A 72,089-nucleotide genomic window follows, 5' to 3' on the forward strand; every position below is an offset into this window, starting at 1 on the left:
GATTACTTTTGTTTGCAAATAGTGTGTTGGAATAAACAGAGTAGCGACCAGAACTCCTAGAAAGTATGTAATTTAATCTGAGTAGGCAAGTGTGGGAGGCATTACAACAGCTGTCACTTTTAACAGAAATAGTGATTAAGCCTTCTGACAAAAGAGGCAAATCTCATTTTTTTGGCTAGGGAGTTTTATGAAATAAGTTTTACTTGATATTAAAGGATACATGGAAAATGATAGATTAGACTAGATCCCTATTAAGGAGAACTAGAATAGTTTTCTGAGTCTTTTAATGAGAGAAGTGCATATGAGTTGTATTACCGTTTCTGACATGCAAAGTCTTTATAATTAAAATTCAGAAATATTTGCTCAGTACTCCAAATCCAAAAAATGCAGCATTTATCCCCTCACTTTGTTCATAGATTAGTAATAGGCTATCTGCCTTTGTGGGCTATTTAAGCCTAGCCAGTTAGTGCATGTGAGAATCAAACCCCAAACACTGTGTTTGTAAGGTAAACACCTTAACCATTATGCCATCCTCTTCACAAAAGCTACCTGTTCCCCATCAGGGATTGAACCCTGGTCTCCCATGTGATAGGTGGGGATACTCAACACTATTCCAATGAGGCAGATAGCCTTATGGTTCTACAGTTGTCTAGTAATTGCAAATGCAAATTACTTGTTCCATTACATGAGTATGTCTGTTATGACAAACAAAAGTTTAAAAAAATGCTGCATACAGTAAGTATAGAGGTCACCTATTACACTCTGCAATAATGGGTCCTTCTTTGTCTTAACTGACATGAATGACCTGTACGTTTCTACTCAGCAAGAGAGTAAAATACAATAATTTTTTGTTGGAATCATAAAAGAGATTTTAGCAAAGTACTACACTGATTATTGAGTACATACATACCTGTACAATGGTATGATGTTCAGATATACATCATAGGTGTTAAGAAGTCTAGCAGCATAACTGAATGCATTACGATCCATGATCAAGAAGTATCCAGCTACATACCCTAGGGGTGAATTTACAGTTGCCATCTAGCTGTCCAGAGTAGTTTTCAAAGCAACTAATGAGCTGCATTGCTTGACATATTGAGGAAAATGACTGCATAAATAGGGGCTTTATTGGGTAATAATTTATTGCACCAGCACGTGCTGTTTATGTGTCAGTGAAGGTTAGGGTCTTTGGGGTAGGCGGTACTGATGCTCTTTGTTTTGTATGGGTTCAGAAGAGCAAGCAGGGTGAGGTATTTCATTGTCCAGAGGGCCAGCTGTAGATCACTGTAATGGAGTGTGTATTAGAGAGAACAAATTGAGAAGGACTGTAATCTATCAGTGTAGCTTACTGAGTTAAAGACAATCATTTTCTTGGCCAGAAATCTATGAGGCCTTTCAAGTTGGATAAGATGTTTAAAGAGGTATGTCCTGAAGGAGCATTCTAGTCTGTTATGTGTTGGATGGAGGAGGTATAGATAGGGATTATGACTTCATCCTTCCTGGAAGGTATGCCTTTGTATGTTAAATGCTGTCTGTAGATGGATTTTTCTGGGTGTGATTGACTCATGATGGTCAAAAGGTAGTCCATTGTCAATGAAAGTGCCCATATCCTTTATAACTTGAGTCCATTCTAAGGGAAGGGTGTCTTTGATATGGTATGATGAGGGGAATTCTTGCTTACTGAATACAACCTTGAAACAATTATTTTTTTTTTCACAAATTTTTTTTTTATTTTTCAAATACACTTGAATGAATTCCATAGTATACATAACATCTTAAATAACTATGTACACTGTTTACATTAGCCTGACACTATAACAGATCTTAATTTATACAGTTACTTTGCTTGTCCATTCCATTATCAGAGTGTCTGATCAATGATTGTATAGCGTCAATCAACTATAAGACTTTAACCCAAGGGATGTTGATAAATGGCTTTGGATAAATTCTTAGTTCTTTAATTTTAATTTCCACTAATGCTGTGGTCTTCAGTAGGCTGTAGAAGTCTTCCAAAGTTGGTATTCTATTTGTATTCCATCTTCTTGTTATACACGTCCTTGAAATTGCAAGTATAGTCCATACTAGATACATGTTTGACCTATTCAAATGAGGACCTTCGTTCACATTTAATAATACAAGAGCTTTAGTTAAATAAAATGATTAATTAAATAAAGCTTGAAGAAAGTTATTAATACCATTCCAAAATGGCTTAATTTAATGCAATCAAAGAAAATGTGGTTCCAATCTGCATTGTCTACTTGCTCACATCTCCAATATATTCCTTTTATGGAAGAACTAATTTTACTGATTCTGCCTGAGGTAAAGAATGTTCTGTGCAGGCATTTCCAATTAAAACCTTTCCAGTACTGTGTAAAGGATGTATATTTTATCTGGTCTATATTATGAAAGCGAAAAACCCTATGCGCGAATACCAAAACATCGACCCCTATACCGCGAACTGTGAAACTCCTGAACGCACTAAACAGCGAAAAAAAAATCGAACTGTCATAGTCGGCTAACCCCACCATTAGCTATATACTACCTACCCAAGTAAAATAAATAAACCACATACATACACTAACCAAACCCTACTTCTAACCTAAAGTAAAGTACAAATCCCTACTTCTAACCTTACACTAAACCCCACATACACAACTAAATATGCACTATCCTTAACCCCTCCCTAACCCTAATGTCCATAACTACCATACACGTCCCCTACAGACATATACCCAAACAAAACAAATAATCCACATACATACATTTAACAAAGCCCTACCTCCAACACTACTAAACCCCACATACAAAACTATCTATGCACTATCCTTAACCCCTCCCTAACCCTAAGGTCCGTAACTACTGCACACTTCCCCTACAAAAATATACACAAAATAAATAACCTACATACAAACATTTAACAAAACCCTACCTCTAACCCTACACTACAAGCATAAAAACATATACACAGGACGAGTTCATTGAGTTAACAGAATTTAAAAGTATAGTATATGAAATACATTATATTTTATTATAGTTGAGGATATATTGAAACAGATTTTATATATATGTTACATCTATTTTCATGTTAGTAAATAGTAAATTTATATTATTACATATTTATATATTTTTAATGTTAGTATATAGTAAATTTATATTATATGTGTACATTTATATATTTTTTAAGAAGGAGATTTTTTAAAGAAATTGCATTCAGTCAATTAGTTGTGGCTAATTAATTAATTCAATGGAGAATGGCGCCAAAATGGGTATATAAACTGTGATGTTTCATTTGTTAAGGGTTGATGATGAATCTGACAGTATCAGATGAAAGCACTTAACTTACTTAGCACCTCCTGAATTAACCAACAGCAATTTATGAAATTCCTAATGGACAGGCTTTGTTTCAGCCTCTTTCCCACCATAATGAACATGCAAGAAAGAACATTGTAAGTTGATAATGAAGATATTAAAAGAGATTTATTTATTCTCTGAAAAAGTTAACTTAATTTGAGTGGGTGTAAAGTTGATAATGCTTATTTAGAAAAATGTTTATTTTTAAAATAACTTGAAAACTAGAACAACTGTTTAACAAAATGTTTTTGATTTATGTATATTAAACTAACTAATTAAGTGTAATGAGGGAAAATGAATGAATGTTCTACAAGACAAAGAAAGAGAAGTAATGAAAAATATAATACAGATGAAAAAATTCTCAGTATGTATGATTTATATTCTAATCAGTTCAATATAGCTTACTAGATGAAATTATATTAGTAAAAAAGAGCTTACCCATCTAATAAGATATATCACTACCCCCAACAGTTATTAACTATATGCACTTCTTCCAACAGCATTACAAGTAAGAAATTGTTGTTGTTGCACTTGCAAGAAAAGGAAGGAATTGTTGAAACCCTACCCTATGGTTCATTTGAAGTTTAATGAGTATAGTATATGACTATGCTGAAACCAGAGACAAGAGGAAACAACACTAATTGAGTAAAGGAATGAAATACATACCACCTGGAATCAAATTCAATCTATTTGATGTTTAAAAGAAAAAAAAAAAACTTTAAAGAAGACTAAATTTTAATTCAATTTTCACGATGACAATAATAAGTCAAAATAAAAAGTTGCCAAATAAGTAGTTATATAAGATAATACTATATATACAGTTCTGAATCCACAGGTAGCCTTTGCCTAAATGTAGTGACATGACATATAGACACACACTATATAATAATAATACTAATGATAATTTATTGATTGATAATTTAGATTTAGAAAGGAAGGATATGGAGAGACTTTAATTAATGAAAGAGATAAGAAAAATGAAGAGAGATAAAAATGGAGGGAGTGTTGTATATGTGATAAAAAAAAATGTACCTTACCGACACACAATATATACTATAATAAAACAGGCACTATGAAGAAGTGTCCTTATAAAAAATTAAATTAATAAAGGAAGGCCATTATTGACTATTTGAAGAATACTGACACGACAACAACAGACAACCAGGCCATATGTGAACTATATGAATATTTGACTATTTTGGCACACATTATAGGAATACCTAAAATTCAAAAAAATCTAGTAAAGCCCCCTTTCCCTTTCATAATATCAGGCTCTAAATCCAAAATCCAAACTTTTTAAAGGGTGGGTAACTATTGACAAATGAATAAACCTGTTTATTCTAAAGAGTGAGTCATATTGTAAAGATTCTTTAGGATTTCTTGAAAACCTACTAATATGAAGTATGGGATGAGAATCTCACATTCATTACTATTGATGTACAAACTTTATTTCTATGAATACCAGCAAACATTGGTTTATTTTTTCAACAACAGCCTCGTCAAATAATCTGGGCTACTGGGGATAGAATAATTTAACTATGGATATGATGGGACTGGTTCTTGATCATAATTATATATTTCATGCTGGAGAATACTTGCTAATGGGAGAAATGCTTGAATGGGAGAACAACAGTATATTCCCAGATATATTATATGTATATAAAAGTTTATCTGAATATTTTCATTACGATATGTTCATTATTTGGACAGGACCCCTATTAATGAAATACCACCCTTTATTGATTACCTTTACCATACTACTGATTTCTGAGGAGTTCGACAACAGTAATAGATTGAATGAATTGATGATTACAAATACCTGTTAGAAGATTAAGAGTGGTTTACAGTCTCTTTTCTTCTCTTTATTATTTTTTTATTATTTACATATTTACATATTTTATTAGTACCATGTTAGAAAAATTTAAAAATGTAGATAGGGGAATTCATTCATATAGCTAGGTGGATGTAGTCTACTGATGGAAACACTGTATAACTTATTTTGGAATGAGGATATCCTAAAAGATAGAACAACAATGTAAAAGATGACAAACAAGTCAATGATTATAGTCAATGGGAAACAAACTTGACCCCTTGTTGGGAAGGAACCAGTGATCAGGAAAGAAATATTGATAATGAAATGAATGTATGTGTGTTAAGGTTCAATCCTTACAATAATATAATAATTGAATTTTGAAAGAAATATTGGAGTTCTTCTTCTTCATCTTCACATGACACAGTTGGAAATAAAGTATGAACAATTTTACAGAATTTAATTTAAAGATTTAAAGAGAAAGAGAGAGCAAAATAAAAAAAAAAGAAAAGAAAAACAAAGAAAGGTACATCCAGATGTGGTTCGTGTAACCAATGTAAAATAAAATATCAATACTAAGGGTTAATGGGGGATTAAAATCACACTAGATCATTGGTTACATGGTGTAAAGGAATTGTGTAATCAGGTATACATAGCTATACATAGCTTACTAGTAAAAAGCCTACTATAGGAAGACAGAGAGGAAATTTAAGACCAGGATTCCCACCTAAGCCTATATATAAAGAGAGAGAGAGACCTAAGAATCGTTGAGCAAACACAGTATTGAAAAAGGTCAAGATCATACATTTCTATTTGCAATTATTGATCAGGTTGAATTGGGTGACAGTCTGCGATTACTTTTTACGTATTCATGTAAACGTCTTTTCGCTTTCCTAATATAGACCCTATTTTATCAATAATAAAATATCTTCAGTTCACTGTATTGAGTGTCCTTTTGTTGTATATTTTGTTGTTTTATAGTTTATCAATATTTTGTAAAATTTTGAAATACTGTTTCACAAGTCAAAGTCATTATATATGATTTCATATATGTATTTCGTAAATTTAGGTATTTATTTAAATTAAGAATTGTTAATTATTCTACTTAAATCTTGCGAATATGACAGAATGCTGTATAAAGTTAGCCAGTACTGTTGTGGAATTTTGTATGTTGTTTTTATTACTTGCATATCTAAAACTTTTAGTTCTTTGATACATTGGAGCCAACAAACAAATCCATTCTGTTACCATGAATTAATAATTTCTCTATATATTTAATGTGGAAAGTTCTTTGTGACTATAAATGGTATTAAAAGATCAAACCAGATTTTTAAATCTATATTTGCATTAATAATTTTCCTAAATAAGTCAATGTAATAATTAAGCATAGAAGTTTTAGTGGGTTTAGTTATGTTATATTGCATACTAATACATAGTATCTGCCATGGCAAATTGTTTTTATCTGTTATTTGAAATTGTTTTTGTAAATAAAATTCATTTATTGATATTACAGTTAGTAATTCTTTCTAATTTGCAGAGTAATTTGGGTTTATCCAATCTGAGATTGTTTTAGATATTGATGCTTTTATATAAGTTTCTATATCAGGAAAGTTTAATCCTCCCTATTTCCATAGTCTGATATGATGCATTAAAGCTATTCTGTTTCTTTTGGGAAACCAAAAAAAAATGTATTAGGCATGAACAGTTGTATTGCCAAGGCTATATATAGGATCTTGGGCAGTAAAACCATTTTATTAACTGTAGTCTATCTTCAAATATTAATATTATGTTGTTTTGTTCCATTTTTCCACAGAGATTTTAATTGTATTGATGATATTATTGTAGTCTTTTGAGACTAATTCATTATTATCCTTGCATAACTCAATTCCTAGATATTTTAAGGTAGAGTCTTGTTTCCCCTATGATGTGATCCCTCTTAGTCTGCAGTTCTTTTTTTTATTTAAAAATAAAAATTTAGATTTTGATTTATTGAAATGGAGTCCTGAAGTCATGTGAAATTTGTCAATTACCTGCTACAATTCTTGATGTTAACCTTCAACCCATTGTCACTGCAACATTTATTTGTTTGATTGACTGTTTGCTGGAGAATGTGTGTGTTCTCAGCGAAGAGCATGATGACACCCAGTTTGCAATCAGTGGGAAACTAAGTGGGTTAGTGTCAATCAGCATCTGCCTTAGCATTAGAAAAGTCAATGACAAAGAGTATGGGGCCCAGGATAGAGCCTTGGCTAATCCCACTGGTGACGTCAAAACACAGCAACAGTACAAGGGAAAGCCGAAGTAGGATCAGTTTAATAAATTTCTCTTTGTGTTTTGTTTGAAACACTGGTGACATGCTTTTCTATGGAAGAGGTACCCCCAACCCTTACTGTGTGAGTCCTGTCAATGAGCCAGTGGAAAATCCAGCACAGGATGTACAGATTAATGCTATGTTGTGTAAGCTTGTTGATAACACCTGCAGAGGGAGCTATATCGAAGAATTTAGCTAGGTCAAGATAAGAAGTGTGTACAACGTGACCATGCTTTTCTTACCCTATCAAAAAAATCAATTACATTAAAGAGACAGGATCTCCCCTTAAGGACAACATACTGGTTTAGATTAAGGGCTGAAAGTTCTGTATATCATCATTTATGAGACCAGAGGTGGGGCCACCCTTGCATAGTGGAATCACTACAGCAGGTCACCAAACATCAGATACATGACAACTGGAGAGACTCCAGATTAAACAGGCCATGGAGGGTGGAGCAAAGTTGTATTTTGATCCTTTAGAATGCAGCCAGATTCATTGTCTGGACCCACTAAACTGGGGGTTTGAACGCTGGATCTGTGGGTGAGACTGGAGCTGAATCTGTCCTCAAGAATGCTAGTATTGGTGTCTGGATAAGAGTATGTCATACCACTGGAAATTCACTCAGCAAAGAACTATTACTTTTGAGACTCACAATATAGTTAAGGAAATCTTTGTGTGTTGCATTAGCAGAAGTGGCAACTTTAATTCATAGGTAGCTTTGCATTTTTAATAGAGCACTTGAGATTTTTGATGGCAAGTTTTAAAACATTTTTATAATGAGGGGAGGACGATATCTTAAATAAAAATAGCTGTTTTCGACCTTAGTTGTACAATTTATTTATGTGGCAATTTCACCATAAGGATTTATTTCTGAATTTTCCATTGTATTTGTGGTGTAAGGAAACAGAAGACTCAGTGCATCTGTGTAGCTGGGACTATACTTTGAAAATGAAAGCAGCATCTTAGTGAAGAGACTCAGAGGGAGAAGATGTGTCAAATTGTAATTGATCAACATTATCTGAGAAAATTAAGATCTGGCTTTGGAGTAGTCACTAAATGTAGTAAGTTTCGAAAAGTGGGGCTGTGGTGTTAATTCTGAAAGAGAAAATAACAGTTTGGTAGTCTTACATAGTTAGAGAAGGTGTGACACATGGTAGGATGCATGCACAATATTGGTGAGGACATGATCTAGAAGGGTCTCATGCCTAGTGGGCAGATGTATGATTTGGTCCATGAATCTGGCATTTACAAACACTACGTAACACTAGGCATACATATTAATGGATGTATAGATGTTTCAGTTGAGGGAAGGGTAGGTGAAATCACTTAGAAGCAACATATTGAGTTTGATTTGCAGTTTTTCCAAGTAATTCAAATAGAAATCAAGATCATGAGAAGATACTGAAGGGAATATATAATTTACAATGATATGGAAGTTGATTTTGTTATGAGTAACCATGATCATTGGCTGAAGGAGAAGAGGAGGGGGAAAGCATGCCTGGAGGCAGGAGGAGAGGAGGAAAGTTAGGAGTGTGGAAGTGAGGGTAGGAACTTTGAATGTTGGCACTATGACTGGTAAAGGGAGAGAGCTAACTGATATGATGAAGAGAAGGAAGGTTGACATATTGTGAGTGAAAGAGACCAGATAAAAGAGGAGTAAGGCCAGGTGTATCAGAGGTGGGTTCAAATTGTTCTACCATGGTGTGGATGGGAGGAGAAATGGGGTAGGAGTTATCCTGAAGGAACAGTATGTCGAATGTTTTGGAGGCGAAAAGAGTGTTGGATAGAGTGATGTTTATAAAGCTGGAAATTGATGGCATGATGATTAATGTTGTTAGTGTATATGCTCCACAAGCTGGGTGTGTGATGGATGAGAAAGAAAAATTTTGGAGTGAGTTGGATGAAGTGGTGGAGAGTGTACCCAAGGAAGAGATTGGTGATTGGAGTGGATTTCAATGATCATGTTGGTGAAGGGAACAGAGGGGATGAGGAGGTGATGGATAGGTATGGTGTTAAGGAGAGGAATGCAGAAGGTCAGATGGTAGTGGATTTTGTGAAAAGGTTGGACATGGCTGTGTTGAATACATATTTTAAGAAGCGGGAGTAGCATAGGGTGATGTACAAGAATGGAGGAAGATGCACACAAGTGGATTATATCATATTCAGGAGGGCCAGTCTGAAGGAGATTGGAGACTGCAAAGTGGTGACAGGGGAAATTGTAATTAGGCAGCATAGGATGGTATTCCGTAAGATGATGTTGGTGATCAAGAAGAAGAGGAGGAGTGTGAGGGCACTGCCAAGGATCAAATGGTGGAAGTTGAAAATGGATAGCTGTAAGGTGGACTTCAGGGAAGAGTTACAACAGGAACTGGGTGGCAGAGAGGATGCCTAAGGAGGAGAGAAGAAGTCTGTTGGTACTGATTTTTAAGAATAAAAGTGATGTGCAGAGCTATAGTAACTACAGAGGGATAAAACTGATCAGCCACAGAATGAAGTTATGGGAAAGAGTAGCGGTAGCTAGGTTAAGAAGGGAGGTAATGACTAATGATCAGCAGTATGGTTTCATGCCAGGAAAGAGCCCTACAGATGCAATGTCTGCTCTGAGGGTGTTGAATGATAAGTACAGACAAGGTCAGAAGGAGTTGCATTGTGTCTTTGTAGAATTAGAGAAAGCATATGACAGGGGTGCCTAGAGAGGAGTTGTGGTATTGTATGAGGACATTGGGAGTGGCAGAGAAGTATGTAAGAGTGGTACAGGATATGTATGAAGGCAGTGTGACAGTGGTGAGGTCTGCAGTAGGAGTGATGGATGCATTCAAGGTGGAGGTTGGATTACATCAAGGATCAGCTCTGAGCCCTTTCTTATTTGCAATGGTGATGGACAGGTTGGCAGACAAGATCAGATAGGAGTCCCTGTGGACTATGATGTTTGTGGATGACATTGTGATTTGTAGTGAGAGTAGGGAACAGGTAGAAGAGACACTGGAGAGGTGTAGATATGATTTATCTTTGATATGTTGAAATGCAACTTGTCAAAAGACAGTTGCACGAAAGGACATTTTCAAGATCACAGTTAGTGGAATACAAATGCATCGAATGTGCAATGAGTGAATGCACACTGACATTCACTCATTGCAGATTCGGCATTGTGGGTGTGAAGTGCACTATAGTGGGGATCTGTAGTGTGTCCTCAGAGTTAAAATATTAAAGTAGGGTGGGTGTGGAGGGTGCAGGGGGGCTTGCCCCCCTGCATTACAGTGTGTGTGTTCGATATCTGAGTTCGAAACTCAGCGAATCTGCATTTCGATTTGCTGAGTTTCGAACTTCAATGCCATTCTGAATGATGGTTTTCATCATTCCGGGTCACACAAAGAGCTTTTCGGCAGGTTGATTTTCAACCTTTCAAAGGTAAACCATAGATATTCTCTAGAGAGGAGAGGAATGAAAGTTAGCAGGACTAAGACAGAATACATGTGTGTGAATGATACAGAGGACAGAGGAATGGTGAGGATGCAGGGAGTAGAACTGGCGAAGGTGGATGAGTTTAAATAGTTGGGATCAAAAGTTCAGAGTAATGGTATGAAAGAGAGGTAAAGAAGAGAGTACAGGCAAGGTGGAGTGGGTGGAGAAGAGTGTCAGACAGGTACCAGTAAGAGTGAAAGGGAGGGTCTACAAGACGGTAGTGAGACCAGCTATGTTATATGGGCTGGAGATGGTGGCATTGATGAAAAGACAGGAGTCAGAGCTGGAGGTGGCAAAGTTAAAGATGTTAAGATTTGCACTTTTGCACTGGGTGTGCAAGGATGGACAAGATTAGAAATGAGTATATTATAGGGGCAGCTCAGGTTGGACAGCTTGGAAACAAAGCCAGAGAGGCAAGATTGTGTTGGTTTGGACATGTGCTGAGGAAGGATGCTGGGTATATTGGGAGAAGGATGCTAAGGATGGAGCTGCCAGGTAACAGGAAAAGGGGAAGGCCTGAGATAAGGTTTATGGATTTGGTGAGAGAGGACATGCAGGTGGTTGGTGTGACAAAGCAAGATGCAGAGGACAGGAAGAAATGGAAACAGATGATCCACTTTGGCAACCAGTAACTGGAACAGCCAGAAGAAAAATAAGAACCATGATCACAAAAATCTTGAGGTCATGTCATGTGGAATACAATATGAAATGAGGGTGTCATAGAGAAATGCAATGATGCCTCTGCAGTTCCTATTGTCTCCGAATGAATGATAAGCACTGAACCCAGCTGGAGTGGAAGTGTTATCAGTACACACTGAAAGTAACTCTACAGATATAAATGAGCATGAGGGTCAGAAAGGCCCCAGATTCAGGTAAGCAAAGCCATGTTGATGTAAATTGAATTGTTATGCATAGGAGATAGACTTAAAATATGGCGCTATGACATTTGCAAATGTTTTAGTCTATTTGCTGAAGTGTTGGGGACAGGGAGATGTAGTCCATTTGTAGCAAAGCATGTTGTTCTGTCAGACATCTCCTCCTACAATGACACAACCTGGATCCCTCTAGAATAAAGCTACTTACACAGCCAATCATTTAAAAAGAATTATCTGTCGTATTCTGGCATCATTCTTGCCATTGGCCAAATACTGCTTAGGACTAGATTCTTTCCTAAAAGAAAGTTGCAGCTCCACCAAGTCCAATAAACTTCCAAAGGATAAGCAAAATTCACCCACAAAGTAAAATTTAATAAGAACAGACTGACAATTACAGACTAAGCACACAAATGCTTTCGCCAACAATCCGGCTTCATCAGAGTCATTAAATAAAACAAACAAAAACTTTTTAAACAGTAACATCATCCACCATTGGTTGAACATCATACCACCCCCTATCAGAATCATACAATACTATTTTAAAAAAATATAATAATATATTTACAATTTATACATTAAATATAAAACATTCCTAAATACACACCTAAACACTTATATTAATATTAAAAACCCTTCATAATAATTAAAAATCTTACAAAACATATGTCAAATCCATATATATATGTGCATAAAATATTATATTTAAAAATATACAAAATCATATGTGACAATCGAGCACATATAAAATACACATATATAAATAAACATATTAAACTTGTTGAGATCTGAGTTTCAACAAAGGTTTCAAAGAGACGTAATCATTTAAGCCTGGAGGCCTACAGGCATCTAGTCTAATTTGCCATTCTGCCTCTAATGCCCCCACCTTGTTGACTACATCTCCACCTTCCCTACATAACCACCAACAAAAGAAAACAAAAAGAATACATTAATGCAATCTCAGTATCTTGCAAATAAAAAATAAATGTATGCATATCTTTATTTTTGATAGACCTCATGTGCTCAGCTACCCTGTCACGTAACCTCCTTATGGTCTTGCCTACATAATAAGCATCACAGGAGGTACAGGTAGCTAGGTAAACTAAATTCTTTGTGCAACAATTGCATTGTCCAGGACATGGAATAGTATATTTGTAGCCCCTAACACATACATATGAACTCTCATTTACAAATCTACACCACCTACAAAATCCACATTTCTTCATAATAGACTTATAGTTTTTCTTACTTTTCTTTTCCAAAATTCCTTTCAAATTTTCTCCCCTACTATATACAACATCTGGCCTCACCCACATAATTTTTCTAATCTCTTCACTAAGAGAAAAATTCCACGCTTCCTTCACAATTTCAATAATCTCAGGCGTCCTATGGTTGTACTTCAACACCAATCGTACTTCCCCTCTTGTTTCTGTTGTATCAGTATGCTGATCATTCACTAGTGTTGTTCCTGCAAGTAAAATCGGGGCATATTTACCACACCTTTCTTTAAGCACATCTCTTTTCACACTAAGCAACAACTTGAAAGGGTATCCACGATCCAGAAACATACCAATAAGTTTAAATAATTCTTCTTTAAACACTACCTCATCACTAACCAACCTAGAGGTTCTTACCATTTGTCCTTTGATCAATCCCTTTCGCTGATGGAAAGGGTGACAACTAGTAAAATGCAAAAGAGAATTGGAGTAGTTCTCCTTTCTATAAATATTACTTGCAAAACCCCCCTCACACTTACAGATGGTCAAATCCAAGTAGTTAATAACATCCTTATGCCAATGAAAGGTAAATTTTAAAAAACTTGTTGTTTTTCCCAAAAATTCAATAAACTCATTGACAGATTCTTCGTCCCCTTTCCATAAGATCAATATATCATCTAAAAATCTGTTATACATAAGTATGTGCTCTGAGTAACTATTAGATGCAAAAATGTGCTCTCTCTCCCACATCAACAAAACAGCATTTGCAAAAACCGGAGCACATTTAGCTCCCATGGCCACCCCTAAAACTTGTTGAAAAAGTTCGCCTTCAAAAGAAACAAAATTGTTCTTCAGAACAACTTCCATTAACTCTAACAAAAAATTGGCCTTATGTCCCTCAATTAAACCACTATTAACCATCGCTTCGTAAAACATATCCAATCCTTCCTGTTGTGGAATAACTGAGAAAAGGTTCACAACATCAATTGTGAGAAAGCCAAAATCCCCGTCAACGTTCCTTACGTTCTTGAACCTTTCTAGACAATGCCATGAATCCCTTATAATGTGCTCAACAGCATTAATCATTGGTTTAACTGAAATGTCAATATATGCTGCTAAGGTTTCTGTCTTAGACCCCTTAGCTGACACTATGGGTCTAAATTGTAACCTATTTGCACCTTTGTGCACTTTTGGAATTCCAAACAAAGTCGGGATTTTAGGAAACTTAACTGTTAAAAAATCATACTCAACTTCATTTATATTACCCTGAAAAAGTGCATCATAAAGAAACACATCAATTTTAGAATAAGCCCTGTTAACTTCATTCCTTGAAACAGTCGTGTATGTATCATCCCTGTTAAGAAGTGCAGATATCTCAGAAATATAATCAATTTTTGACATAATTACCATCCCTCCACCTTTGTCGGGTTTCATAAACCTGTACTGGCCCGACTTTTTGAGGGAATCTAGCAATTCTCTCTCCTGTACTGAAAGGTTGTCTTCATACACATACACATTATTTAACTTTTCCCTAATCTGTGTTTCCACTACTCTTTCAAACCCTAAAACTTCTGGGTGAAAGGGAGGAATAAAAGTACTTTTCCTTTTTAAAATATTTAAGTCGTGACAATTGTTCACAATAACATGCTCTACATCCCTTCCCTCAGTGGCAAAAAACATTTGTAAGTGCATTTGTCTAGTAAACATTTTCAATTCCAACAAAGTCTTTGCTATGTCCAGTTTGAACATTGGTACGAACTTGACCCCTTTTGAAAAAAATATCAAAATGTCCATCACTAATGGTTAAGTCAGTGTAGTTATAAATACAATAACCTTTTTTCTTTAACAACTTATAATTAGCACCTTCCATAACTACTATACCGCTGTTCTCATTGTTACATTGCACATGACAAAATTCGTCTGACACTTCTTCACAAATCTCATCTTCCGTCCCCGTGGGATGTGAATAAAAACCATTCATATCAATAGTACTTACACATACATCCCCGGTATTGACAAAACTTGCATTAACCTCAACCAAACCATTGTTACTCAGATCAAAAACAGGTTCATTAAAAACATTTTCATAAAATTTCGTTGTTCCATCACCAAACCTTCCCTCATAAATCAATACCTCCCCCTTCTGTTGACTCTTCCACCTGCATTTCCCACACTCATGTCCCCTGTTCTGTTAGCCTCTCTCGACCCTCCGAGGCACATTCTCCGCATCTAAAAAAACATTTGAATTGTCAGCATGTTCATGCATAAAATTTTCATCAACAAAATTCTCATCAACAAAATTAACCCCTTCATTATACACCTCATTAAAAACATTTTCATTCTCAACCCCATAAATCCGTTGCTTAAACCCAGGTGGGTAAGCACATTTGTTTTTATAGTCTGCAATGTCCCTTTCCAGCTTTTTCTCCTTTGTTAATGAGTTTTTCATAACAAAGGATTCAATGTTCCTCATAGCCTTCTCAAAATTAGTTTTGTACTGTTCGAATAACAAGTCAGTTGTAATACTCACATACAAATGCCTGATTTCCTCCTTCATTTTACTTAGTTTGATATCATTATTACGAATAATGATATCTAACATGTCCATTCCAGTCTTATTGAACAACTCCACCAACTCAGAAAACACCGACGACCCTTCCTCTATTCCCATGGGCCTTTTCCATAAACGGAGACCCTTAGGAACCTGGTTCAGCTCCTTAGATTTAACTAAAAACTTAGTGTCCAACTGTATCGCCCGAAATTTAGTGCAAAGTTTCTCATATACCAAAATCTGTTCCCTTACACATTGCCTCACCACCGACCTGTTGTTTCTACCGTCCGTCTCGCCATGCAATGGTGCATCAAACCAGGAAGTGAGATCAAACTGACCTTCCTGTTCTCTCCCATTCGGGACCTCGTTGAAACCTTGACCAGCTCCATTTCACTGCTGAGAACCAGCAGCCAGCAGCTAAAGGAATAGATTCCACAGGGGAGTGTAAGGTAAATAAACGAACCTGCGATTCAGTTGGACTAACGAGTCCATTTTCTGCATTATCTCCATTGACTGTGTACGCTTTCAATAATTTGTCAACAACAGCAGCCAGTTCCTTCAATATAGACTCCATAGTGAATTGGCTCACCCCGTGGAATATAAATTGTTCCAGTGGTATCACAAAAATAATACAGAGATCCACACCCACCAGGGCAGAAACCAAAAAGAAAGTTGCAGCTCCACCAAGTCCAATAAACTTCCAAAGGATAAGCAAAATTCACCCACGAAGTAAAATTTAATAAGATCAGACTGACAATTACAGACTAAGCACACAAATGCTTTTGCCAACAATCCGGCTTCATCAGAGTCATTAAATAAAACAAACAAAAACTTTTTAAACAGTAACATCATCCACCATTGGTTGAACATCATACCACCCCCCTATCAGAATCATACAATACTATTTTAAAAAAATATAATAATATATTTACAATTTATACATTAAATATATTCCAAAATAATACAATACACAACACTTATTATATTAATATTAAAAAACTTCATAATAATTAAAAATCTTACAAAACATATGTCAAATCCATATATATATGTGCATAAAATATTATATTTAAAAATATACAAAATCATATGTGACAGTGACAATCATATAAATATAAATATATATATAAACAATAAATTAAACTTGTTGAGATCTGAGTTTCAACAAAGGTTTCAAAGAGACGTAATCATTTAAGCCTGGAGGCCTACAGGCATCTAGTCTAATTTGCCATTCTGCCTCTAATGCCCCCACCTTGTTGACTACATCTCCACCTTCCCCACAGTCCAATTAAATTTTACTTTATGGGTGAATTTTGCTTATCCTTTGGAAGTTTATTGGACTTGGTGGAGCTGCAACTTTCTTTTTGGTTTCTGCCCTGGTGGGTGTGGATCTCTGTACTAGATTCTTTCCTCCCTCAGGCACATGCATAGAGAGATCCCTCATGTCTCTCTGCATCTCAGACAAGGAAACCGCTTAAGATTATTCAACCCCACATGGGTAACTAGAAGTTCATATTCAGCTTAGGTTGGAGGGATGTAGGGGCACTGGTTTAATTGTGAATTCTGGCACCTGAGAAGCAGCTTATTGTCACCTGCACCTTGTAAGGTTAGTGAGGGTAAAACACGTCACAGATGACTATGTTTCCCTTGAGACACAGCAGGTTTTGTGGACCATATGGATTTAAGTCTGCAGCATTGATCATCCTTTATAGAGATGGGCAAGAATGTAGAGGAGGACAGAGTAGAGCATTTACATGACTGAAGTTTATTTGTGATGTGTCTAGGAGACTTAGGTAAACAGTTCTTTACAACCTTTCTATTATGAGGGTTTATTGTGGTGCATGTCAGATGCTAACAAATACTGGAAGAAGGTGAGAGGTTAGCCGCCAATTTGAATAAATATTTATACCTTTCATTGATGGCATCACTGCTGGGAGTAAAGAGTTATTTGTAAACATGGCACCTTTGCTGCACTACTTCAGCGTGCCGAGTGCAAGCAAGTTGTTCACAGAAAGGGCAAGAACCCACTGAGAACCCACGTTGGAGAGACCGGTGATCACAGAAAGGGCAAGAACCCACTGAGAACCCACGTTGGAGAGACCGGTGATCACAGAAAGGGAAAGAACCCACTGAGAACCCAGAGACCGGTGATCACTGAAAGGGCAAGAACCCACTGAGAACCCACGTTGGAGAGACCGGTGATCACAGAAAGGGCAAGAACCCACTGAGAACCCACGTTGGAGAGACCGGTGATCACAGAAAGGGCAAGAACCCACTGAGAACCCACATTGGAGAGACAGGTGATCACAGAAAGGGCAAGAACCCACTGAGAACCCACGTTGGAGTGACCGGTGATCACAGAAAGGGCAAGAACCCACTGAGAACCCACGTTGGAGAGACCGGTGATCACAGAAAGGGCAAGAACCCACTGAGAACCCACGTTGGAGAGACCGGTGAAATATTCAGTAAAATGATTTTAGTAGGTTCAGTTCTTACAATGTCTTAGAGGTCAACCAATAAACTAGTAATGGCAAGAAAAGTGAAATGACACTTGGCTAAATACTCAGAATACACCAGGTAAAATTAAAAATGACAAAAAAAAAATCAGCTAGCAATAATAGCACAAAAAGTATAGGAACTTGATACAGATCAACTGAGAATGTAGCTTGTTAAATAATCAATAAGTCAGCTACCAATGACAGAACAAAAAAATGCATGTAACTCACAAGGAATGATAGCACAAAAACTGCAAGAATTTCAAGTAGACAGTCAAATAGGTCATCAGTGAGCCAGCTGGCAAGATTGTTAAAGAAACACAGCACAGGAATACAGGCAATAACAATAATTTCAAGCACAGTGAAACTTCTATGGTGAGAAAATTAAAGTGGGTAACAGCAGCAATCAACAAATTTAGTAACAGTAACAACAACTCTCAATAACAATAAGAATAAGAGATTTATTGTTGACTGTTTTTTTCTATGACACTGTGTGTAGTGAAACACAGGTCCCAAATTAAAAAAAAAGACTGCATGTAGTTCTTTCTCTTCTCCTTTCATCATGCAGCATTGTGCTATATAGCCCAGTGTCCAGCATCCCTGGAGAATGCAGCATCAAGCTGCACTACAGGTCTATCTTTTTAGCATGGGGGTTCCTGCTAAGGCATGAATTAGCAATCCAATGAATTCACTCAGGAATGTCCTATAGAAGAAATGACCAAGACAAGATGAGTGGTGTTCCCTCTCTCACCAGGAGCAACTGCACCACAGTCCCAACTCAGATACAAGTAATCATGACCTGATGGCCACTTCTGTCCTCTCTCAGGTCCCAGATGTGAAAAGGGTGATAATAATAATAATAATAATAATAATAATAATAATAATAATTGTGACAAGTGATGCCCCCACCACTGATAACCAATAAGTGATGATTCCACCACTGCCAACCAATATGCGATGTCCCACGCTGGGCCAGTAATCAAGGAGCATGAATCCTCACCAATGACATTGGAGGGGACGTGCACTTTGAATGCAAATGGCTACACTGAGTATTTCCAGATGCAGACCTCTCTACATGAAGCACAATTTCTCTTAAGAGCACACAGGGAACACATTCAGTCAGGGGTCTGGATTCCTCTATAGCTGCCTCCCTTCAGGTCCTCATTAAGACTCCCCACTGTAACAGCTGTAGGGTTAGGCCCTCAGCCAAGTGTCCAAGCTAAGACCTCCAGCACCCTCTCTGTAAGCCCATTGCTTGGTGTCCCTACTCCAAGTAGCTGACCAACACACACTGAGATTTGATTTTTCATATAAACACACACACACACACACACACACACACACACACACACACACACACACACACACACACACACACACACACACACACACACACACCTGGGAAAGGCTGGCACAGATTTATTTGTTGTACCCTACTCTGCCCAGAGTACAAGGTAGTTATCACTGCCACCAGCCACTCCAGAATCAGCTACTTTAAGAATCTTAACAAAGGGTGTCCAATTATGCTGTGTAATATTAATACTAATAGAAATGGTAGTAGTTGACCAAGATAGGTAGGCCTTTTGGTGTGGCCCACACAGTGTCACTGAATAAATATAAGCAGTCTCAAATGTTAAGTACTTTCTACAAGGACCAGCTACAATACAAGTTTTAAATATATTTAATAGTAAATAATAAAAGAACAATAAAATGTTGAATATATAGTTACAGTAAACCACAGAATTCAAATCACAGGGAATATTGAAAATAACATTGATGGACAGACTCATACAAATAAAGAAAAACAATCACTAAACTAGGCTTCACTATATTCCTGACTGAATCAAGGAGAATTACTATTCCCTAATAACTTACTTGACAGAGTAAGGCACAATGAAATATGTGAGCAGTTTTTCTAGTCAGGTTCCCCAAAAACAGAATACTCCCTGCTCAGAGATTACTCTTTGTAAAATATAATATCCAAGATGGCTTGCAGAATGACCTCATCTGGTCACCTGACTCTAGGTTCTCACAGTAACTCCCTCTGAAGCTGAGATATGTATTTAGCATAGACACCTACAATACACATCTTAAATGTCAGTCCTATTCAGCACTGTGGTGTGCCGTTTTAATAGTTTAACAGCTAATTTACATTTCCCTTATTTTACTTAAAGTAAGCTAGCTGGTTAACCTTTGCTGTCCCAGTCTTCTCTATTAAAACATATTCATTTAATTCAGTTACAATTTACATGTACATTTCTTTTCATTCCAGTAGGGTGCACTGTTGATACATTTTAATACAACCAAACCTTACAAATACATTTTCAGCACAAGCATCTGTACAAATCAGTTTGCTATACAAATGACATTTAATTATTTCCAAAATTCCAGCTAGCTATGTTGGCACAAGTCATACATCCACTGCCCTACTTATCCCTGTATGGCTGGCAGTACCGCCTATTGTCACAATAATAATAATATTATCCATTTATTAGCCAAGTAGGCTTACTGGACACAGAGTCTTTTTTTAAAGGCAACCTGGGAACAATGTCTAGTTACGTGACTTGCTCAAGGTTACACAGTAAGCAAATGAGGGCTGAGAATATCAAACCCTGTACTGTAGGAGCTACAATTCACAGCCTTAACTTTCTGTACCAAACGCCAGACTAATTCTGTGAATATTCAGCATGCACCTGGTGGGTGGGAAGTTATAAAAAGGAGGATAATAAGAGAAGGTCTTCCCAGTAATGATCCTCCAGTGTTCACCAGTATGATCAGCTGAGTAAGGACTGGGAGGAGTTTATAAAGTCAAACTTATATAATAAGTGGGCACCTCAAGACGAAAAGTAATAGATGGGCAGGATAGGAAGTCCAAAATAGTCGCATAGCAGCAGTCACAGAACACTAGTAACTCATAGATTAAACATTGTCCTGTTCTGCATACCTAAAATAAAAATTACGATTTCTTAGCTCCTCCCAGAATTAAGACAGAGTCAATCTCTTTGCAGATAAAAACTCAGTACAGATCTTTAACTAACTCTAACAAAGACCTTTTTTAAAACTCCAAGAAAAAGTGAATGTAAAGTAATAACAAATTAAAAAAAACAACAATAAAATGAAATCAAAAGACAAGACACAATGCAAGTATACTGACTACAAATGACAAAATCCAAAATACTTACAATGAGGTTGTCACAAAACATTGGGCCGGATTCACGAAGGCTTGCACGGAGTCTAAGAGTAGAGTAAGACTCCATGCAGCCAACATGTCTGCTGAGCGATCCAGGAACAGCTGGCAGGGGTGTGCAAGAGAGCTCCTAAAACTCCTCTTACACAGACAGGGCTAGGATATGCAAATTACCTCATTTGCTGCAGAAAGTTATGCAAATGAGTTAAATTTGCGATCCAGGAAACCCTAACCTGTCCAAGTAAGAGTAGTGTTATGTGCAGAAATGTACTCGGTTGTCAACTAAATACCGTTCTGCAAATATACGGCCATTGGCAATTCTACCCATTGCAAAAAAAATGAATAATATTTTTTTACCTCGATCTCCAAAGTTTAAGCGTAGCGCAGCATTGCGCAAATGCGCTGCGCTATATAAACCCAAAAATAAAAAAATAAAAGCCAAAAATAGGCATTTGATGATAAATATACATCTGCCATGCAAGTGAATGGCAGGCTGAAGACAACATGGCTACTGAGTAGAGGTTGCTAAGGGGGGAAGCTCAGTCTAAGAGCTGTAATCAGCATTAGTAGGCAATCTTATGCAAATGAGGGTAAGGATAGTGAATCCAAGTGGAGTGTAAGAGTAGGATAAGGGGAGTATCAGAGTAGAAGATAGGTGACATCATGAGGGGGGTATGTATGAAAGAATGTAAGCTCATTGGAGCAGAGTGGCATGTGTTTGCTGTCAGTTACTCATCACTGGAAGAGGCATGTCAACAGGTACCCCAGCTAAAGGCAAGAAATAGAAGGTGTATGCCGTGGACAACACTAAAGTTTCTTGTAGAAGTGCCTGCACCATGTATGCGTGTGTGTGCGCACCTGTAAACTCGAGTAAGACTGTGTGCATGCGTGTGGGCCTGTGTGCACACATTTAAGCTGGAGTAAGCAAGTGTAAGGATGTTGAAACCTGTGTAAGCGTGTGTGCGCCTGTGTGCATGCGTCTAAGCCGGAGTCAGCAAGTGTTAGGCCATGTAAGCATGTGTGCACGCGTGTGAGCTGTTGTGCATGTGTTTGCTCTTGTTTGCACACCGCTGCCCCCTGTGGAAACAGAAAGGGAAAAGGAAGCACAACAAATAGTAGAAAGTTAACCAAGGAGAAGTAGCAGAGCTAGCAGGTGAAAACAATCAGAATCAGCCAATTACAGAGGCAGTACACTAGCCAAGCTCAGCCCAGCAGTAAGCTAATAGAAGTGAAAACTGAAAAAGCTTTACTGAGACAAAGAAATGTTAGGGGCTGCCATTGCTGTTATAAGGCGACATATGCAACATGCTGAGGGTGGTGACAATGCAAATTCTGCTGAGCAACCCACAGTGAGGAGACGGAGAAGACTCTACAGGCCCAGGGTAACCTACCAGGGGCTGCATGAGCTGGAGATAGTGGAGTGCTATAGAGTGGACAGAGACCTCATGCAGCAAATTGTTGAGCTGTGCAGGCCATGCCTCACACACAGAACCAACAGAGGGGAACCCATCCCAGTGGAAACCAAGGTATGTGTTGGCCTAAGAATACTAGCAACAGGTACCTTCCAGAGACCAACTGGTGATATGATGGGGATTTCACAGGCATCAGCATCCAGGGTACTGCACCAGTTCCTGAATGCCATGTCAGCACATGTCGGTGATCATGTATATTTCCCCAATTCCCATGAGGTATTGGCCAGCAATATGCATCTTTTCCAGCAAATAGTGGAATACTCTGAGGTAGTGGGTGCAATAGACTGCACACACATATGCATCAAAGCACCAGCTGGTGAGTGGGGTAGGGTCTACTATAACTGCAAGGGTTCCCCCTCCATCAACTGCCAGGTCTTGTGTGATGCCCAGGGCATAATAATGAATGTGTGTGCTGGCTGCCCTGGAAGCTACCATGATTCCCATATCTGGCATCTGACACAGCTGTACCAGACATTTGCCACTGGAGACATCCCTTATGGTCACCTAGTGGGGGATGCTGGATATGCACTTGAGCTGTGGCTGATGACACCCATCAGAAATGCACACACACCTGAACAGGAATGCCATAATGAAGCACACGCACAAACACGAAATGTACTCGAGCGTGTGTTTGGGCTGCTCAAGCCACAGTTCCGGTGCCTGGACACATCTGGTGGCGCCTTGCAGTACTCACCAATTACATGTACCCAAATAGTCATGGTATGTGCTATGCTACGTAATATGATTTTATTTTATTTATTTATTTTTTTTATTTCAGTTTGATTACCGGGGAAGTCCACTGGGCCAAGAAGTACCCATTTTCAGTGGAGGCCCGGGGAGAAAAGCTCCAAAAACAGTACAATCAAGGTTACATACTGTAATGGATGATAATACAATGTCACAAACAGTTAGGAATATGTGAAATGCAGTAGTAGGCAATACAGTAAGGATTACATAAAATACAATCATAAAAGTACAATGTCCAAGATGTAGAGTCTGCAAAGAAAAAAAGGTAAAACTTTTTTTTTTTGCTACATATGAACAGTATTTACATACTTACAGTATTTACATACTTACAGTCAACTGAAAGTCAGCTATAACCATATAGGGGGAACATAGAATGAAATTAAGAGAGTATATAGTAGATTGGTGCTTGAGAATAGAGGTCAAGGTGGAAAAAGTTTCTAGGATTTATACTGGGTGAAAGCAAGGACATTTCCATTTGGAGGATAAGTGTAAGAAAAGATGGGTCATGAAAGAGTCAGAGTTAGGGATGGTCCTAAGAGAAGGTGGGAGGGAGTTCCATTTTCTACCAAGAGAGAAGGAGAGTAGGAGCTGGCCAGCGGGATGCTTAGGTTTGTGAATGGAGATTAGGTTTTGGTGTTCAGATCTCAGAGATCGGTTAGGGATGTAAGGGGAAGGATGTTAGATAAGGCAGGGCATTTTTCTGGATAAAATATTAATTTGTGAGCGGTAGTTAGTTGGAGATAGTCAAGGTAGTTAGGGAGTTCTAACCAGTTTAGAGATTGTATGGCATGGCAGTGGTGAGTACAGGTTTTGGATTTGGTGGCAAATTTAGAGATCTTATTATAGCAAGCTTCGAGTTTTGAGGTGTTGGAAGCAGAAAGATTAGTTAGAAGTGGGGCACCATAAAGGAGAGAAGGGAGGAGGAAGGTGATGGCTAAGGTATGCCTAGAGGAGTTAGAAAGAAATTGATTATTCCTGTAGAGCATACCTAATTTTTGGTGGGTTTTCTTTATGTTTTATTGAATGTGGAGATCAAATTTGAGCTGTTCATCAATGGTGATGCCAAGGAATTTTGCGGAAGGGACCACTTCTATAGGAGTGTTGGTTAGGCTTTGGACATTGAACGAGTTTTTGTTAAAGGAAGATGCCTTGGTAGGAAGGAAAATTAGTATTTTAGATTTATTGGAGTTAAGGGAGAGATGGTTTTGGTGCATCCACTTTTCAGTAGTGGAGAAAGCTTTTTGAGTTTTGGACAGAAGTTCAGAAGGGTTGGAGGCAGAACAAACTAGGGTGGGGTCATCAGCATATTGGATGACTGTAGTGTCAGGGAGGGCAGTGTGAAGGTTATTTATAAAGATGTTGAAAAGCAGGGGGCCAAAGATGGACCCCTGAGGAACACCGGTGGGTGTGGGTAAGAAGGAAGAGGTGGAGGCTTTCCATCTGACAGCCTGAGATCTGTCTGAAAGGTAACTGGAGAACCAGGATAGAGTGTTGGAGGAGAGATTAAGGGTGGAGAGATGGAAGAGAAGATGTTTATGGGAGATGGTGTCGAAGGCTTTGGAAAGATCTAGCAGAAAAGTTGATACAAGAAGTCCGGTATCTCGGGCTTGATTGATAGTTTCTAGGAAGGCTAGTAGGGCAGTTATGGTGCTGTGGCCGGTACGGAAACCATGTTGGGTGGGTGTGAGTAGCTGATTCTGAGTTAAGTAGGGTAAAAGTTGGTGGTGGATGCCTTTTTCTAGGATTTTAGATAGTGGGGAGAGTAGGGCAATGGGTTGGAAGTTAGAAATGGAGGTGTTTTTGCCTCCTTTGTGAAGAGGAAGAATGTAGGCAGAACGCCAAAGTTTGGGTACATAAGACTCTTTTAAGGATTGGTTGATCAGGATACTAATTGGGAGAGCAATACCTTCAGCAGCATATTTGAGGAAAGAGGGGGGAATGTTGTCGGGGGCATTAGAGCATGGCTTTAGTTTAGATAAGAGTTTTTTTATATACATTGTGGAAACTGGTTTGAGCTGGAACATGGAGGGGTGGCTATTAGGGATGTTGGAGGTGGGGGTTAGGAAGTTGGGAGGATTTTTGTCTGGAAAAGTTTTGGTTAGCTTAGCTATAGAGTCTGTAAAGAAGGTATTAAAGTGAGTGCTCAGTTCCTTGTCAGTTAAATTTGGATCAGGGCAGGGGTTATTTCTTGACCCTGGATGGAGAAGAGAGTTAACAGATTTCCAGAATTGTTTTGGGTTTTTAGTAAGGTTGGATTGAAGTTTATTGTAGTAGATTTTTTTTGCCTGAGGTGATTAACTTTTTTACTTGGTTTCGGAGTTGGGTGTATTGGAGCCAGGCAGTAGGCAGTTTAGTTTTTTGATAAAGTTTCCAGGATTTGTCTCTGAGATGCATGGAATTTTTAGTCTCTTTGGTAAGCCAAGGAGCAGAATTGGTTTTGATTCGCTTGTTTCTTAGGGGGGCTTGGGAGTTGAGCGTGTTTAGGAAGATAGAGTAAAAGTGCTCGACAGCATTGTCAAAGGGGAGAGAGTTTAGGATTTGCCAGTTGATTTGCTTAAAAATGATAGAGAAAGTTGTGGGGTCGAAGTTGCTAAGGTTACGGGTTTGAATGTAATGATGTTGGTATTGGGAGGAGTTAGTAGAGTGATGGATGCATGCAGGGAGATGGTCGCTGAAGGTGTTAGAGGAAGTACCAGAGAGAGAGAGATTTTGTTTGGATGAGAGACTAAGATCCAATCTAAGATGGACCCTGGGGGGTGGATTTTGTTAGGATGGGTGGTAGAATGTATTACTTGGGTGAAGTTGTAGAGGTTAATAGCTAGGGAGGGGGTGGGTGTGTTGATTTTATTCCAGTCGATGTTAACATTGCCAAGAATGAAGGTTTCATACTTTATTTCAGATGAGGCCCAGTGAAGAATATTTTCTAGGGTTGAGATATTGTTGCCTGGAGGTATATATATATATAAGGAAATAATGCAGATGTTTTTATGTTTATTAAGTCGAAGTAGTCCTGCTGTTATTTCAGTGTTTCTAAAATGTGGGGTTGGGATTTGCAGGGGGATTAGGGATAGAAGGTTAGAGTAGATAAGGGCAGAGCCTCCACCTTTTTTGTTTAAGAGGTCACTCCTGAGGATGTGGAAACCTGGAGGAAGAATTTCAGAATCAGAGATATGTGGTTTTAGCCAAGATTCAGAGATGGCTAAGATATCAGGTTGGTTGAGGTTGATCCAAGCCAGAACATGGTGGATTTTGTTGTTGAGGCTCTGGGCATTGATAGTGAAGATTTTAAGGGTGTTATGAGAGAGAGATGAAGAAGAAGGAGAAGGGGGGAGAAGTTTGGTTAAAGTAGGGGATGAAGAGGAAGAAGAGATTGAGTTGCTAGGAGTGAGGCAAGGGCCAGGGTTAGGATGTATGTCTCCAGATAAGGCAAGGATATTACAAGAGTTAAGTTTTAGCCTTTTGAGTTTGGATTGAAGGGAGATGTTTGGGGAGAGTGGAGGTGTAAGAGAGGATCTTTTAGAAGAGGTAGAGAATAGTTTGAGCTGGAAAAGGTGTAGAAGGTTTAGAGAGGTAAGGGAGGGGAAAATGGAGTGAAAATGTGAGAGTAGAAGAGGTTGTGGATGAGTAAGTGGGGTAGTTTGAAAAGGCGGTATATAAGGGGGGGCTTTAGATGAGTATGAAGTAGCATGATAGATAGGAATTAGTAAGATAAGTAGGGAGCAAGGGGGTATGTAGAAAAAGAGGGTTGTGGAGGGCATATTTGGAATGGGTGAGAAGAAGGAAGTGAGAAGAATAGGAAATTAAGTTTCAAGCTTAGAGAAGGAGAGGAGAAAGTGAGTGGTAAGGGGGAGTAAGAGTGGAGTAGGAGAGAGGAAGATTAAGTGAGGTGAGAAGGGAGGAGTAAGAGAAAAGGGAGGAGTAGGAGGAGAAAATTATAGAGTGGTTGGGATTGGCTACCAGATGGAGGAAAAGAAGAGATAATAAGATTGTGAGTAGTGAAAAAGAATGGTGGGAGGAGTTAGTGAGGGATAAATGTAGATGTGCTAGGGGCAGGTGGGATTTGGGGGCAGGGTAGGGGAGCGGAATGAGCCCAGAGGCAATGGAGCGGGAAGAGCCAGAGGAAGAGAAAGAGAGGAAGACAATCAGTAAGGAGTGAATATAGTAAGGTAAGTCTCGCAGAGAGTAAAATGGGAAGAAAGATCTACAGAGAAGTGGAGTGGAGGGTAGAATGCAGAGGAGAGGGACAGAGTGAGAAGTTAAAAAAGAAAAAACTCCAAGAAAAAAGGGTAGAGGAGGGCAGAATAAGCTAAGAGTGGGTAGGTAAATCTAGGACAGCAGTGAGGGAGAGAGCAGAGGAAAGGAGTTAGAGGGCCAGTTTAGTGGAGAAAAGGAAGGAGGGGTAAGGAAGTAGTGACAGTGGAAAGGTAGGGGAGCACCCCCAAGTGTTCAGATGGTCTGAAATAGCAGTGACCCCAGGGAGAGGAACAGGTAAAGGGGGAGGGGGCTATCAGGATCAGGGAAGGGGAGAGAATAAGGTGAGCGCTAGAGAAGGAGCAGTAAAGAGGGGGTAAAGAGTGAGGTGGGAACTAGAAGATGAAAGCAGCAAAAGAGGGGGGGTAGTGGCTGCTGGCTAGCCTGGCAGGGGAGCGCACTGTGACCTGATAGAATCAAATTTAGAAGTAGCAAACATTTACAGGAGTACACATACTTTCTTAATAGTCCTTGCTGAGGAAAAACTCAGGGAGCACAATGGCCTTACAGCTTTGGATTAGGTGTCTGATAGCTGGTTCTTATCCAGATAGTTCAGGGGAGATTTTCAGGAGGTTAGGGCGGGGTTGGTAGGAGCCGAGCAACAACAAAAATTTTCTTAATTGTCCTTGCTGAGGAAAAACTCAGGGAGCACAATGGCCTTACAGCTTTGGATTAGGTGTCTGATAGCTGGTTCTTATCCAGATAGTTCAGGGGAGATTTTCAGGAGGTTAGGGCGGGGTTGGTAGGAGCCCGAGCAACAAGAAAATTTTCTTAATAGTCCTTGCTGAGGAAAAACTCAGGGAGCCCAATGGCCTTACAGCTTTGGATTAGGTGTCTGATAGCCGGTTCTTATCCAGATAGTTCAGGGAGATTTTCAGGAGGTTAGGGCAGGGTTGGTAGGAGCCCGAGCAACAACAAAAATTTTCTTAATAGTCCTTGCTGAGTAAAAACTCAAGGAGCACAATGGCCTTACAGCTTTGGATTAGGTGTCTGATAGCCGGTTCTTATCCAGATAGTTCAGGGAGATTTTCAGGAGGTTAGGGCGGGGTTGGTAGGAGCCTGAGCAACAACAAAAATTTTCTTAATAGTCCTTGCTGAGGAAAAACTCAGGGAGCACAATGGCCTTACAGCTTTGGATTAGGTGTCTGATAGCCGGTTCTTATCCAGATAGTTCAGGGGAGATTTTCAGGAGGTTAGGGCGGGGTTGGTAGGAGCCCGAGCAACAACAAAAATGTAGAAGGGGCAAGTTCTGGAGCCTGAACAGCACAGCAGCAGAGGGGAAACTAAGATCAACTCAACATTGCTGTGATCCTGCAAAAACAGCTGCAGCAGGAGCAGCATAGGGCCAGGCCAAACAGCCCCCCACCATTGCCAAGGCCATCACAGGCAGAGCGTGACTCAGAGGAGGAACAACCTGAGCCTGCCCCAGTAGGCAGAAGGAGGCGTGCCCAGTATGCTTTGGCCTTGGCAAAGAGGCAACGCATAGCATATACACTGGCTCAGTAGGAACCCTGGAAATGATACCTCTCTCTGACTCGCACATAGAGTGAAAGGGATGCCTAACTTGACACTACCTAATTTCAAACATGTATAGGGAGTGTAATATGTGCATGCAACATAGGCAGCCCTGCAGCACCACCTGAGGCATGATTGCCATGGGTTAAGCAATATAAAGCAGTGCTAAACAGCTTTTACCACTATTTAGTATATGTAAACAAAATTGCACACACTAAGTAGCACAACTTTGGGCAATGTTGAGCAATATTGGGCAGCGTTCAGCAATGTTGGTTAACGTTGAGCAATGTTTTGCAAGTTTGGTCAAAGTTGGGCATAGTTGAGCAAAAGCAGGTAAACATGGTCATATTTGCTTTACTGTTCCTTAAGCAGTATGGTCTTCCCAGTATGAAAATATGAAGCAGTGACAGTCCTCGATCCAGGATACTGTGCACTATAGTCACAGTACTGAACCACTAAACCATGACAGTATTTCACTGGTCAGCCTGTAGGAATAAATGCTGATAAGTCTATGCAAAGTGTTTTCTGGAAACCCCGCAGGCACAGCATAATCTCTGTAAAGTTATGACACAAAGGTGAGCCCTGCATTAAAAATACAACTCGATTTACAACACATGTATAGTATAAATGTTAATATTGGGCGTGTTCACACACGTCAGCAAATGTAGTGGACTTCACATAGCAACATACTGAAAGGTCACACTGGGCATGCTCACACACTTGAATAAATGAGGCAAATGTCAGGCAACAACATACTGAAAGGCCAAAATGGGCATGCTCACACACTTAGGCCATGTTTGAGTACAGCAGTGGGCCACACATATCAAGCAGTTGCATATGTTAACCCAGGAACCTCTCACAATTCACCAATCTTGACTTGTGCACACAGTGATATAACAACAGACATATACATAATATATTGGAACCCTGTCATAATCAAATATGTACTACAGATACTTAGGTTGGTTCATAGAAAGTTGAAAAGCAAAGAAAAAAAAATGAAATCAGTATCATCAATAAACAATGTGCACTGCAAACACTATCCAATCCAGGTCATGGAAATATTATCTGTGAATGAGTCGGTACAGAACCATGACACTACCTACAGCTATGTCATAAATAGCAATGTACACTCATATATGTCCTGAGTCAGGGCCAATTGTAAATGACTGACAATACCAACATCCTGTCAGACAGGCCCATACATACATACCCACCTCCCACTGACAAAAGGCCCTATCATCATACCAGGAGATATCACATGTAGAATGGATAAACAGCTCCTTCCAAAGCTGAAAACATGGCATCAATTGGATTATATTGTGCCCTTATATGTTTCATAAGTGAACTGCAGAACAAACAGACCCTGCACCTGAACAGTCTGTTGAGCCTCACCCTCTCTACAGGATATAAAACTGTTGAATGTGTTACAGCAACATGTGGCACACTACACAAGTGTTGGTGCACAACAGACCATGGGAACTATAGTCTTATAAGCCGATGAAGTCTGATCTGCAAGGCCATGGAGTCCATCAGGATTGAAGTCAGAAATAGAGCTATTGGAAGCCTATAAACACACAACCCTACCAACTTTGGACTGGTCATGGACAGATCATGTTTCCCAAACCTGCTAGGCTGTTTGCAAGGCAGTCGCCCAGGACATACATGAATGAAATGAGCTACACACGTCCCACATACAGTTTGAATAGGCCTTTTCCGACATCCCAGACACATGTCGTATCCACAAAATCAATAACCTGTGCATAAATATGTATTGTCATTGGATGGACTGGCAACTGGTCCACAGATAGATCACACAAGGTAAGATTTGTGGAGTCCTATTTAAGCTGGTAACACCTACTGTCCCCCATGTCTCAGTCCTGGGAGTGCATAAATCTAAGTGCACGCACATTACCATGTCTAGTCTGATGATGTCAGCATCGCACAAATATAGCAGTGTAAATGAAAACCTCCCGGTAAAGCACATAGCGCGTTGTGTTAATGTGTATCTCTACAGTATCATAACATAGTTAGGGAGAGGTTTGAATCCTGCAATTGCTGTGTGTGTCTGTGTGAGCTCCTTTGATAGTATTGCCCTTTTTGTAGACTAGGAAAACACCTTAAAAGTGTTACATTTCTGTTTGGCAAGTCTGATGATGTCAGCATCCTACAAATATAGCAGTGGAAATGAAAACCCTCAATAAAGCATATAGTGTGTTAATGCGTATCTTTCTAGTATCATAACCTAATTAGATAGGGGTTTGAATCCTGCAATTGCTGAATGTGTGTGTGTGAGGATATGTGTCTGTGTGAGTTCCTTTGAGAGTATTGCCCTTTTGGAGACTAGGCAAACACCTTAAAAGTTTGACAAGTCTGATGATGTCAGCATTCTACAAATATAGCAGTGGAGATGAAAACTTGCAGTAAAGCATATAGCGCACCGTGTTAATGTGTGTCACTATAGTATCATCACCTAGTTAAGTAGGGGTTTGAATCCTGCAATTGCTGAGTGTGTGTGTGTGGGGGTATGTGTCTGTGTGAGCTCCTTTGATAGCATTGCCCTTTTGGAGACTAGGCAAACACCTTAAAAGTGTTACATTCCTGTTTGGCAAGTCTGATGATGTCAGCATCCTACAAATAGAGCATTGGAAATGAAAACTCCCAATAAAGCATATAGCGCATCATGTTAATGCATGTCTATCTAGTATCATAGTCTAGTTAGGTAGGGGTTTGAATCCTGCAATTGCTGAGTGTGTGTGTGGGGGTATTCTGTGTGAGTTTGATAGCATTGCCCTTTTTGGAGACTAGGAAAACACCTTAAAAGTGTTATATTCCTGTTTGGCAAGTCTGATGATGTCAGCATCCTACAAATATAGCATTGGAAATAAAACCCCCCCAGTAAAGCATATAGTGCATGGTGTTAATGCGTAACTCTCTAGTATCATAAAACAGTTAGGTAGTTGTTTGAATCCTGCAATTGCTGAGTGTGTGTGTGTGTGTGATTCCCTCTGAGAGTATTGCCCTTTTTGGAGACTAGGAAAACACCTTAAAAGTGTTATATTCCTGTTTGGCAAGTCTGATGATGTCAGCATCCTACAAATATAGTACATTGGATCCAAATGCTAATGAGTTCCCTACATCTGTGTGTCAGTTGTCAAGACATCATCTAATGATTGGTCATGGTCAGGGTGTTGAGGTTGTGTACACTACCAGAATACAAACCAATGACAGATAGTAACAGTATCACCCATAGCATAGTGTCAAACCATGTCATACACATATGTATACCCAAGTTAAAACGTATGTATTAAAATGCATACTGGCCACCAATAGAAACAATGAAGTTTTGAGACTGTGTAATACAGGGCATGTCACCCTTCCCATGTGTCCACTATGCACGTACATGCAGACAGTGCACCTCCACCATGTTCACAGATGTACACCTGCAAATCTGTACTGCACACATCACACATGTACTGTCCACTCACCAACACATGCTGCCAAAACTACACACATCAGTCAAGTGGCACATGGGCGGATAATACATTTTTGGAATTAACACTGTTGTAAACAATTCTACATTGATTATCATAGCTTTAATGCATCATGCCTGCTCAGATATACCTACAGGGATATCATTACACTGTACTGTTGACAACATGCTAACATTGCTACACTGCTATAAAGTCACCCTGTGCATCAGCTCCATGTTAGCCTGTTACTGCATCAATGTTACAGATGACAGGAGGTGGCACAGTTTCATCATATGCACAGGGTGTGTTGTTGGTTTGCCAGAGCCCAACATTGACCCATCCAATCGACATGTATGTGTGTGTGTGTGTGAGGGACAACAGTACAGCATGGGTCAATGTTGATGTGATGTGTGTGTATGTGTTAGCCCTAGGTGTTTGGGTTATGTGTGTGTCTGAATGCACACAGTTCCACCATGTGGCTGCCGTATATGGGAGGTTGTGGGACAGCCACAGACTGTACCTGCCAGGCTGTACAGATCACCGTCTCTGGCCACGGACAGAGTACCTGTGCCTGGCAGGGGTGCAACGGACAGTATCGGGTACTAAGCCAGACTGGGTACTATCATCAGAGGCAGAGGCATGTCAACTGGACCCATGTCCCTGCTGGGAATGGCCAGAGCCATGTGCACGTGGTCTTCTATGAAGGTCTATTAACAGCCCTGCTCCAAAATTGCTGGGGCTGGTACTGCCACTATGGGAGCGGCTGTGACTTGTGTGTCGTCCGCGATGACTGCCAGCCGATGATGTCGCTGGCATACGTCCACGTCAACGTCTCGGTCATCCTGCACTGTCCTGGCACATGGATATTACATTGCGGAGGACATCTAATGTCTCCCCCCAATGTCTATCAATGACCTCGGTGTAGTGATGCACTGCACCCGCAAGGTCACGGATACTGTCATTGATAGCAGTGTTATGGGCCCTCTGCGCGTTCAGTCCCTGTCTGGTGTACTGTTCCATACGTGCCTGTGCCTGCATAACAGCCTGGAACATACCTGAGGCTGTAAGACCTGTGGGGGCACGTCTGCTAGGGGCATTACGACCAGCGGTGCTCCCACGAGAACCCCTGGACATCCGCCCATGTGGTACCATCCCAGGATTTTGCATATGGCTGCTGTGAGGGGTTGCATGTGCCATAGATACCACACTATCTTGGTCAATGCCTACTGTATGCTGTCCCTCAGCTAAGGCCATTGGTGATAAGGGATGTATTGGCAGTATGAATGTGCGCATAGATGGTGTGGAAAGTTGTGTACTGTTGATTGGCTGAACAACGACAGACCCTGTCAAACCTGCCTGTGCCACAACACATGTTTCATCATCTCCACTATTTGTGGCAGTGTCTTCAGGTTCCCTGCTGCACTCAACCAACACAACCTCAGCACCTTTGAGAGGGAGACAGGAAACACACTTTACAATATGTACCTGATGTTAGCACACATGCACACATGCACACATGCACACATGCACATGCACACATGCACACATGCATATACGCACACATGAACACATGCACACATGCACACATGAACACAAGAACACATGCACACATGTACACATGCAGACATGCACATATGCACACATGAACACAAGAACACATGCACACGTACATATGCACACATGAACACATGAACACATGCACACATGAACACATGCACACATGCACACATATACACATGCACACATGCACACATGAACACATGGACACATGCACACATGCACACATGAACACAAATACACTACCAACTAAAGTAGACACACACACACACACACACACACACACACACACACACACACACACACACACCAACAGCAATACAGAACATACCCATTAGTGGTTGATTGTGGAGTACAATATCACAAGCCAAAGAGTCCTATCACACGTGTCAGCATGCAAGATGTGTGTTGCTCAACAGCATGCAGTGCGAGTGTAGAGAGTCCTTGTTAATAACAGTATACATCTGTTTGATGCATGTGTGTTGTTCAATGATTGGCCTCACCCTGGAACACAATGTGTACATGGACACAACATTGCTGTGCAAGTATTACATGCTTTTCAATGCCCTGTGCACCATCACTCACAGGTATACATACCATGGATGGATGCACACAACTGTCAGGTGTATAGCAATGAATGCTATGTGTTGTACTGTAGTTACTGTAACTGGATGTAGTGTAGTACCATGAGCCATCATCAGGCAGCATCATGTGGTCACTCAAGGCCACTAATGTGTGCCACACTGGCAACTATCTTTCTGTACCTGAACTGCTGCACTGTGGCTACATTAACCATTTCACAGGCAGTTGTTACATGGGTATGTAAGGTGTTCAATAGGGACCATTGCCTAACATGAATGTCTTGCTTGTTGAAGAGTTTTGCAATGCCCCATGGAAGGGCTCTACCCCTCAGGTATAGTATGTGTGCTGTGTGGATGCATTTGGGATACTGGAGCCTGATCTTACAGCAGGTGTCTACATATTCCATGTGTATGATATTGACATGTACTACATATGACAATGTGGTGTATGTTGTGTGCATGTGCATTGACTCTGCCTATACAATGTCCACTATAGTGTACCACAATGATTTGGCATGCTCTGTGTATAGCATGTGTTTGAGGCAGCCACTCATGCTACTGGGATGTGCATAGTCCCACAGGAAACGTGCAGAGCATGCATTATGTGTAGGTCTTGTACATGTGTAAATGGCCTAAAACCCACCTATGACATGCACATATTTGCCATATTAAATGTAGAACACTCACCAGCATGGGTCTGCTGTCTTGCTGTCACACCAGAGGGACCTACAAGGATATGAAACAGTTTGTCAGTGCCAACAACTGTGGCATTGCTGCTGTGACTTTGCAATTTTACAGTAGTACAACAGTTGACAGTCACAGGCATACAGATTATGTTCAAAATTATCAGTATTGCATGACACCAGGCTCCACATCTTCTAAATATACAGTACACAGCTGACATATGCATGTTCTAACAATCGAGCTAACAGTAGTCTACAGATATGGCATGTTACCTGCACACTCGCAGTCAACTTGCTGGGTGACTCCGGCCTCCATGATGACACGTTTGTTGTAGTGGTTAGCCAGGAGCCACCACACTGAGGAGCAGCTCTTCCACTCTGGTGAGGGGAGGGTATGATGCTGCACCACCACCTGTGGCAAGCTGTTGTCTGCGGACATCAGAGGCATGCTGCCGGACATGTCTGATTAAATCACTGCAGTGATGGCATACCTGCTCATAAGTCCAGTTATGCATGCCTACATCATTAACCCGACGGACAACATCCTGCCACAGTGCAGTATGCTCATGCTGGTCCTGGCTGGTTCTGGAGAACAGCAGGGTGTGATGTTGTACTAGTGTGGAGATGATTACTTCCTCCTCTTAAGGGGAATAGGCAGGGTTGCGATGATGAGACATGTCCCTGGAAGAAAATAAGACAATTATTGTGAGAAAGTCTTGTGGCACACTTAACATTCTAAAGTACAGATATCAATGAAATGACATATTTAGCAACCTATTGGCTGTCAGTAGATACACAATTTTAATCCCATACATCAGTGCTCATCCCACAACTGCCTGACAGTGCCTGGCTCGTTCTATATATTAAACCATGTTCTGCACAGCAACAAAGTGAAACCAGTATGTAAGACTATACAACAGCACATAGCACACTGTATGTGACACAATGCACCACCTAGCCACAGGAGGTTTATATGAAGGTAATGCATACAGAAAATTGTCATCCATTGAAATGATTGTAAAGTACAGTTACAGTACTACCAGTACACCACACTACTTATTGATAGCAAACCCCTAAGTAACATATGTGCACATTCATCAATATAGGTGGCATACTGCTGTACTACACTATACATGTTGCTAGATATGCACTTATATCCTATAACACACATACGACCCAGGCCATGTTACAGGCATACCCACACATACATCAGACATACCTGCAAGACACAAAGGTATGGCAACCCAGATGAGCTTTACCTGTGTACCATACAGTACTGTGTGTCAGCACTTACAAAACCTTCTGCCTGAGGTATGTAATGTGTGTGGACTACAGGTAACAAACAAAACAGTGTTTCAAAGCAATGTTGATATACACCATACTGTGCTGTTTATGCCTACAGCTTCAGGTAGTACTACAGTACATATGGGATTTGTATTCACTAGTGTCAACAATCAATGTGCATACATGTACCGTTTTAGCCTACAATGGCACACTCCAGTCAACACCATGGGACTACGTCACACCATATACCATACTGCTTTTGCTGCCTAGCAATAACATACATATCTTCTGCGGGGATCACAGCTGGAACACTACATACCATGATATAAACATTTACCCACTAGGCTATCACACATATACACAACGTTGGCAACCTCACATAGCAATTAATGCAACATGTACATGCGTGTGTGTATCAGGTCATAGGTAGCTCATAGGCTATTAGGTGTAGGGCCTATAGAAGCCTAGCCATATGCTACCCTGCCTTTCAACACCCATGTAATTTAAGTTCATGTGCCCCTGTCATGCAGAGCCACAGAGGTGATTCCCAGGTTGTATTTCCTATGTCACATCCATTCATCATGATTATTCATGATGACTGCTAATGAGGACCATTCTTTGCTATTGATAGGTAGTTAGTTCCAGGGTGTGGTATGTGTCTGAGATGAGCATGTACCACTCCAGCATGTTATGCTTTTTGACATTACAAGGTTTAGATCAGTACAGTGTGTAGCTTGTAGGGATTTGGATCTGTTGACATGGAGCATGTCCAACAGCTGTGGGTTTGGCATAGCTTTGTATGTTAGGCAGAGGTTGGCTCTGTGTGTGCGGTATGCGACACAGTGTAGCTGTGGTTTTGTAAGACAGTCTGCTTAGGGCATCTGTTTGAGTCTGGTAATACTCTTTGTGGTGTTTGTGCCTGGTGTCTACAGTTGCTGTAGATGTCTTCTGAGGTACATACCAAAATGCCCATTGCACTCTATGATGGGTGTTATGACTGATGAGTAGAGTGGAACACTGACCTCTCATTCCATGTATGACACACCTTTTGTGATGACATGTGAACCGTACATGGTTTACATGACCAGTGTGGCACTGTGATTGTCAAAAGGAACACTAGTGTCCACCTGTGTCCCGTGGTCTCTTATCACAGTTTTGGTATGGAGTAGACTACCACCTATGTGGTAGTTAATGGGTACAGGGTTTTTAACAAAAGGGATGGCAATACATTTACAACATTGAGCTTGAGCGTACATATAAACATCCATTGGTGTACATAGAGATTTACATGTAGGCACATATACAGTCCACCTTTCATGGTGGGAATATCAATTATGCAAGGGTTGAGAGAGATAAAGTTATGTAACAATTTTGCACAGTCTTGTGCAGAATGCATTGAGGGTATTCTCAGGCCATGTATCTTTAGCAGGACTCCCTGTCTGGAAGACTATAAACTTAACAAATCATACCCACAGCATTTAAACACCACATGTCCTATACCAGCACTGTATGCTGTCTTGTTTGCCACACACTACAACTTACATGAAAATATGCACATAACAACCTTCACCAACATATATATGTCCACCCTTCACAGACAGTTGCAGTATGTACCTTGCTCTATGCACATGTTAAGATGCTAATATATCTGACACATAACTATCTCTACATATGTGTGTGCCATACACTCACAAGGTACACACTGTTGTACATCTGTAGACCTCACGGATGACCTGTTAGGCCTTGCTACAAAATGAACAGTTGTCACGTGTGCATGGCAGTAATATTACAGGGAGTATTTATAGCTGCTAATGCTACATTACTATACTAGCCTGGTACAGCAGTTGCCAATGCTAAGCTACAAATTATATGACTATCACGCATGTGTTACTCTGTCACATTCATGTTTATATAGCTGTTTGCACTACTCCCCCAGACAGCCATTATACACAGTACTATACAGAACATAGATGACATGATTGGATGTTTGACATTAAATGCTGAGCTACATATGTCACAGTTATGTCCCACTGCCCACAGCTACACACTAATTTGTCCATGGCAGTAGTCATGCATGGCATCAGTGCATACATACCTACTGCTGCCACATATGCATGTTCCAAAGTATTTACAGTACTCTTCATAAACATCTACTACTTGCCGGTGATCACATTTCTGTCACATACCTGTTTGTCACTTTCAGGTCCGTCTGCTTTTTTTTTTGGACAATTTTTTTTTGGTGTTGCCTAAGTAGAGTTAGCTTCTACTTAATTCCCTTTCTGTTTTAATTAAATTTTTTTTTTACTTAATTAATTTTTTTGGTGGATGATTCACTAGAGTATCCTCACTCAAGTAAACTTTTGCGTTATTAAGTAATAACTCCTGGAAAACTCAGACACAAGTTCTGTGTAGCTGTATCAGGTGCAATGTAATGATTGCATGTGGGGATAGCAAGTACAGTCTGCTTTTATAGGTATCAGCACATGTGCATGTGATGACTTCTGCACCAATTGGTGCACAGCATTTGGTAAATGCATACAGCCTGCTGTGTGGTAATTGCAGTACTCACTGTCATAGCAAGCCAATGCTATAAAATGCTAGGTTTGGTAGGCGTAGCCCTTTCAGATTTCCAGAGTGGGGCCCATGCTTGTTTGATGTAGAGATTGTTGTGTAAGTCAAAAGGTTGGTATACTTCTTATATCTGAAGCTAGAGGTGTAGACAGTGATGTACATGTTGTACTCAGACCTGACTGTTGCCACTTCCAGTACAGAGCTATCAGTGTAGTGTTTAAGTCACTCCTATAAATGCTTACACAAGATATATGTGAGTATGTAGTTTCATTTCTACTTATGTAATTGACTGCCATACAAAAGTAGTTATTGAGAAGTATTCATTTGACACATGAATTGTTTGTGGACTGTTATACTGTGCATATTGATGTACTCACTTCTGCAGGGTTTGTGTACTTTTTATTCTTGACATTAGCACAGGAGTCTCAGGCAAACTGGACAATTCCACTACTGAGTAAACACACGTATATTTAAAATATGGGGGGTGTGCAGACATACAGAGAGCATTATGTCTTATTGTGTGAGTGTTATCTTACTGGACTTAATGGATTGTTGTGTAGCTGTTGGTTTATCAAGGCAGGTGGTCTGTCTGCATAGGTCCCAACTGTGAACCTATCCAGATGGTGGACAGATGTTAGCCTGTTATTCTTTGTCTGTGCAACCCACAGGTGTTTTCAGCACTGGTACAATGGCATTGCTACAGGCAGTTGTTACCAGTACATGGCTATATCCTTTGGTATATCTGTGTTATACTCCTACATAAGGGTATGCTTGTGGTAGTCCGCACAAAGCTGTTTGCAGAGTGTGTAACAGCAGATGAGCTGATATGCCTATGTGTTTGTGCCTCTGCCAGGCCTATGAAACACTCAGATACATATTTGTTTGGATAGGTAGTTAAATGTGAGGTACACCTTCCAACTAATAGAGACAGTAAGTGTAGACTTGAGTGAAGCAGTGCATCTGGATTTGTACTCATTTTATGAAGTACAAGCGGTGTCTATTGTTACTATTGTGATTATTCATTGTGTAATACAACACCTCTCTGACTGACATCAGTACTTTTCAGAGGGATTCAGAGGGACACAGCTAAAATATGTTTCACAATCAGGAAGTATGGCCTCTGCCCTAATCAGATATGCCAGTGTTTGCCCTGCTATGATACTGTGTGGGGGTTGTAAAGTGCATCATTAACATTATTTGCTGCTAGTATGGCTGCTTCTCTTATCACAGTCATGCAATGCAATTCCACAACAATTGCTGATAAATATCCACAGAACAAGCTTTGTGTTATGGCCTTCCTATTTTTCCTTTACATTCACTCATTGTTTTGCATGATATATTTATTTCAGCACCAAGCTATTGTATATCTGCTGTGGCTTAGTGGTACTTCATGCAGTCAAGTGTATCCAAGGTCTGGGGTTCGAGACTAACAGAGGTGTTTTATTTTGCTGCTGAACAGAACAAGGGCCCTGATATACAGAGTGATTAAGACACTTTTAAGCAGTTGTAAGCAGGTTTGCGTGACGCTTAGCAATACTTAGCTAAGTGCACACATGCGCACACTCGCTCAAACCCACTAACTACTGCTTAAAAGTGCTTACTCCAGCTAACCCCCGCGCTAATTTCTTTTAAAGAAAAGAAAATGGGGAGATAGGAAAGTGGTGAAAAAGGGGGCACAAAGAGGGAAAGACAGTAGGAAAACCAGCTCATGATGTGCAGGACAGGTGTAGGGAAGGTCCATAGCTGCCCATTTCTTTACCAGCAACAGCTGTGCATATGTTGCAAATTTGGAGTGAAATTTGAAACCTTCCACCCCTGAGAGAGGGGTGAGGACAACAAAGTATGTTGTACTGCCAATTCTAATTATCAGTTTACATGTCCAGCAGACATGTGTGCGAAATGGGCAACTATGTATGGGGCGTAATTTTTTTGTGGGTACAGATTGCCCTTTTTTTTTTTTTTTCAGGTGAGAGTGGAATGTGAGGTAGAGGAAGTAGGTATATTTGGGGAGGTAGGTTGGGGAGGTAAACAGACAAGACAAACAGGATGCATACAGGGGCAGAGTATGACACATGGGGTGGGTGAACACAATTGACGGGGACAGATGTTTGGAAGTTGCAAGCCCTTGAGCCCACAGATGGTAACAGTGGGACTGAGATCCCCACCCATGGGCAGTCACCACTGAACCTTCAGAGACCCGAGGGTCACTGTGCTGGGGGCTGCGTAGGAGGGGCAGGTTCACCCATGAGTTGCGCCACTCTCGCCTTGAGCTGGCATAGGGGATCAGTGACTAAACACTGGATCTCCCTACGCACCACAACCCAGACCCTTCAGAGGGTGACAGGTGGCCCTTCTCCACTCATGCTTGCAGGGGGGGACAAGCCCCATCCCCTGCAGCTCTTCCACCCAAAGGTGGCACAGGACCAATGGAGGAGGATAGCCCAGGCTGGGCACCAGACCTGCTGGTGCCAGGTGCAATCGCCAGCTGAGGAGGGACAGGTGGGTCCGCTGGGACCGGCCTTCCCATACATTCTGTGATTAGGTGTGTTTAATTACAACATAGACAACAGCATTCCAAATTAGTTGTAACAGCATGCAGTAATATTCCCATTAACCCAACACACCAGCAAGCATAACACATGCATATATTGAACGACAGTGGACATTACAACAGCATGCAGGGATGATTGGTGGCAACAGGCCACCAAGATTGTGGTGTTTGAACAGGGCACATGCATCAAATTAAATGCAGATTTTTATAGAACAATAGGACATATGTCCCAACAAATGTTTTGAGATTAGACATACCCACTGAGGTGTGGAATTGCATTGTTTATGCACATGGAGTAGGGTGTAAAAAGAAACCTCCATTAACATCTTATTAGTACTTTTACTCTACACTACATTCCTACTGACTGCAGGTATATATCCCCTACATGTATTATTACACCTGGCAACATGCATTAGATTGTATAATGGGTTTGGCTAGTTCATTATATACCTGACCTATATCTGACATACTAACTGTCCAAGATGCAGATGTTACTGCTACATAGTTGTATTTTATTTTTATATTTATGTATCTACATATCTGGATGTGTTCACGTGACATTTTCACTTAATTTTCTACAGAACCCTACATTTCATGTAGCACACTCACATTTCTGGGGAACACCTTGACAAGCTACTCATGTGCCAGATTTACCTATGCATGACAGCCATTTACCAACTGTTGAGGACTGTTATATGCTTCACAGCTACTGGCACTTCCTTCATCCACTTTATATGGGACTGCACAACTGTGGGTTGACAGCACTTAATACAACAGTACAATTTATTTAATGCAAGGGTACAACAACATTTCAAAGTAAGTGACACAGACATATTACAAGTATTATACCTTTATTAATTACATTAAACACTCTTTTCTACTGGCACTCTCTTTTATTTGATATTACAGTGCATACGGAAGACCTATTCAGGACATATTATACCTTTATTGATAGGTTACAACACTCTTTTTTCAGGCTCGCTCACTTATTTTATATGACAGTACATGCAGAGATAGTATTCAAGACTTATTTTACCTTTATTAATGGGTTACTACACTCTATTTCTGGCTCTCTGACATGTTATATAACAGTACATGCAGAGAAATTATTCAGGGCATTTTATAGCTGTATTATTGGGCTACAACACTTTTTTCATGCTCTCTCACATATATTATATAACAATACATGCAGAATAATTACTAACCTGCCTGGTGGTGCAGCCTTAGCAGCCTATCTGCATAGGCTTGCTGATTCACAGCACGGACACCTGCAGCTGTGAAGTAAATGTAGGGATATTGAGACATACCTATCCATTATTTCGACTATATTAGCATTTCTTACATACTGCATTCCATGGCTACCTACTTAGTAGTGGGGCATCTTGCATATGACGGGCCTCCTAGATCCATTGGTTCAGTAGGTCCTGCTTCCATCTCTTCAAGTCTGCATGGTGGTGACGGACCTGCTCACCAGTCCAAGGGATGCCTGTGGCACTGGTGAGTTCATGAGCCAACCGGTTCCAAGCCTCTCCCTTATACTCTATCCCTTGGAACTGCCCCTGCAGGAGTCGAGACTCATGACAATGGACTAGGAGCCAAACCATGTATTTTGACTCCTCGATGCCCCAGCGTTGCGCTCGAAAGAGAGTACCCTCTCCAGCAACAGACATTCTAACTGCAGATGGGAGCTACAATCAGTTATGGTGAGTATTCCCACCTATGGAGCTTAAATATGCCACATTTCCCGCACTTTTATGTGATTGGCCGTTTTTGAAAAATCTCGGCTGACTGCAGACCTGCTTAGCAATGGTTAATCTACCATTTATAAGTATATGTATGTTAGCAGTGGATGTTTATCCTAAGCTGTCATGGCTTAGTGGTTCAGTACTTTGATTATGGTGCACAGTGTCCCGGGTTTGATACTTGTCATTGCATTTTATTTTACTACTGTCCAGACAGGCTAGGGGGTGTGGCTGTGTTTAGGCAACTTTGCTCAATGTTGCTTCACGTTGCTCCATGTTGCCCTACGGTGCGCAGCTCCGCGCAATCTTATTGCGCTGGGTAAAGCGCTGCTTAGCTGTGGGCAACTAGATTGCACTGAGTAAAGTGCTGCTTAGCTGTGGGCAACTACATTGTGCTGGGTAAGGCGCTGCTTAGCTGTGGGTAACTAGATTGCGCTGGGTAAAGCGCTGCTTAGCTGGGGGCAAAAAGATTGCGCTGGGTAAAGTGCTGCTTAACTACGGGCATTTGTATGTCAAGATCCTTCTTACATTTCTATATATACATTTTGTTCACTGATACATAGGATATTTCAATGCTTTTTAGTAAGATTTTAGCCATATATATGTCAGGAATTATTTCATATGCTAATTTAAAACATAAAATTGAGAGGGGAGTGGTGGGACTCAAACCATGAATGCCTCCTCTTTGTGCGAAGGCTCTACCACTATGCTGTTGCTATTTGGATTGATTTGCATAAACATTTGTTATTATGCTCTTCAATGTCGACATTGCTAACTCAAGCTAAGCTATGGGCACACCCGTGCAAACACGCGCAAATACGGGCAGCTATATCAGGAATTAGAAAAAAAAATTATATTTTACATTTTATAACTCTACTGGGGGTTTACAATGTGAGGGAGTGTAGTGTTGGGTATGTTGACATTTGAGTGGACTCGCTCATGTGTGTTGACATTTCACTATTCAGACACTTGCAGAGGCGTGGACCTTAGGACTGCTTGGCAGTCAGACACGCCCCCTGCCTTCCTGCATGGTCCATGTTAGACTTGGAGTGGAGTTAGAGTGCCCTCATGAATATGCATGGCACGCTGACATCAGACCGTTCAACTGCAGTTTCCGAGTAAGACTTATTTAGTCTTATATGGAGGTTTGGTGAATCCGGGGGATTGTCTGACATCTTATGTTATATTATAGGGGATAATAATTATTTCCTGTTTGAAATTTGACCTTCAAGTCGATAGAGTCTGTATGTGACTATCTTTACATCTGCATTCTCAGTTGTTAAAGTATGGAAAATATTAGGTTGTACCATGTTATTATCTACATTGAACAAGGCAATCTTTTTCTTTATTCAAGTTGCTGCCAGCAAAATTATAAACATTTAAATCAATATTGCATGCTATTCTAGAGTTATTAGAATATGTCAATATTCATCAGACGTTCCCCTCCTCTCTGCCTGCATGTAACCTGCCTAGTGGCTCCTCTATGTTTACCTGGTTATTGCATTCACTCTGTGATGGTGGAGGCTATGTTGCCACCCTAATTCCCATTCTTTTCTGTCAAACAACCCGTATCCTCTGACCTTTCCCCACTGGCAAGAGTCTGTTGGTAGGGAGTAGGCCATCTACAGGTCAAGTGGAACATCCTACCTTTGTCTCAGCTGGGTTGCTTACAGACCTAGTATAGCTATCCGGTCATGAGAGAAGGTGTGCATATACTTCCATATACACCTTCTGTTTCCCTGACTCAGCAAGGAAGTAAAAAAAACACAACGGAGCCGATAGCTGTGAATAAAACTTGTTTTACTGGTGCTTCTGGTACCTCGGCTGAATGCATTCAAGGAATTACTTAAGCCACCACTACACTTATTATATTACAATGTTGTTCCAGTCACATGATGTGTTCACAATTAATTAATTAACACTAATAAACAAGCAAGAAAATAAGCCACCCTCAAAACCCCAGACATTATGATTTACTATACATCTCTTAAAACATGATATTTAAAAATATTATACATTTGAGTTAGATATTAAAGTTCACTTCCAAATTCATACCTTTAGGTTGTAAAGTTCTCTCCATCCATTACTATGTCTAACTGCTCCTCCTTCTTCTCCTGGACTTCTCTGAGTGAGCTGGGGCCACAGTGGATCTTAAGGGTACCCTGGGGGGGGGGGGCAAAGTCATCAACTAGTTCTGATGGGAGGTTATATTATGATCTACCCTTCTTCCTGGGCCCCTATATTACCACCTACCCTTCTTCCTTGGCTCCTCATCTCTGCACGTTTTGAAAACATCTGAGGGCTGCTCTCCCTTGTGGATCACAAGACCCAAGGAGCATCTTCAATGAATGCGCTCCCCCTGGATGGGGGCACCCACCCCTCCTTGCCAGTATATCAGAAACTCAAGCCACTAATTGAACCCGGGTCACCTGGGCCACATTTAGGGCTTCATCCCTTTACACCACAGTGCAGGCTTTTATGCAGATGTTTGAGAATAAGAAAGTGCTTCAAGAACTGTATTTTTAACAGCTTGAAAGTTTTTATATACATTATACTAGTGACATTACTTATCTGAGAAAGTGGCAGAGAAAAGAATTACAAATGTTTTGAAAAACTACAAACCAATAGGTCTGAATCTGAATTTTCAGCGGAACACCATAGAGAAATTATATTGTTTCTGGATGCTTCTGTAAGTAGCCATATAGATGGCAAAATCATTTAGATCTGCATCATAAGGCCACTACAGAAAACACTTTATTGCAGGGATCCAGTTATCACTCTAAAGCTTTATTTGATTTATTGCCATACAATGAAATTGCAAGAATTAAGAGGAAGTGAAACAAATATGATTTTCAGAGATATTCTAGAATGTTTGTCTAGAAACCTTTATTAAGGCATTGTTTCTCTGAGACAGTGCTCTTTAAAAGTTACCAGTATGCCAAAAAGTATTCCATCACAAATGAACTTTAAGGAAATTGTTCCAAGAATATAAAAAGGGTGCAACAGCAGAGTCCGAGTCATTCATACTTAGTATTAGAACATTCTTCTCTAAGTCAGAACACTGGACATAGTTTTAGACAGAACTGTATGTTGATGTACACAATCTTTTTTTTTTAATAAGCGTATACACCAGTCTTTCATTGTGCATTTCTGTAACTGGAAAAGCTTAAGATATATTTGAGCCCATACTTAGATACCACAAAGAAAAATGAAACAGTAACTTTTTGCCTGTCACTAAATAAAAGTGCATAAATGGAGAGCATAGTTAATAAATGAACGGCCATAAGCATGTTATGCAACAGTCAGCAACATGTGAGAATGACAGGGTGATTTATAGTTAATATTGTTCATTATGTTGGCAACACATTTGCTTATTTAAACTATTATGCAAGGACAGCTGAGGTAAATTCACAACCTCATTTTAAGAAATGTTGGTGCTAAGCAAAGCCATTTAAAAAAATACAATTACATGCACTGTAAGTACTGAAACCCAGCAAAAGACAGACTAGAAGTCAAAGTAAAAAGTAGCTGTAAATGTTAAAGGCTATTCAATGTAATACTTTGTATCCAAAAGTAAATGACTCCAGTACTACTTAGCAATGCATTACTTTAAAGGAAGTATTTATTTAGCATATGCATTTACTTAACTGTATCTAGTTATGTCTTTTTGCAAGTGTAAACAAAGTTGTTTTTCTTTTTATTAAATTTGACATATGTGTGTTAGTCAAGGTGCCAAAATATTATTATTGGAAATATGTCAGTGTTTTATTAAGCCATAAGAATATTATGAAGCTGAAATGTTTGGGACTGTTATTTGGTATAAAGCAAATTACTTCAACTGCCCTTTTTCTTTGAAATTTGATAATGTATTTGTTTTTCAGGAATAACCCAGTAGTTTTTATCTGGTTAAGGGTCTTTTCTTGGAAAAATAATCTGCAAGTCAAAGCTGTTGGGATCATAACTGTGCTGTTACACCTGTTAAATTCCAGAGCTCAAATAGCTGGATAATTTCCAAGTATCAAAACACAGAAAAACATGAGTAAAAAGATCAGAAATTGATTATTTCGATATCACGTGTTAGTGAAATAAAAAAAACAGTGCAAGGCACATATCACTGTAAATCGGTTTGCATATCTTCCGCCGACACTTTCAGGATTACTGTATAAATGCAAGTTTGTAGCCTATTTCTGGTATAGTCGATAGGTACCATCCCCCTTCCCGTCAGATGAGTGAGTTTGGCTGCCAGAAGCAGTGTGTCCTGAATTGTTCCCTGCAGTGTTAACAATTTTAACAAATTTTCACAATTTGTCCTACAATACTGAGACTCCTTTTTACATTGAGGTCACACCTTGCTTCATTGCTGACAATGTTAATTGCTAATAATTCACCTAGGAGCACTTCAGATATGCTAAATCATGTTATTATTATAGAAACAGGATGGGGATTCCCTCTCACAGAAGTTACATCACACAGCATCTGACAGGGTTAATGTATAAGCCAAGCTTCCTTTCTCCTACTGCAATCAATTCCTTTCTCCACAGCGCTCCCTTGGGGGGAAGGAGGGGCTGCAGATGAAATCCTTACATGAGCTGTGCAGAATCAATTTGCAGTGCAGAAAGATAGTGAGTCCCAATGCCTACTTCCTTCTAGGAGCACAGACCAACACTACAGTTTCATTTCTACATAAAAGAGTGATGCTGTGAGTGTTAAAGGTAAAAAAAAGTAGCAAAGATGGATCACACAATCCAGGAATCGCCTTTCTTCAGGGACATGATAATACATGGCCATAATTGATTGATTGATTGATTGACTGATTGATTTACAGTACCTTCCTCATCCCTAGTCTATGTTTGCTATATGGTAGGTGGTTTTGTTATTGTGCATGGTTAAGAGTGGAGATATATCCTGAATTCAAAATACATGCATGCATGCTGTATTTATAAATGTCTTAAAGGGACGGTTCCTTGAACTTTTTGGCAATATATAACAATAAGGCATACAGCAGATATTTTAAAACTTCTTATGCAGCATATGAGGCATAGCAGCCATGCAAAAATGTAATGATAATATATGCAGTGGATATAAAAAAAGTGTACACACCTCTGTTGAAATGCCAGGTTTTTGTGATATAAAAAATGAGACCACAATAAATAATTTCAAAACTTTTCCCACCTTTAATGTGACGTATAACCTGTACAATTCAATTGAAAAACAAACAAATCTGTTAGGGGAAAAATATGAAAATTAAAAAAATGTACAATAAGCTGGTTGCATAAGTATGCACTCCATTAAACTAATACTTTATTGAAGCACCTTTTGATTTAATTACAGCAGTCAGTCTTCTTGGGTAGGAGTCTATCAGCATGGCACATCCTGACTTGACAATATTTGCCCACTCTCCCTAGCAAAAGCACTCCAAATCTGTCAGATTGCGAGGGCATCTTTTGTGCACAGCCTTCTTCAGGTCACCCACAGATTTTCTATTGGATTTAGGTCTGGGCTCTGGCTGGGCCATTCCAAAACTTTAAATTTCTTCTGGTGAAGCCATTCTTTTGCTGATTTGAATGTATGCTTGGGGTCATTGTTGTGTTGAAAGGTGAAATTCCTCTTCATCTTCAGCTTTCTAGCAAATGCCTGAAGGTTTTGGGCCAAAAGTGACTGGTATTTGGAACTGTTCATAATTCCCTACATCGTGACTAAAGCCCCAGTTCCAGCTGAAGAAAAGCAACACCAAAGCATGATACTACCACCACCATGCTTCACCGTCGGGATGGTGTTCTTTTGGTGATGTGAAGTATTGTTTTTGTGCCACACGTACCTTTTGGAATTGTGGCCAAAAAGTTCAACCTTTGTCTCATCAGACCATAACACATTTTCCCACATGCTTTTGGGAGACGATGTATTGTTTTGCAAATTTTAGCTGGGCCTGGATGTTTTTTCTGTGTAAGAAAGGCTTCCATCTTGGAACCCTTCCCCATAGTCCAGACATATGGAGAATATGGGAGATTGTTGTCACATGTGTACACAACCAGTACTTGCCAGAAATTTCTGTAGTTCCTTCAGTGTTGCTGTAGGTCTCTTGGCAGCCTCCCTGACCAGTTTTCGTCTTGTCTTTTCATCGATTTTGGAGGGACATCCAGTTCTTTGCAACATCACTGCTGTCCCATATGTTCTCCACTTTTTGATGACTGTTTTCACTGTGTTCCATGGTATATCCAATGCTGTGGAATTTTTTGTACCCTTCTCCTGACTGATACCTTTCAACAATGAGATCCCTTTGATGCTTTGTAAGCTCTCTGCGAACCATGCCTTGTGCTGTAGCAGGCAACTGAGTAAATGTCAGGAAAATCCTACTAGGACACCTGAACTTTATTTGGGGTTAATCAGAGTCTCTTTAATTGATGGCAGGTGTGTACCCAAGAAGAGTGAATGTTGTAATTAAATCAAAATGTGCTTCAATAAAGTATTAGTTTAAGGGTATGCACACTTATGCAATCAGCTTATTGTACGTTTTTTATTTTTTTCCCTAACAGATTTGTTTGTTTTTCAATTGTATTATACAAGTTATAGGTCATATTAAAGGTGGGAAAAGTTTTGAAATGATTTATTGTGGTCTCATTTTTTATATCACAAAAACCTAGTATTTTAGCAGGGGGTTGTACACTTTTTATATCTAGTGTGTGTGTGTGTGTGTGTGTGTGTGTGTGTGTGTGTGTGTGTGTGTGTGTGTGTGTGTGTGTGTGTGTATGTGTGTGAGTGTGTGTGTGTGTGTGTGTGTGTCTTTACAAGAGCGCCAGACTAAATAGAATTGTTCCAGATAACGTATGTACCAGCCAGTGTGGATCTATTATTTTATCACAAAACATTACAGAAAGTTAAAAGTTAAATTTTAAACTCATAAATGTCATCCCTAAGAAAACAGAATTCAAGGCACAGTACATATACTAACTTTATTATATTAGGATCCTTTAACTGGATACAACAAATACGTATCACTTTGAAAACAGAAAAATGCAAGTTAATATTTCAAGATAAACCTATATGTTTTGCTGACCAAACATTCTCTGGGACCAATTTCTGTTTATTAGAAATGAACAGTGATCACCTGTACAGTGCTGCCCTCTCATGCATGAACAACAATATTAAGTGTAAGCAGGTATGCACTATATAAGCCATGGTGGTCAAATTAAATTGTGAGGGGTATCACTTCAGAAGGGCAGCAAATGTCTCAAACTTAGATGTTAAAAATAAAATTAAAAGGGTACAAATGAACCAAGAAATAAGATAACTGTGTATACACATACTACAGTATATCCAAGGTAATCTCTTTACCCCCCCCCTCCCCCACACAGGCACATACACACACACACACACACACACACACACACACACACACACACACACGCACACACACGCACACACACACGCACACGTACACATGCACACGCACACACGTACACGTGCACACACACACAAACCTACACACATACATACATATAAGCATACACAAACAGGCAATAAACATGCACCAATAAATAATGCTGGTGCTTCTCCCAGTGCAGTATAAATTTCAAGCTGAATGAAAAGAAAGGACTAAAGGGGCAAAAAAAGTAAAGAATCAGCCAAATGAAATACAAAAAAATGTTTTAATAACAAAAAGGATAAGCACATTCATCTCAAATAAGACACAATGGAGAGAGACTTCATCAGATGTAAAAAAACAGAATTATCCATCTCTATTTATACCATATTTAGAATCACATTACCTTTTTAAAACTTCTTTCCTTCTTTGTAAATGACATTTAAAATTTACATTGTTGTTAAGTCCTTGTTTTTAGCATAAGTCAAGTATAATTTGTCACTTATATTCTTTGGAATCCAGGTTACCACCTCTATTCCCTCCCATTGGACTAACCTGACCATTATCTAATGCAGCAAAATAAAACATTTTAAAATTGTAACAACTTTGTGAACATTTATAAAGTGCACTGGTACTTTTTTTTTCATTTTATTGCATACATATGTTCATAAATTGTAATTTTTCAATTTTCTATTTCTCTTTCCTGTGTAGAACGGCTCACAGGTTGTACATACTGACATATACAAAATGTATTCAGCTCCACAAGTAAAGTAACCAGGTGGAGAATCGGTTTGGGTTGTATGTGAATAATAAATACTAGGCCTTCATAAATTTACCTTTACATATTGCAAGCCATACATTTGTTGGCTCTTCTCTTAACCTTTTACCAATTTGTTTGGGTTTTACCCCTTTAACATTTATTAGCGCTATTAGTGTTTTTTGCTTCCATAAAAAGCTGATTTAAAAAATCTTAAGGTTATCCACGTTTTTCAAATCTTTTATTTAATCAAAATTTTGCAACCACACATACTTTTGTCTCAGCAGTTAAATTATGTTCCTTTGTTAGCATACTTTTTGCAACATTACTTTTAGTATAAATAGGACGCAAGCCGTTATTAAAAAGAAGTGAATTACTGGCTGCCTTTTTATAACTTACTGATACTTCTAATGTAAGAATTGTTGCCTTTTTATATATCATGGTCTCCAAACATCATATCATCTGAATTTGCATTCATACTGAAGTTACAGCAAACCAGATTTATGGTATGCATAAGTGACATGAAGTTATTCATACTGACATCTTTTATAGTGATTTCTTTGTTTTTTATTTAATTTGTTGCATTTTATTTAATTTAATTTGTAATCATGTTTCCTACAGCAGGACCTACGTTAGTTGCTTTGTTTTGCAACTTAATGAATTCCCTTTTTTGATTGATTAGGCCATACCATCTGATACAATTTTAAGTTTTTATAAAGACAAGGAAACTGAATGTATTTTAGTTCTGATAAAGTCCTGACATTAAAAGTAACAAAAGGACTTGACTATATTCTTTTCTTCAACAAACAACTGTTTATTTTATTTATCTCTGTTGCAGATTTGGTTTGGTGTATTAAATTCACCCTTGGGACCTAGTCACGCATACATTACAGTGGTCTTTGGTTAATTCATTTAATTTTTGCTCTTCAGCTTAGAGTTGAGGGGTACTAGATTGGGGAACAGCACCAGGTGATAGTTAAGTGAGCTACAGCTCTGTCACACACACACACACACACACACACACACACACACACACACACACACACACGCACACACGCACACACACACACACACACACACACACACACACACACACACACACACACACACACACGATAGAATGTAATGCAGGCATGGTTGTAACTTGAGTATGAGTAGCCTGAGTAACAATTTGTTAATTGCTCTTGCTTGCTGAGAATCCCCCCTGGTGCTGTTTTTATTAGAAAAGCAGCAGTAATTAAAGTTTTGGTGCTTTTTAATTTTTCCAACAGTTATGTGACTGTTTAACTAAAGGAAGTTTTAGAGTGAAATCATCCACATGCTGGATGGTGTTATTTATTTATTTTTTTGTGGGTTGTTAAAGCTTTAACTGATTTGTATCATCGGGTTGCAGCCCTGACCAGGTGTTATTAGACAAGTTATTGCAAAACCTGCACACTCTAAGTCCCAGCTTATACAGGAATAAATTTTATCATTTTTTTTCTTTTCAAAACAGCTGTATTGAAAATACATTTTCTTATTTCTTTTGTTTCCCTATAGCTCTGACTTTATATTGTTCGTTGAAGTAAACTAACTTTGAGTAATAAGCCCGGTGTCCATTTCTGTTGGACTCTTTTTAAAGGCTATAGAGCTTTAACTGATGAGCTCTCCCAGGTTATGCCTTCTGTAGTTTGTTCCAGGTAAATAAGTAAACATTTATTTATATCATGTTTTATTTTGTACAACCTTGTCAGTGAAAAAGTTAACACAAAAAATGATAGAAAGAGGCTTTGAAAATCTATTTTATCCATAATATACTTCTGACCATATAAAAATTAATTTCTTTAAATAAAACAACTAAATCTAACTACTGCACAAAAGGAAACCACCAGGTATAACCTGTGTTGCTCCTTCCTCCATTTTTGACACTCTGTTCACTTCCTGCCCTTGGAGTTTAAGTCCACCATAACTAATCTAACAGATAGAACAAAATTAATTTGCAGATTACTGATGCAGAATGCAAACGGGACTCCAATACATGCAATGGGTTGGGCTTGCACTATTTGCACTATTTGCCTCACCCACAGCAGACCCACAGCAGACCACCACAAAATTATCCTCACCAACCATTCCTTCCCACCTCAATCTCAGTCCTGTCTGTATAATTTTCTTAAATCCTACATAATTCTAGTCCATAATATTGGACCATTATAGTGACCACTGTAACCATGCCACCTTATTTTTCTGTCCACTGTTACCCAAGGATGTAGTTTTTAACTTCTTTAAAATATCACCTATCTGTCTTTCTCTCACACACAGCCAGTAATCCAGTTTCAGGACTTCAGGCAATTTCCAGTGTTTGATAATGTGTTTCCGTGACACTACCAATTTTATTTTCCCAATAGGAAGAACATACCCTACAGTGACTATTCTAAAAATAAGTAAATAAACGCCATCCATAACATACATTAAGAATATCTAGAGCTAGGTCCTCTCCACACCATCTGTGACTAGACTAGCTAATTAAGTAGGAATGCAAAAGAACACCCAGCCTTACCCTCCAGTGAAAGCCTTGCCAAACGGTGAGTATACCCATGTCCTGTTCTTGTACCTATTTCCTGACCTCGTGTCCATGTCCTGTCCTCATGTCCATGTCCTGTTCTTGAGCCCATATCCTGTCCTTGTACCCATGTCCTTTCCTCATGTCCATGTCCTGTTCTTGTACCCATATCCTGTCCTCGTGTCCATGTCCTGTCCTTGTACCCATGTCCTTTCCTCATGTCCATGTCCTGTCCTTGTACCCATATCCTGTCTTCATGTGCATGCCCTGTTCTTGTACCTATTTCCTGTCCTCGTGTCCATGTCCTGTCCTCATGTCCATGTCCTGTTCTTGTGCCCATATCCTGTCCTTGTACCCATGTCCTTTCCTCATGTCCATGTCCTGTCCTTGTACCCATATCCTGTCCTCATGTGCATGTCCTGTCCTTGTACCCATATCCTGTCCTCGTGTCCATGCCCTGTCCTCATGCTTAGTGTTATTCTTTCTTCATGTTTATATGATGATGTCTTCTTAGATCCTTTACAAAAACAGTTTGAGATGTTTTATCCCACACATGTTCCATTTCATGCCTTGGCACATTCAACGTTCCTGTAGGGATATAAATCCAAATGCCATAAACTCCATTTTCTCCTCATTCATCTCATCTGTCAGCACAATGAGAAAATGCTCAAGACAAGATGGCAGAGATAAGTCCAGACTCAGCAGTAAGTCTAGCATACATAGGATGATCTGACAATCTTTGTGCCTCAACACAGCCCCCTTAATCTGCACAGATTTTTTCAATCACTTGAGTTAAAGGCGCTATAAAAGGCAAAAAAACCATTGATGATATTGGGAAACCCTGCCTTATATTCCAGTAAAAAGGGAACTAAAGGGCCATCAAAGCATTTATGTTGCAGATCGATGTCAGCTGAACATAAAGTCATCTCAGGCAATCTCAGGCAATTCAGACATGCAGAGATCTGCTCTATATGATATAAACTTCAATGCCTTCTTATTCACAACCTTGTATACTATGACAGATTTTTACAGGAAAATTGTTGTCTCTTATTAACATAATTACTACACTTCTCATGAACACATTGCTGAAATTATCACTTTTGATCTGCAGTTGTCTTGTTGGGTTTAAATAGCATTGCACTTTTTCTCCTTGTTGGTACTGTACTGCTGTTCATGTTTGATTTGCTGACCATAGTGATATTAATAATACTGCACAATTGTGCCTTGTTGCTTTGGTACTGTTACTACGGGCATTGTTTAAGACAATACTGCAGTTATCTTTTGCTCATACTAGGTATACAAAAACAAACTTACTTATTATCTCAGTGACTGCACTTCCTGATCATTGGTATTGCTAAAGTTCTGCTTGGTCTAATCAGGATAGTGTTACAGTATTCAGTACTGCTGCTCTATGGTACCACAGTGCTTGCTCTAATCAGTATAGTGTTACAGTATTCAATGCTGCTGCTCTACGGTACCACAGTGCTTGCTCTAATCAGTATAGTGTTACAGTACTCAATGCTGCTGCTTTATGGTACAACAGTGCTTGCTCTAATCAGTATAGTGTTACAGTACTCAATGCTGCTGCTTTACGGTACAACAGTGCTTGCCCTAATCAGTATAGTGTTACAGTATTCAATGCTGCTGCTCTACGGTACCACAGTGCTTGCTCTAATCAGTATAGTGTTACAGTATTCAATGCTGCTGCTCTACGGTACCACAGTGCTTGCTCTAATCAGTATAGTATTACAGTATTCAATACTGCTGCTCTACGGTACCACAGTGCTTGCCCTAATCAGTATAGTGTTACAGTATTCAATGCTGCTGCTCTATGGTACCACAGTGCTTGCTCTAATCAGTATAGTATTACAGTACTCAATGCTGCTGCTCTACGGTACCACAGTGCTTGCTCTAATAAGTATAGTGTTACAGTACTCAATGCTGCTGCTCTACGGTACCACAGTGCTTGCTCTAATCAGTATAGTATTACAGTATTCAATACTGCTGCTCTATGGTACCACAGTGCTTGCTCTAATCAGTATAGTGTTACAGTATTCAATGCTGCTGCTCTATGGTACCACAGTGCTTGCTCTAATCAGTATAGTGTTGCAGTATTCAATGCTGCTGCTCTACGGTACCACAGTGCTTGCTCTAATCAGTATAGTGTTACAGTATTCAATGCTGCTGCTCTACGGTACCACAGTGCTTGGTCTAATCAGTATAGTGTTACAGTATTCAATGCTGCTGCTCTATGATACCACAGTGCTTGCCTTAATCAGTATAGTGTTACAGTATTCGATGCTGCTGCTCTACGGTACCACAGTGCTTGCTATAATCAGTATAGTGTTACAGCATTCAATGCTGCTGCTCTACGGTACCACAGTACTTCCCCTAATCAGTATAGTGTTACATCATTCAATGCTGCTGCTCTACGTTACCACAGTGCTTGCTCTAATCAGTATAGTGTTACAGTATTCGATGCTGCTGTTCTACTGTACCACAGTGCTTGCCCTAATCAGTATAGTGTTACAGTATTCAATGCTGCTGCTCTATGGTACCACAGTACTTGCCCTAATCAGTATAGTGTTACAGTATTCAATGCTGCTGCTCTACGGTACCACAGTGCTTGCCCTAATCAGTATAGTGTTACAGTATTCAATGCTGCTGCTCTATGGTACTACAGCGCTTGCTCTAATCAGTATAGTGTTACAGTATTCAATGCTGCTGCTCTACGGTACCACAGTGCTTGCTCTAATCAGTATAGTGTTGCAGTATTCAATGCTGCTGCTCTACGGTACCACAGTGCTTGCTCTAATCAGTATAGTGTTGCAGTATTCAATGCTGCTGCTCTACGGTACCACAGTGCTTGCTCTAATCAGTATAGTGTTGCAGTATTCAATGCTGCTGCTCTACGGTACCACAGTGCTTGGTCTAATCAGGATAGTGTTACAGCATTCAATACTGCTGCTCTATAATACCACAGTGCTTGCGCTAATCAGTATAGTGTTACAGTATTCAATGCTGCTGCTCTACGGTACCACAGTGCTTGCTCTAATCAGTATAGTGTTACAGTATTCAATGCTGCTGCTCTATGGTACCACAGTGCTTGCTCTAATCAGTATAGTGTTACAGTATTCAATGCTGCTGCTCTATGGTACCACAGTGCTTGCCCTAATCAGTATAGTGCTGCAGTATTCGATGCTGCTGCTCTATGGTACCACAGTGCTTGCCCTAATCAGTATAGTGTTACTGTATTCGATGTTGCTGCTCTACAGTACCACAGTGCTTGCCTTAATCAGTATAGTGTTACAGTATTTGATGCTGCTGCTCTATGGTACCACAGTGCTTGCTATAATCAGTATAGTGTTACAGCATTCAATGCTGCTGCTCTACGGTACCACAGTACTTGCCCTAATCAGTATAGTGTTACATCATTCAATGCTGCTGCTCTACGTTACCACAGTGCTTGCTCTAATCAGTATAGTGTTACAGTATTTGATGCTGCTGTTCTACTGTACCACAGTGCTTGCCCTAATCAGTATAGTGTTACAGTATTCAATGCTGCTGCTCTATGGTACCACAGTACTTGCCCTAATCAGTATAGTGTTACAGTATTCAATGCTGATGCTCTACGGTACCACAGTGCTTGCCCGAATCAGTACAGTGTTACAGTATTCAATGCTGCTGCTCTACGGTACCACAGTGCTTGCTCTAATCAGTATAGTGTTGCAGTATTCAATGCTGCTGCTCTACGGTACCACAGTGCTTCCTCTAATCAGTATAGTGTTACAGTATTCAATGCTGCTGCTCTGCGGTATCACAGTGCTTGCCGTAATCAGTATAGTGTTACAGTATTCAATGCTGCTGCTCTACAGTACCACAGTGCTTGCCCTAATCAGTATAGTGTTGCAGTATTCAATGCTGCTGTTCTACGGTACCACAGTGCTTGCTCTAGTCAGTATAGTGTTACAGCATTCAATGCTGCTGCTCTAAGGTACCACAGTGCTTGCCTTAATCAGTATAGTGTTACAGTATTCAATGCTGCTGCTCTACGGTACCACAGTGCTTGCTCTAATCAGTATAGTGTTACAGTATTCAATGCTGCTGTTCTAAGGTACCACAGTTCTTGCTCTAATCAGTATAATGTTGCAGTTTTCAATGCTGCTGCTCTACGGTACCATAGTGCTTGCTCTAATCAGTATAGTGTAACAGTATTCAATGCTGCTGCTCCACGGTACCACAGTGCTTGCTCTAATCAATATAGTGTTACAGTATTCAATGCTGATGCTCTACAGTACCACAGTGCTTACTCTAATCAGTATAGTGTTACAGTATTCAATGCTGCTGCTCTACGGTACCACAGTACTTGCCCTAATCAGTATAGTGTTGCAGTATTCAATGCTGCTGCTCTACGGTACCACAGTACTTGCCCTAGTCAGTATAGTGTTGCAGTATTCAATGCTGCTGCTCTATAGTACCACAGTGCTTGCCCTAATTAGTATAGTGTTACAGTATTCAATGCTGCTGCTCTATGGTACCACAGTGCTTGCCCTAATCAGTATAGTGTTACAGTATTAAATGCTGCTGCTCTACGGTACCACAGTGCTTGCTCTAATCAGTATAGTGTTACAGTATTCAGTGCTGTTGCTCTATGGTACCACAGTGCTTGCTCTAATCAGTATAGTGTTGCAGTATTCAATGCTGCTGCTCTATGGTACCACTGTGCTTGCTCTAATCAGTATAATGTTGCAGTTTTCAATGCTGCTGCTCTACGGTACCATAGTGCTTGCTCTAATCAGTATAGTGTAACAGTATTCAATGCTGCTGCTCCACGGTACCACAGTGCTTGCTCTAATCAATATAGTGTTACCGTATTCAATGCTGATGCTCTACGGTACCACAGTGCTTACTCTAATCAGTATAGTGTTACAGTATTCAATGCTGCTGCTCTACGGTACCACAGTGCTTGCCCGAATCAGTACAGTGTTACAGTATTCAATGCTGCTGCTCTACGGTACCACAGTGCTTGCTCTAATCAGTATAGTGTTATAGCATTCAATGCTGCTGCTCTAAGATACCACAGTGCTTGCCTTAATCAGTATAGTGTTACAGTATTCAATGCTGCTGCTCTGCGGTATCACAGTGCTTGCCGTAATCAGTATAGTGTTACAGTATTCAATGCTGCTGCTCTACAGTACCACAGTGCTTGCCCTAATCAGTATAGTGTTGCAGTATTCAATGCTGCTGTTCTACGGTACCACAGTGCTTGCTCTAATCAGTATAGTGTTACAGCATTCAATGCTACTGCTCTAAGGTACCACAGTGCTTGCCTTAATCAGTATAGTGTTACAGTATTCAATGCTGCTGCTCTACGGTACCACAGTGCTTGCTCTAATCAGTATAGTGTTACAGTATTCAATGCTGCTGTTCTAAGGTACCACAGTTCTTGCTCTAATCAGTATAATGTTGCAGTTTTCAATGCTGCTGCTCTACGGTACCATAGTGCTTGCTCTAATCAGTATAGTGTAACAGTATTCAATGCTGCTGCTCCACGGTACCACAGTGCTTGCTCTAATCAATATAGTGTTACAGTATTCAATGCTGATGCTCTACGGTACCACAGTGCTTACTCTAATCAGTATAGTGTTACAGTATTCAATGCTGCTGCTCTACAGTACCACAGTACTTGCCCTAATCAGTATAGTGTTGCAGTATTCAATGCTGCTGCTCTACGGTACCACAGTGCTTGCCCTAATCAGTATAGTGTTACAGTATTAAATGCTGCTGCTCTACGGTACCACAGTGCTTGCCCTAATTAGTATAGTGTTACAGTATTCAATGCTGCTGCTCTATGGTACCACAGTGCTTGCCCTAATCAGTATAGTGTTACAGTATTAAATGCTGCTGCTCTACGGTACCACAGTGCTTGCTCTAATCAGTATAGTGTTACAGTATTCAGTGCTGCTGCTCTATGGTACCACAGTGCTTGCTCTAATCAGTATAGTGTTGCAGTATTCAATGCTGCTGCTCTATGGTCCCACTGTGCTTGCTCTAATCAGTATAGTGTTACAGTATTCAATGCTGCTGCTCTACAGTACCACAGTGCTTGCTCTAATCAGTATAGTGTTACAGTATTCAATGCTGCTGCTCTATGGTACCACAGTGCTTGCTCTAATCAGTATAGTGTTACAGTATTCAATGCTGCTACTCTACGGTACCACAGTGCTTGCTCTAATCAGTATAGTGTTGCAGTATTCAATGCTGCTGCTCTACGGTACCACAGTGCTTCCTCTAATCAGTATAGTGTTACAGTATTCAATGCTGCTGCTCTACGGTACCACAGTACTTGCCCTAATCAGTATAGTGTTGCAGTATTCAATGCTGCTGCTCTACGGTACCACAGTGCTTGCCCTAATCAGTATAGTGTTACAGTATTCAATGCTGCTGCTCTACGGTACCACAGTGCTTGCCCTAATCAGTACACTGTTACAGTATTCAATGCTGCTGCTCTACGGTACCACAGTGCTTGCCCTAATCAGTATAGTGTTGCAGTATTCAATGCTGCTGTTCTACGGTACCACACTGCTTGCTCTAATCAGTATAGTGTTACAATATTCAATGCTACTTCTCTACGGTACCACAGTTCTTGCTCTAATCAGTATAGTGTTGCAGTATTCAATGCTGCTGTTCTACGGTACCACAGTGCTTGCTCTAATCAGTATAGTGTTACAGTATTCAATGCTGCTGCTCTACGGTACCACAGTGCTTGCTCTAATCAGTATAGTGTTACAGTATTCAATGCTGCTGCTCTACGGTACCATAGTGCTTGCTCTAATCAGTATAGTGTTGTAGTATTCAATGCTGCTGCTCTACGGTACCACAGTGCTTGCTCTAATCAGTATAGTGTTGCAGTATTCAATGCTCCTGCTCTACGGTACCACAGTGCTTGCTCTAATCAGTATAGTGTTGCAGTATTCAATGCTCCTGCTCTACAGTACCACAGTGCTTGCTCTAATCAGTATAGTGTTACAGTATTCAATGCTGCTGCTCTAAGGTACCACAGTGCTTGGTCTAATCAGTATAGTGTTACAGTATTCAATAGTGCTGCTCTACGGTACCACAGTACTTGCCCTAATCAGTATAGTGTTACAGTATTCAATGCTGCTGCTCTAAGGTACCACAGTGCTTGCTCTAATCAGTATAGTGTTGCAGTATTCAATGCTGCTGCTCTACGGTGGCACAGTGCTTGCCTTAATCAGTATAGTATTACAGTATTCAATGCTGCTGCTCTACGGTACCACAGAGCTTGCCTTAATCAGTATAGTGTTACAGTATTCGATGCTGCTGCTCTACGGTACTACAGTAGGGAGTAGAAGCTTACCCTTGTCATATACCTTTATTACATGACTGACTGCTATACTGTTACTGTACTTGAAATTAGTCATTTACATTATCTGTAGCTGTTGTAGTTACTGCATCTGGATCCACTGAGTTAGAGTACCCATGGTTTCTTCGTTTTATTGACTAGGTAGAAATCTCATTAGCCTATTGGTTGAAGCTGTTTAGTTGAATTCACCACTGTTATGATCTCCTTATTGACCCTACATAGTCTGTCACTTTTACCATTCAGTTTTGCACACTGCGACTACTACAGTAGTGACAGTTCATTATTTTGTCCTTTAGCTGTATCCTGGTTTATCACCTTTTTTATATTTGTTTTATTTATTTATTTAGCATTTGTTTACTGGAAAAGTCTAACTGGGATAGAACCCATTTTCAGTGGAGGCCTGGGGAGAAACACTCCAGACACGTCTTTGGAATGTGGGAGGAAACTGGAGCACCAGGGTAGAAATCCACATGAGCGCAGGGAGGACATGAGTCTGCATGTCCTCCCTGTGCATTTTTCTTAACCTATCTTTAAAGTATTCAGTTGTATTTATTACTGCTTGGTAGTAACTTGATTAAAGTGTAGCTATCATTCTAAGTCTTTTGGATTAAGCACTTGGGCTTCAGACCAGTTGTTTTACATTAGGAAGGTTTGTGGCCTGCACTGTGGTGGCAGGACAGGTAGCTTACATCCTTCTAAGTTGGGAACTGCTGATGAGGGCTCAGTGTCTGTTATTCTAAAAGTGTATTAGTTCTGGTTTAAGCACTTGGGCTTCAGGCCAGTTATTTTACATTAAGAAGGTTCATGGTCTGCACTCTTGTGGGAGGAGAGGCTGGACTCTGCCCTTCTGAGCTGGGAATTTCTGGTTAAAGGCTTATAGTGCCTGCATATTTGAACTGTTTCTTACTGAAATTGGTACACCTTGTTTGCTGTAGCATAGACTAGATCCAGGCCTGCTGAATCTAGCTTTGTTTGTATGCTTGTTGTTTGTTTGCTTGTTATTTCCCTGAAACGCTAATTCCACCAAAAACGCGGCTTTTCAGCACTTCTGTGGATCCCTAGTGACATCTGCATTGCTTACTGTACTTATTTCCTTGTTTCACTTGAAAGAAAGTTACTGTTTGTCGTTTTTGCATTTAAGTTACCTGTAACACATTGCATTTAAGTTACCTGGCACTTGCTCACTAAAGCAATTATATGTCAGCAATAAAAAATTAAAAGACTACACCCTCACAAACTCCCCTTGAGTACCTTGTTCCCCATTGTCCCTTTTTTTCAATTATAAAGGAATTCCCAATACTATTCTAGCATGTCCAAAGGTCAGTTGTCAATCTCTTCTCTGGTCCAGCTGGTGAATCTGGGAATCTTGAGGCAATGTTACAACTGCCTCATGTACACAGACAACCCTCTCCTCCTCCCAACAAATTCCAACACATGTGAGAGATGCAAACATATAGCCAAACTGGAGGCTAAGCTCTCTCAACTCAGTGCTGGCGTAACCAGTCAGGAGGAGAAGGAAACCACACTCACTACAATTCCAGTCTCACATAGACCTACCACGATAGCAAACCAAACACATAAACGCACAAAAACATACTTGGAGGCTCTAAATAAAAATCTGCCTAAGCAGCAGAGACCTCCAAAGCAGACACCCAAGCAACCACTACCCCAAAACAAAACACGTGCAACACATAGCTCACAAAGCCAGTGTGCCGAACAGTCACAGCCCTTAAGGCTAAACAACACACCTGATACACTTGTAATAGGTGACTCTATCGTCAGGCACACTGACGTCCCGCTCACCAGGCTGAACAAGGAGAAGGTCACGGTGAGCTGCCTGTCGGGCGCTAGGATTCGCCACATAACACAAGCACTCAGGTCACTCCAAGGCAAGTACAAATATGACTCAGTCATTGTCCATGCTGGTGTGAATGACCTGAGGCGTACCTCCCTGGACTACATGAAAAGAGACATAGAGGAGCTCTCTGAGCATGTAGCCCAGGCTGGTATGACCCTGCCCTTGAGTAGCATCTTACCCTCACCAAGAATGATGCCACAATATGAAGACAAGATGATCAATTTCAACAATTGGCTTAAGTATTGGTGTCATTCAAAGGGGATCCAATGCCTGTCAGCCTGGGATGACATGCTCGACAAGCCACGATGCTTCACTAGGGACGGTTTGCACCTGTCACCCCTGGGCTTTTGGATATTGGCAAAGGCTCTTGCTACCCCCATAGTGCCTTTTTTAGGCAAGGCTCAAAAGACAAACCCATAGGTATCACAACGGATAAGAAACTAAGAGTAATGCTACTCAACGCCAGAAGTCTAAACCTCAAGATGCATGCACTCGAAACTCTCCTTAGCATGGAGAACATCGATATCTGTGCAGTAACAGAAACCTGGTTCAAGGCTCCCGAGAGCACCCCAGCACTACCAGGTTATACCTCATACCATGCTTTTCGGCCCCAAAACTTGGACTGAACCACAAAAGGAGGGGGAGTATCAATATTCGTCAAAGATACCCACACCTCCAGGTTGGTGGCACAACATGAAGCATCAGAGACTATCCATGTTCAACTAACAGTGGGTAAAACTGCCTTCCAGTTTATAGCCTGCTACAGACCACCCTCCCAAACCCAGGAACCCCACTTGGCCTTCCTGAGAACACTGGAAAATATGAAGGTCTCTCCAAACACCATTATATTGGGCGACTTCAACTACCCAAACATAGACTGGGAGCATTACTCTAGCTCCAACACCCTAGCCCAAAGGTTCCTAGAATTTATAAACTCAAATGCTATGGAACAACTTGTTACCACTCCCACAAGAGGGAAAAACATACTGGACCTGATCATCACCAACATGGGGACTCTATGCTCCAGACCAGAAGTGTATCCCTCACTGGTAAGATCAGACCATAAACTAATCTCACTGGATATTCACATCCTGACCCCACCCCCTGCTCAGAAATCCACAGTGAAAAAATTCTCTAAAGCAAATTTCACACTCTTCAAAACCGAGGTGGAATCCTTCAAAGCCCCCGGGCCTGTGGAAAATAAGGCCCAGACCACAGAATCCTTTATAAACGCATTCTATGAACACCTTCAGGAATGCATGGATCATGCAATCCCAAATAAAACCAAGACCCAATCCTCCAAAGGCAGATGTCCTGTCTGGTGGACCCCAGCCATAAACAAACTATACAATAGAAGGAGGAAGCTACTACATGATAGAGCAAAATTCTAAAAAGGGAAGGCATCTCTGATCAGTATTAGCAAAAAACAACGGGCACTCATAAAATCGTCTAGGGCCAGCTTCAAGAGAAAAATTGCACAGGACACTAAGGATAATCACAAGGCTTTCTTTAGTTATGTTAGGAACCTGGGTGGGAATTCCCAGATATGCTCAGAATTAGTCCAAAATGACAAAAAATACACCAAACCCACAGACATTGCCAACATCCTAGCTGACAGGTTCAGCATAAATGTCTCACCCCCCTCCCCACCAAAAGGGCAAATATCTATCCCAGCAGAGTGCTGCCCCCCTGACATCTCAGATGCCCAGGTAAGAGCTGCCCTCTCCAAAGCAAAAAACACAGCATCAATGGGACCAGACGGTGTCCCGGGCTGCGTCCTACATGAACTCGAAGAAGAGCTAAACCCAAACCTAAAACTACTGTTTAATCTCAGGCTTACTACAGGATATGTACCCAAAGAGTGGCATACAGCAACAGTGGTCCCTCTCCACAAAGGTGGTGCCTCAACGGATCCTGGAAACTATCGCCCCATAAGACTGACTAGCTTGGTCTGCAAAGCTATGGAAAGGATTATCATGGACCTCATAAATAAAGATATTGGGGACCTACAGACAGTGGATCCTACCCAGTTCAACTTTGTTAAGGGCAGATCCTGCCTCTTAAACCTGGTTGATTTCTTTGAAACAGTCACCAAGGCCATTGACAAGGGGAAGGTGGTCCACACAGCCTACCTGGACCTCGCAAAAGCCTTCGATACAATACCCCACTCGGGCATTATAGATAAGCTCACCAGCTTAAATATAAACCCCTATGTCACTAGATGGGTTGCAAACTGGCTCAAGGACAGAACCCACATGGTTAGAATTGCTGGAGCCATGTCAGACTCCAAACCAGTTACAAGTGGCGTCCCACAAGGCTCAGTCCTGGGAACTCTCTTGTTCGGTATACATTTCTCGGAGGTACAGGCCAACATGGAAGGACAGTGGCTGACCAAGTTCGCAGATGACTGCACACTGGGCACCATAATAGGCTCCCCAGCCGACACAAGCATCCTCCAAAAGGGCCTCATAGAAACAGACAACTGGTGCCAGAGCCATGGCCTCAAGCAAAACACCAAAAAGTGTATAGTCATCCCGTTTGGCAAAAACAAAGTGCCCACAAATTACCACATAGGTGGTAATCCATTAAGTACAGAAGAAGTAATTAGGGACCTGGGGACCCAAGTTGATAGCAATCTCTCATTTGACAACCACGTGGCCAAAGTGGTTAGAAAAACATTTTATATAGCCCACCTAATCATGAAGGGATTCACATCTAGATCAGGGGAGGTCATCGTGCCTCTTTACTCATCCCTCATCAGGCCCATAATTGAGTACAATGCCCCTTTTGGGATGTACCTTACCAGACACCTGCAGCAACTGGAAAGACCCCAAAAGTACCTCACCAAGAGGATCAAAGGGCTCATACAGATGCCATATGCTGCCCGGTTAAAGAAACTCCAGCTCTACTCAGTGGCATACCGCCTGCTCAGAGGCGATCTGTGCCTGGCGTATAAAGCCATGTCCAACCCAGAATTAATGGACATGCTGCACCTCAGAAAATCCAAATCCCAGCGAGCTACGCGCTCGAGAGACTTGAACCTCAGCACTGAAATAAATAGGACATGCTGGAGGGACAGATTCATAACCCAGAGGCTCCCTTCACTCTGGAATAAAATCCCAGTCCAGGTTAGGCAGACTCCCTCATTGACTCTCTTCAAGAGGAATCTTGATGAGTGGATGGGAGATCATAGGTTTACCCCGGGTATCACTTCTGTGTCACTGTTAGACAGAGGCACAGTATACTAACCTCGAAAAAGGGCATAGCAAAATTAATTTAAAATGGGTGGCGAAAGCTAAACACACTCTGGCTAGGCTTATAACTGCCCTAGGGCAGATAGCCTAGTATGAACCTATGAACCTATGAACCTATCCTATACCCATACTGGCCAGTATGGAATCTCAGTCAGCTAGTTCCCCTTCTGTAGCCAGCCAGAAAGCATTAGGTATTTTGAAGCAGTGTGGAAACTGCCTCATGCTGACCGAAGACTCTTTATTACTTCACAATGACTCAGTATATGAGAAGTTGAAGCAATTACTTACCTTAGAGGCTAGCTTCTCACCTCAGAATAGATTTGGTAATAACAACACATATACATATACAACACAGAGCACTTCCATTGAACCAGCTTACACTGAGGTCATTAACAGAACACGGCCTAAGCCTTCCAGGCGAAAGACTAAGAAACCTCAGACATTAGTATTCAAAACACACCTATCCTCAGACATTAGTATACACAACACACCTATCCTCAGACATTAGTATACACAACACACCTATCCTCAGACATTAGTATACACAACACACCTATCCTCAGACATTAGTATACACAACAACACACCTATCCTCAGACATTAGCATACACAACAACACACTTATCCTCAGACATTAGTATACACAACACACCTATCCTCAGACATTAGTATACACAACAACACACCTATCCACAGACATTAGTATACACAACACACCTATCCTCAGACATTAGTATACACAACAACACACCTATCCTCAGACATTAGTATACATAGCAACACACCTATCCTCAGACATTAGTATACACAACAACACACCTATCCTCAGACATTAGCATACACAACACACCTATCCTCAGACATTAGTATACACAACACACCTATCCTCAGACATTAGTATACACAACACACTTATCCTCAGACATTAGTATACACAACACACCTATCCTCAGACATTAGTATACACAACAACACACCTTTCCTCAGACATTAGTATACACAACACACCTATCCTCAGACATTAGTATACATAACAACACACCTATCCTCAGACATTAGTATACATAGCAACATACCTATCCTCAGACATTAGTATACAAAACAACACACCTATCCTCAGACATTAGTGTGCACAACAGCACATCTATCCTCGAACATTAGTATACACAACAATGCACCTACCTTCACAATTCACACCCACACCTAAGAGACATACCTCTAAAAGTCACAAGGGTGCAGACTCCAAACCTTATGGCCCACTGAGACTACATCAAACCAAAGACACTGGTCTTTAGTGGTATTTTGCCTTCACCCAGAATGATGCTGAGATTCAAAGACAAAATTATTGGCTTTAATAATCAGCTCTGTAGTTGGTGTAATTTTAGGGGGGATCCAGTATATGCCATCTTGGGATGAGATCGCGGACAAGTCTTTCTGCTTTCCTAGGGATGGCCTTCACCTCTCTTACTAAGGCTTCCACATTCTGGCTAAAGCCTTTGCTGAAATTGCCACTTCATAGCTTGCTATAGAACACCATCCATGTCCACTTCTGAGCATGGTAGCTGTTTTAACACATCAGCTGAAATTCCTATGAAACCCAAGACCTTTCTACTGGAAGACCTCAACAATCCATCGGTAAACTGGCTGACCCACACTGGCAATGGTTGTCATGTCCAGAACTTCCTTGACATTATAACTGCTAACTCTCTTTCACAAATAGTTAATAATCCTACAAGGGGCCCAATATCCTTGATTTAGGCCTCACAAATATGGTCACTCCTTGCACATCTCCATATGTATGAGCATGTCTTGTTAAATCAGATCATAATTTAGTGATCTTTTCCTTAAAACTGGTGGTACTTCCCCAGTAAAGAGCTCTTTGATTAGGGATTCTCAAAAGCAAACCTTCTTCAGTTACTTGATGGCTTAAATAAATCCACTGTAATCCTCCTCTGAAGAACCCCGTTGCTAAAGCTGCTACCTACATCTCTGACTTCTACTCCCACTTAAATAGATGCATTGATAAGGAAACAAACCCCTATGGTGAAATACCCATATAGATAAATTATATAACAAGAAAACGGAACTGCTAAATCCTTATAAGAGGTCTCAATCTACCTAACAGCACACTTAAGCAAACTAACTAAGAGGTTCAGGGAATAATTAAGAAGCTCAAAGCTTGAGTATGAACTTAAAATAACCACTAAAACAAAGAGATAACTACAAATTTTTCTTTAACTATGTCAGGAAGTTACTAACTAATGCCTAGCAGTATTCGAAGCTACTCCACAATAATACTGCACTCTCTAACCCAAAGGAAGTAGCTAATATTCTAGTTAACAAATTTAGTGCAAATTTTACTTCACCAACGGTTATAGCTGTCCCACAGGTTCCACACTATCAAATATCCCTTTAATTACTATGGAACAAGTTCTCTCAGCCCTTTCAAAAACTAAGAATACTTGATCCATGGGCCCTGACCACATACCAGGTTGCCCAATTATCAGTGCCAAATATGACCTTTCTGGACCCCTACTTAAACTCTTTAATCTCAGCCTTTCCACTGGTTACATTCCTGAAGACTGGAAAACATCCATTGTGATGCCATTACACAAGTGTGGCCTAACCACTGACCCTGGTAACTACAGATTCATTAGTCTCACTAGCCTCACATGTAAAGCTGTGAAGTGGACATTGAAAACCACTTAACCCTGGACCATCATCAATTTAGCTTTATCAAAGGAAGGTGCTGCCTCTTTAACCTCATTCATTTCTTTGAAAAAGTAACTGAAGCAGTGGTTAGGGGTTATGCAGTGCATATAGCATATCTAAACCTGGCCAGGGCCTTTGACAGTATTCCCCCTTGCAAGCATTATTAATAGACTTGTAAGTCTATAAATCCTAGTATTGTGTAGTGGATAGATAACTGATTGTCTGACAGAACCTGTGTGGTTAGAGTAGCAGATGCCACTTCTGAAAGCAAAACAATTATTAGTGGTATACCACAGGGCTCCATTTTGTGCCCTCTCATATTTTGCATATATTTCTCAAACCTTCAGGCCAGCATTTCTGGCCTATGGTTTACTGAATCTGTAGATGACTATATACATGTGGTGTTTTTATTCTATCTATAATTAACTTACAATTGTGCCAAAATGGCTTAAGCCATGTTAACAATTGGTCAGGGATAATGGTCTCAGATTAAATGTGAAAAATGTAACACAGTTTCACTTACCATAGAGGAGATGCACTCTTCCAATTAGACACTGTTGTATGGGATCTGGGCACCCTTGTTGATAATTCCTTATCATTTGGCCATTATGGCTCCCCAGTAGTTTAGAAAGCCTTTTATCTGGCCCATCTAATTCCCAAAGGCATTTCCACCAGATCCAAAAAAAGTCTTAATTCCCCTTTACCCATATCTTATCAGACCCATTATTGAATAAAACATACCTGTTGGCACGTATTTATCTACACATATAATTTGAGAGATCCCAAAGATTCATAATTATAAAGATCAGTGGCCTCAGAAGTCTTACTCATCAGGACACACTGACAGCCCTTTCACTGTATTCTCTTGTAGATTCCTTCATGGAGATCTATGTCTAGTCTTTCATGCCACGAAAGATCCAACCTTATTTGATCTTCTATGTCTTCACTGAATTAATGGTATATGAAATACTCAGTTAAAGGAATTAAACCTTCATCAGCTGATATGGTATGGTTAGCCATTGATTTTACAGTCAGTGCTACTCTACATGAACATATCCTTCAACATCTTAGAGCAAGAAATCTGGACAATACCATAAATAGTGGGGGGACAAAGGCGGAGAAAATAGGGACAAGTTTGAAATGTTTCTCTTATAAGCTTAAAAAGTTGATAGAATAACAGGTTTTGCATTAGCATCAATGTTCTGAAGGGTGTGAAGTCTGAAACTCAAATGTCTGCCATTATTTTCTGATTTCAGTCTTCAATGATTGAGGAAAAGACCAAAAATATGAGGCAAAAGTCTGGACATTTGAGAGATATGTAGATGAACAGTGTTTAAGTTTCTGTTGAATGGTGCATCTGCTGTTATTTCAATGAAGAAGGTGATTACAGGGACCTGCAGGTTTATTGCTGGTTATTTCTCTAAATACTTCACGCAACATTTTCACAGAATTGTAAGGTAGGGTATAGTGATGATGCGGTACAGTTCCACTACATTTAGGCTTGCTGAAAGCAATCTACTGACCCCACCTGAAACAAAAAAGACCACAGTGAAAAACTTCTCAAAAGCCGATTTCACACTTCTAAAAACTAGTGTGGTCTCCTTTAAGGCCCCTGAGCCAGTGGTAAACATTACTCAAACCGCTGAATCACTTACAAATGCCTTCTACCAGCACCTACAGGACTGCATGGATCAGGCAATCCCAAACAAAACTAAGACTCTCTGTACCAAAGGCAAGCGTCCAGTCTGGTGGACCCCAGCCATAAACAAGCTCTACAACAAAAGGAGGAAGCTACTACAAGATAGAGCAAAATCCTTGAAAGGTAAGACACCTTTGATCATTATAAGTAAAAAAACTAAGAGCTCTCATAAAATCATCCAAGGCAAATTTTGAGAGAAAAATCGCCAAGGACTCAAAAGACAATCATAAGGCCTTCTTTAGCTATGTTAGAAACCTAGGAGGAAACTCCCAGATATGCTCAGAATTAGTTCAAAATGATGTGAAAATTACTGAACCTACACACATTGCTAACATACTGGCTGACAGGTTCAGTACAAACTCCCCCCCCCCCCAAAAGGAGAGATATCTATTCCAGAGGATTGTAGGCCCCCAAAGATCGCCGACGCCCAGGTGGGAACTGCCCTCACTAAGGCACAAAACACAGCATCCATGGGACGGATGGTGTCCCCGGCTGTGTGCTTCATGAACTCAACGAGGAATTAAACCCACAGTTAGGACAGCTGTTTAATCTTAGCCTCACCTCAGGATATGTACCCAAGGAGTGGCGCACGGTGACTGTGGTCCCACTTCATAAGGGCGGTGCCTCCACAGACCTTGGAAATTACCGCCCCATTAGCTTGACAAGCCTTATCTGCAAAGCCATGGAGAGGATCATAATGGAACTCATAAATAAAGACATAGGGAGCTTGCAGACTTTGGATCCAGCCCAGTTTGGCTTTGTCAAAGGCAGATCCTGCCTCTTAAACTTGGTTGACTTTTGAGACAGTCACCAAGGCCATTGATGAGGAAAGGCAGTCC

This window comes from Protopterus annectens, chromosome 2.part1 (genome assembly GCF_019279795.1).
Source record: "Protopterus annectens isolate FY-2018-M chromosome 2.part1, PAN1.0, whole genome shotgun sequence".
Lineage (NCBI taxonomy): Eukaryota > Metazoa > Chordata > Ceratodontiformes > Protopteridae > Protopterus > Protopterus annectens.